Source organism: Papaver somniferum, chromosome 9 (genome assembly GCF_003573695.1).
Source record: "Papaver somniferum cultivar HN1 chromosome 9, ASM357369v1, whole genome shotgun sequence".
In the NCBI taxonomy this organism is placed as follows: Eukaryota; Viridiplantae; Streptophyta; class Magnoliopsida; order Ranunculales; family Papaveraceae; genus Papaver; species Papaver somniferum.
Window position 1 is genome coordinate 40,777,494 of NC_039366.1, and position 72,089 is coordinate 40,849,582.

The 72,089-nt window shown below is 38.9% G+C and overlaps 2 protein-coding genes, 9 non-coding genes and 3 pseudogenes across 11 annotated transcripts in view; 3 read left to right on the top strand and 11 right to left on the bottom strand.

Annotated features, from left to right (window-relative positions):
- The first annotated feature begins 2,139 nt into the window (after window positions 1-2,139).
- Window positions 2,140-5,889, top strand: LOC113311097 (glucomannan 4-beta-mannosyltransferase 9-like). Its single transcript, XM_026559948.1, has 8 exons — window positions 2,140-2,957; window positions 3,087-3,185; window positions 3,356-3,608; window positions 4,187-4,434; window positions 4,566-4,679; window positions 4,781-4,980; window positions 5,092-5,307; window positions 5,417-5,889. The coding sequence occupies exons 1-8, from the start codon at window positions 2,142-2,144 to the stop codon at window positions 5,583-5,585; spliced, it is 2,115 nt and encodes a 704-aa protein (XP_026415733.1). The 5' UTR covers window positions 2,140-2,141; the 3' UTR covers window positions 5,586-5,889.
- Window positions 5,890-6,057: 168 nt separating this feature from the next.
- Window positions 6,058-6,131, bottom strand: TRNAI-AAU. Its single transcript has one exon. It is a non-coding gene; the product is annotated as a tRNA-Ile (tRNA).
- Window positions 6,132-6,684: 553 nt separating this feature from the next.
- Window positions 6,685-6,758, bottom strand: TRNAE-UUC. Its single transcript has one exon. It is a non-coding gene; the product is annotated as a tRNA-Glu (tRNA).
- A 1,049-nt stretch (window positions 6,759-7,807) lies between these two features.
- LOC113311845 lies at window positions 7,808-23,371 on the top strand (annotated as a pseudogene).
- TRNAM-CAU lies at window positions 14,145-14,218 on the bottom strand. The gene has a single exon. It is a non-coding gene; the product is annotated as a tRNA-Met (tRNA).
- Window positions 14,523-14,596, bottom strand: TRNAD-GUC. Its single transcript has one exon. It is a non-coding gene; the product is annotated as a tRNA-Asp (tRNA).
- Window positions 14,755-14,826, bottom strand: TRNAE-UUC. The gene has a single exon. It is a non-coding gene; the product is annotated as a tRNA-Glu (tRNA).
- Window positions 14,855-14,927, bottom strand: TRNAK-UUU. Its single transcript has one exon. It is a non-coding gene; the product is annotated as a tRNA-Lys (tRNA).
- Window positions 15,231-15,314, bottom strand: TRNAY-GUA. Its single transcript has one exon. It is a non-coding gene; the product is annotated as a tRNA-Tyr (tRNA).
- TRNAN-GUU lies at window positions 15,326-15,397 on the bottom strand. The gene has a single exon. It is a non-coding gene; the product is annotated as a tRNA-Asn (tRNA).
- TRNAW-CCA lies at window positions 15,450-15,523 on the bottom strand. Its single transcript has one exon. It is a non-coding gene; the product is annotated as a tRNA-Trp (tRNA).
- Window positions 23,372-39,153: 15,782 nt separating the features above from the next.
- On the bottom strand, window positions 39,154-39,376 carry LOC113309812 (annotated as a pseudogene).
- Window positions 39,377-48,112: 8,736 nt separating this feature from the next.
- Window positions 48,113-48,212, top strand: LOC113314542 (annotated as a pseudogene).
- A 23,722-nt stretch (window positions 48,213-71,934) lies between these two features.
- Window positions 71,935-72,089, bottom strand: part of LOC113307579 (glucomannan 4-beta-mannosyltransferase 9-like) — a 2,600-nt gene continuing 2,445 nt past the window's right edge. The window contains exon 7 of the mRNA XM_026556020.1: window positions 71,935-72,089. This exon is cut by the window's right edge and continues 415 nt beyond it. The gene's annotated coding sequence lies outside the window, so the exon portion shown is untranslated.

Genomic DNA, 72,089 nt, shown 5'->3' on the forward strand with positions numbered 1-72,089 from the left:
CTACGATGTGGTCGGGCCACATACTCGAAGTATGTGACCCCTCTTTAAATGCTGATACGTCGTATAAAGTGGAAAAAACTTCCAAAATAGTTTTATTTCCTATTTGTTTATGTTTTTTTTTTTTTAACTTCCTAATTTTTCTCAAAAAGTAAAACAGTTAAGCGGATTTAGATAAGGCAGTTTTTTAGTTAAATAGGTAAAGAGGGGCCACATACAAAATGCATGTGGCCCGAGCACATCTTAAACGGAGAGTGTTGGAAGGGGGTGTATGTGGGAGTGGTTATCTTGTTGTATATTAGACAGTTATCCGATGAGGGTGGTGTATTTTCCAGATTTCGTGTGCGGACAGATGATTCTATCCGTAGGGTTGTTTAGGAAAAAGTGAATATTTATGATAAAATGGACCACACTATGCGGGAGGTTATTTAGCTGCTCATGTCTTCAGTTATGAAAAAGAAAGTCAATGATATCAGCCAGTGTTTGGATACGGAAGTACTGGATGGGATCAAGGTTTTAAAATTGAGGTACCCAGTAAGTTTGGATAGGTGTTCCTAAGCCGTTTCCTATGCGATGGAATATGATCTGTTAGAAATATGGTATAAGGAAGCTGGTTGTTTCCATTGCGGGCAGGAAGAAGAAGGTATGGATGTGGTTCCTAAGAATATCGGTTGATTTTGGAGGTATTTCTCATTGTATAGACAAGTCCAAATGGAGGGGGGTTGTTCATGAATGTTCCAAACTCTTTACATGAGTATGACTTTATTGTGATGACTATTTTTCATGAGTAAGGATATTTAGGAGGGGGAGGATCCATGAACACTTTTATATGGACAAGGTCAGATAAGATTTGCACCATTTTTTCCACAAAACCCAAACAACAATAAATTTAAGTGTAATGCTTTGATGATATGTTCATCTTATAAAATTGTATATTTCTATAAAAAAAGATTTAAATTAATAATAGTTTATCCCATTTTCTAACCCAACATTCGTAGCTTATTAAAATTACCACAACAAATACCAGCTACAAAGCAACTGATGTTTCCCACACGGATACGAGCACGAAACCTGGGCGCCATTGGGTTTAATGAAAACCCTACGTGATTGTTGTTGTTAAGCGTAATTGTGAACTGCATGTATGCAATGAACTTAAGATTGTTGGGACAGCTTCATGTGTGTGGTGACCGAAAGCCAAGTGGCCAGGTCTTATTTATGCAACAATCCTACCGGTCGAGAAACACAAACAACATAAAAACCAACTCATAGAGATTTAATTGGTGAGTCTCACCTCCACCCCCGAGGTATAAATGAAGCCATTTTTACGCGGAAAACATTCAATTTTTTCCATCGTCTCAATTTTCAATATTTAGGCGGACTAATTTTCAACAATTTACTGATTGTAGCAATGTCCCCTTTCTTTTCTTAGCCTATTTACGGCGCAATAAATCAGTTTATAGGGAAGTAACCATGCCAGACTCGTGACCTGCTAGTATTTTCTTTTTCACAAGATTTATATTTTAGACGCCGTTAATCACATAATATGCGCTCCCTTTTTACGGTTTTACCAAATTCGAAAATGAAATATGCCTGCCGCAGCGGACAAATTAATTCCCATGATAAAACGGATGGTGGAAGTATTGCAATAAGTTCAATAACACAGTTCACATTTGTTCGCATCTAGAGATGACAAGAAGAATCCTAGACATGTCGCCACGTATTAACTTGATTCAATTTATTTTGCATTTTTTTCAAATTTTCTTTTCGACAAGATCACCTAGATATCAACTAGATCCAAATTACTGATATTTAATCCCATTTTTTGGTAATTAACAAAAAGTACGACACTATTCAAATCATTAATCACATTCCTTCTTTAGCTTGAAGTCAATGTCCCTCTGTCTCTTCTGAATCGTGGAAAGGTAAAGTATTAAACAAAGACATAATCAGGTAGCGAGTCGCCTAAATTTTGGTCACGGTAGTGGTGGTGATGAGGTTAATAATCAACTTAAACAGTCATGGGTCATCAATGGCCCATGTCTCTTCTGGATCACCGGCTTCTTACTCTTAAATAAAAGAAAATGTCATAAATTTGATCAAGTTAGAGAGAGGAGAAAGCTAGAGGAAACTTAGAGAAACAGAGAATGGACTCATCAATGGAATGGGTTCAACTGGCAACAAGTTTTGTACAAGAAAATGTACATAAATTGAGTATATCAGATGTGATCGATGCATTTAGAATGGTATGGGAATTATTTAGAAGTTCATGTGTGGTTCCAGTTCTTAAGATATGTGTGTATATATGTTTAACAATGACCATACTGTTATTCATTGATAGAGTATATATGAGTGCTATCATCTTTTATGTTAAATCTCGTGGTTTGAAACCACAGAAAATTTACAAATGGGAAGAAATTGAGGACGATCATGATGTTGATGTTGAGAAAGGTCATGATCTTGATCTCGGACATCACTCTGATCATGAGCAGGGACACCACTCTGATCACGGTCACGGGCACCACTCTGATCACGACCACGGCCTCCATTCTGACCACGATCATGGGCATCATTCTGATCACGATCATGGTCACCACTCCGATCAATCTGATCACGGTCATGGCCATCACTCTGATCACGGTCATGGCCATCACTCTGATCACGATCACGGCCATGACTCGGATCACTCTCATCATTCTCATCACTCTCATCATTCTCATCATTCCCATCACTCGGATGACTCTGATCACGATCATGGCCATGAATCTGATCACTCTCATCATTCTCATCACTCTGATGACTCTCATCATTCTCATCACTCTCATCACTCGGATCACTCTCACCATTCTCATCACTCTGATCACGATCACGATCACGACCATGACTCTGATCACGATCACGATGATCAACCTTCGAATTATCCAATGGTTCTCGTTCAAATTCCAATGTACAATGAAAGAGAGGTACTAATACACTGATCCCTTTTCATTTCAATGGGTCTTTCATATCGGGTAGCTCATAATATGCATGTTGAATCACTACTTAAAATTAATTCTCAAGATCATAAGTGCAAGTTCTTGTTGTTATAACAGGTTTATAAACTATCGATTGGAGCTGCATGTGGACTTTCATGGCCATCTAGAAGAATCATAATTCAAGTACTTGATGATTCCACCGACCCCGTCATCAAGGTTGGTTCTTAAATCTCTCATGCCCATCTCTCTGATTCTCTGAAAGATAAACATTTGATGCATGTATAGAGTCAACGGTGGGTTCATATCCGGCCAATATCATGCATGCCATTCGCTGTTTGTCCTAAATATATAGAGTCAACAGCTACGTAACAAAGTTTTGGCTGCAGGATTCGGTGGAGATAGAATGCAAAAAATGGAAAAGCAAAGGAATAAACATCAAGTATGAAATCAGGGATAACAGAAACGGGTACAAAGCAGGAGCTCTTGCAGAAGGTTTGAAACATCAATACGTACGGCAATGTGATTTGGTTGCAATGTTTGATGCCGATTTCAGACCGGAATCCGATTTCCTTCATCGGACTATTCCTTATTTCAAAAATAACCCTGAAATTGGTCTCGTTCAGGCTCGATGGACATTCGGTAAGCAAGATTTAAAGAATTAATTAATTAATTTGATGATAATCATTGACTAATCTATCTAGATCGTGAAATAGTGTAAGTGTAATAGGAAAAACAACCCTCCTCTTTATTTCTCGGGAATGGTTCCACCACAGATGCATTGTGGAATAAGAAAAAGATTATCCCAACCAGTACATTTTTCGATGTGGGAATTCCTTTGATGCGGCCATGAAAATGACTGTCCTATAAGTCTGCATCAAAGGACATAATCAATATTGAGCAGGTCAACTGTGAAGTTATAACCTGGGCTGATACCGGCTTTGTTAATAGCTGATAACAGTTCATACATGACAAAAAATATCCCGACAATCTTGATCATTGGATCGATGGACTGGTATCAGCCACCTAGCAGAGCTGGTATCATTCATATAAATCATGATAACCCAGGGATATGCATACGAATTAAACAAGATAGTTGAAAATCTCAAATTGTTATGCCTTCGATTTTTCTTAACATTTTAACTTTACAATTTTACATTAATCATTGACACAAGAAAAAATTTGCTCTTTAATGGGCTAATTGGGCTTTTATGGTGCAGTGAATTCCGATGAGTGTATAATGACAAGAATCCAAGAAATGTCATTGAATTACCATTTCAAAGTTGAGCAAGAAGTTGGTTCTTTCGCCCATGCTTTCTTCGGTTTCAATGGAACTGCTGGGGTTTGGAGACTTTCTGCTCTGCAAGATGCCGGTGGGTGGAAGGATCGGACTACTGTCGAGGACATGGATCTTTCCGTTCGCGCCTGTCTCAAGGGATGGAAATTTGTGTTCGTCGGTGACGTAACGGTAATATTTTGATCAGCTGCATTGTGCCTGCCTAGTTGAATAGTAATTTTTTGTAGTTGGGACTGTTTTGTCCATTACAAGATAAACTCTTTTTGACCCTCTATCCTAACAATGCTCTTTCAATTTTGAAGGTGAAAAATGAATTGCCGAGTACTTTTAAAGCACTCCGATACCAACAGCATAGATGGTCTTGTGGACCTGCAAATTTGTTTAAAAAAATGGCGAAGGAAATCATCACCAATAAGGTAATCGTTTACCGTGCACATTTGAGGGAATTGACGGTAACTTTAAGTTTTATCTAGTTTTACTAATGCTGCTGCCTGTTACGCATTATTACTGAATGCAGGCTGTAAGCATAAGGCAGAAACTTCATTTGTTATATAGTTTCTTCTTTGTCGGAAAGGTTGTCGTCCATATCGGTACATTCTTCTTTTACTGCATCGTCATTCCTACAGCGGTTTTAGTTCCTGAAGTTGAAATTCCAAAATGGGGTTTAGTGTATATCCCTACAATCATAACTATTCTTAATGCAATTGAAACTCCAAGGTAAGATCATTTTTCTATTCATTTGTGCATGCATGTTAACTATATATCCCATGCATGTTAACTATATATCCCATGCATGAAGCTTATGGTTACGTGCATTAATCCTTGCAGATCTTTCTACCTAGTTTTCAACTGGATCCTCTTCGAAAATGTCATGTCCATGCATCGATCAAAAGGTACACTTGTCGGTCTGTTTGAGGCAGGAAGAGTAAATGAATGGGTTGTCACGGAAAAACTAGGAGATGCTCTACTCAAGTCAAAGGACAACAACAATAGATTAGCAACCAAATCATCAAAGGTGTCTCTATTGTCACCAATTCGCGAAAGGTATGCAGCACATTTCCCTGAACTGCAAATATCACAGTTATCTTCATATTTCATAGAGTTCATTTCTAACTACTCTTTCTCTTTTTGTTCATCTATAACCAAACCTTAGATTTTATGCGATGGAACTATGCGTCGGAGCGTACATCTTCCTTTGTGCTTGCTATGATGTCGCATTCGGGAGGTATTGGTACTTCATATACTTGTTTGGCCAAGCCATTGCGTTCTTCATTGCTGGTTTCGGTTATGTTGGAACTCGCGTCCCTAATTCTTGGGATTAAGAAACAGTCATCCACATGGTACATAAGTTTCGTCTGTAATCAATGTAAACAGGATACTAAATGCATCTCTACTCTCTTCCTTGTCAGTATATCTCAGGATTAGGGGATTTTTCCAATTTTCCGTTAGGTGGTTGCAATTGAAAAGTTGTTTATAGTTACTAAATTGTTCTAGGCATCCGAAATGAGAGAAAAGTGAAGAAACATTCTGCTTTTGTTTTCGGATCAAATGTAGATGGGCACCTTTATTTGCATCGTTCACAGTTATGTTTTCTTTTGTATTGTATAAAATAAAACTTCAGCAGTATTCAACCTTTTGAATGAATAAGCTGGTATATTTGTTATCAAATAAATGATGATAATACCATGGACATGAGTCCAAATTTATCCGCCTTCATTAAGCTCCTTAGAATTTGTATCTGCAACTGAGGAGTTTCGGGGGGGAAAAAAAAAGATGGTGAACAAAATCAATTATTGGCCCATGCAGGTCTCGAACCTGCGACCTTCGCGTTATTAGCACGACGCTCTAACCAACTGAGCTAATGGGCCACTTTGTCCATGTTATCTTGTTTCAACTATTAGACCATGGATGTGACTGTTCGGAGAATCCTCTAACTTACCAAGTCTTGTTGGCCTCTTGAAATTTTTGCTTCTAAAGAACCAGTCTTTGATATGGTAATATATAAAGGAGGGATGGATACATATGTGCACCACCTTCTTGTCATCAACTATTTTGCAATACCGGGAAATTAGTAGATAGAAGGTGAGCAATAGAGCACTCATGACAATGGCTGGCTCTGCCCCTGTTTTTCCGAACTTGTCCTATGACAACATTCAGATCTTTGGTGCAGCTTGACTCCAAACCCCAGAGGCTAGGGGTGCCAATGAAGGTAACTATTTCTTATCTGTATAATAATATACTTTTGTCCATCAATTCTTCATTTTTGTAGGATATAAATCTGTCCAGCAAGTCCCCCTTTCAAATTTGCATGGATTATGAAAATTAACAACCATGAATTAAAAATGCATAGTTTAAATTCTGGATTATTAACATTTAACTACCACAGTAGTGAGTAAAAATGCATAGTTAAAAAATAAAAAGTTCCATTGCCGGGATTTGAACCCGGGTCGCCTGGGTGAAAGCCAGGTATCCTAACCGGGCTGGACTACAATGGATTGGTGTCCATTTGACTAAATATTTTTTAATTATTCAAAGCTGATGAACATAGATCTAACGTTATGAGTGAAGACAAACTAATGCTGAGCAACATGTGGTAACTTCCTGCTAAGATCCCCTGTATTGTTTCTTTAAATCCGATAAAAATAAACAAAAACAATCAAGATTAAGAACTAAGGATACATTATATAATCTCACATTTCCTTTAGTTTTTGTTTTCCTGACAAGATCCACCCTGCTCGCTCTAAAATCCAAAAATGAAAATCGATCGCATGTTTGGTTCAGATAACCCAACCAGCCACATGCTACTAACCATAGGACTAGGAGCCAACTGTTTGGAAGATTACATGACTAGCTATGGGAGCTCAGTAATTTCTTCCAAATATCAAGAGCTCAGTAATTTCTCCCAAATATCTAGAAAATCTGGTGAAAAAAAAACTACATATAACTTTTTCATGGCTAACTTAAAACTACGTCATTACAAATTGGACTTTTCCTCGGTCGATGTAGAAACCTTACATTGAAAGAAAGAAGCACTTCAACAAGCACGTGAAAGCTCAACTAGTAAGAACAAACGTCAAACCAAACCAAGTACATTTTTTTATTTCGATCCATTCAGGCAATAGGCATCAACCCCATGTTCGAAAAAAAGTGAAAAAAACCAGTTTATGTTAAAGATTCTTCAACCAATAATGAAGTACTAAGATGCAAACTACATAACTACTACTGTGCATGAAACAGAATTATACTGTTAATTACAACCAGCTCAGTTTTTTGCACGCTACTGTTTGTCTCACTGTCTTTATATCTTCCCCCGTGTCACCTCTTTTTGGATCCGGGTAACTAAGAGAATTCTATGCAGTGGGTTTCTTTTCCTTTCACTTCTTTGAGTGAAATGGATTGGTTTCCATTGCCAACAAATTTTGTTACAGAAACAGTACTACTACATTTCACGAAAGATGATGCAATTCGAGTAATTGGAGTGACATGGGGTTTTGTAAGAAGTTCAGTATTAGTTCCATTTCTGAATATTTGTGTTCATGTGTGCTTAGCAATGTCTATAATGGTATTCATTGAAAGAGTGTACGTGGGTTTTGTAATCCTTATCGTAAAGTTGTTTGGCTGGAAACCGGAAAAGCGATATAGATTTGAAGTGATTCAAGTTGATGTGGAGAAGGGTAATTCGAATTATCCTATGGTTCTTGTTCAAATTCCAATGTACAATGAAAAAGAGGTTAATATTCTTCTGTCTCTGCCTATCTAGCTCCTTGAAAATGTACATGGCCTTATGGTTAGTTTAATGCTCGCAGGTGTATAAGCTCTCAATTGGAGCTGCATGTGGTCTTTCATGGCCATCTGATCGACTCATAATTCAAGTCCTTGACGATTCTACTGATCCAATCATCAAGGTCTTTCTCCATCTCACATTCTTGTCAGTGCTTTCTAAATTCATTCAAAAAGTTACTGAGAAGTAATATTTACTGATTTTTTTGTGTAGGAATTGGTGGAACTAGAGTGTCAAAAATGGGGAAGCAAAGGAATAAACATCAAATGCGAGATTTTCAACCCGATTCCGATTTCCTTGATAAAACAGTACCTTATTTCGTGCACAACCCTGAAATCGGTCTCGTTCAAGCTCGATGGGAATTTGGTAATTAGCTTAATAACCTGTAACTAGTGGACGCCATTTATTCATCCATAAATTGACTTATACTGACTTGTAAATTTGTGCAGTGAATGCGAACGAGAATATGATGACCAGATTCCAGGAGATGTCGTTCAATTACCATTTCAGAGTTGAGCAAGAGGTTGGTTCCGCTACTTACGCTTTCTTCGGGTTCAATGGTACTGCTGGTGTTTGGAGAATGTCTGCTCTTAATGAAGCTGGAGGATGGAATGACCGGACAACAGTTGAAGACATGGATCTTGCAATTCGCGCTAGTCTCAAGGGATGGAAATTCGTATACGTCGGTCATATCAAGGTACATTACTAACCACTATGCCCTGTCGCAGCATTTTGATTTAAGTAATTTTAGTCTGCTCGCAATTAAATCATCCATGTCTGTAAAAAAATTGAAGGTAAAAAATGAACTGCCAAGTACTTTCAAGGCATTCCGGTTCCAACAACATCGATGGTCGTGTGGACCCGCCAATCTATTCAAGAAAATGTTTATGGAGATCATTAGGAATAAGGTAAACAAAAGTTCAGCTCTGACTGTTGTATGTAACTCTTAGTTTTAACTGTTATGGTGAAACAAAATTGCTTCCTGAATGCAGAGGGTTAACCTATGGAAGAGGCTTTATATAATCTATAGCTTCTTCTTTGTAGGGAAGATTGTCGGACATCTTAACACCTTCTTCTTTTACTGTGTCATAATCCCTGCAACCGTCTTCGTTCCTGAAGTCGAAGTTCCAAAATGGGGCTTAGTTTATATACCTTCTATCATTTCAATTCTCAATGCAATTGAAACACCAAGGTACATATGCATACATAATCAATCAGTTGGATGAGCTCATGTTGCCATTCTCGTTCAACAACTTGCTTAAGCCTTGCAAGTTTTTTTCATTCCAATATCTGGATTCTTGCAGGTCATTCTATTTGGTTTTTAATTGGATTTTCTTCCAAAATGTCATGTCAATGCATCGAACCAAAGCTACCGTTATAGATTTACTGGATGCCGGGAGAGTAAATGAATGGGTTGTCACTGAAAAATTAGGAGATGCTTTACTCAAATCCAAAAATTCTAACAAACAAGCTGTTACTAAGGAGCCATCAAACAAATCTCGGATGACAAGATTCAGAGAAAGGTAATATACGAAACACGCGTTCTTTCTTCAAATGCAATGTAAATTGCCCATGTCTACTACTAACACCCTATATCAAGTCAGCGAGTAACTAATATACGCCCCATCAGATAAGTTGAGTAACTAATATATCTTGGGATTACATATGAATTATAAAAAGCTGCTCTCCCCAATAGAATGACCGAGTAGTCAGCTTACTTGACCCTTTACACATCTGGTAGATTTAAGCGCTCTTACAGGGCATTGGAATAACCGATCTATGGCACCTTTGAAAGTCCTATGTTCAGCAGTAATAACGGAAGCGTAGAAAGGTTTCGTCAACAAGAAACTTACGATTCTGATTCAACATTCATGGGGCATAAAGCAGATGTGGCATTTCTTTCTTCTATAAGATGAGACCTCGGAATACTTTTTTAAGCTAAGGCCTTGCTTTAGTTTTATTGGTCAGGTATATGATTAGAGTCTTTCACAGAGGTACTGAAATCACCGATTACACTGACTTGGGCACTTTCGCATATCTACGTTATTTGGGCATTCCTTTTTCTACCGGGGCTCTCAAGATTCAAACTAGGATTGTGCGATAACATCCCCTTGGCTGTAGTGCAAATACGAACATTGCCTTGACAGACTAACTATGTTCTCTAGAACAGCATCCGTTCCCTTTGAAGGCTGACTCTCGCTTCTTCTTTTAACTTGCAAGGAGATAGCTTTTTTACAATCTCGTTTGCTAACTGTGAAATTTGACCTAAGAAACCGTGGACCTATAACTTGAGCTTTTCCCTGCTAATACGGGGAATCTTCTTTAGCTTGGTTGGCTGGGCATTAATTCTAAAAAAGGGAAGCTTACGAGGTTCTGACTTCTATGACCCCAATCTCAGAAGCTTGAGAGAAAGAAGGACCTGTTATACTACCTTTAGAACCTATACCCGTTCGGGGTACATCTCCTTTCAGGCCCTGGAAATTAAGATCACATTAGACTTAGACTCTTAACCGGCGGACTAAAGCCCTTACCCCTTTGATTAGATGCCAATTTACTTCCCCTTTTGTGCACACCATTTGATGCAGAAGATTATGCGGATATACGACTTGACTATACTTCAGGCCTTCACGTATGAAATGGGACTTTAGAGACACATTAGCTAGTTCATACCTCTGTCTTCCCCTCTATCGACGGATCAGCTGTTTACACATCTATTTCTGAGACCTAGCAAGCAAATGAGACATCGGCGGCTTTCGCACTAGGAAGGGAGAGAGATCAAATAGACTAACTGATCTTGCAGATCGTCCATTTCCCTTCCAACAAATGAACTGAATGAAAGGAGGAGTTATTCAGTGATTCATTAACATTATGCCTATTCTTCCTAACGAAATGCCTGAAATCATTACATATTAAATTAATGGGAATCAATACTGGAATCATACTGCCTATTGGCACGACTACGACTTTACTCAACTTCAGGGACCTCAAATCCATAGGCTACTCTCTCCAATGAATAGGAGTCACCAATCGAACGGGGACTAGGCAGCAGCTATCAAAGGGAAACGCTAGGTAGGGTCCTAGGACAGTTCCTTCAGTTGCTAGTTCATTTACTAGGGTGCCTAGCTAAGATGTTCTCAGGTCTGGAAGCGTAGGGCCTAGTTCTGTTCCCAGGTAAGTTTCCGCAATTCGAGAAAGAAGAGAAGCTGTTCAAAATCTAAATTAAGATCCTTGAAATCCAAGCTAAGACGGTCTTTTCCTTCTTTCAGAGAGGCTTTTCAGAGAATAAAGCTAAGCTTCAAAAGGGAAACTATCACTCAAAAAAGGGCGCCTTTAACTAGGTGCCTTACTAACGCTTTGACTAACTAGTTGCTTTCTTATTTACACAATTACGAGAAGCAGGGCTTACTCTTTTGCCCCTTTCAACGTTCGGATGTGCCTCACTTGGCAAAACAATCCAAGCAAAAAATCTCAAATGATGACTGCTCTAGTCGTGAACCTATCTCTGTTTTCTCAAGTTGCTAACTGTAAAATTCACCTTTGTTCAGTCTTATTCATCTGGTTTGGTAGGTTTACCCAGAGTTGAGATATGGATATCATCAAAGTCAGGCAAATCATACCGATACAGAAATGTTAGGTTGTAGGCCCATTGACACACCAATTGAGCAAAATCAGAAGTTGGGGGGAAGATACTGATGGCATCCCGGTTGATAAAGAGAGGTATCAAAGGTTAGTCGGAAGGCTGATTTACTTGTCTCACACTCGTCCCGATATTGCATACTCTGTAAGTGTAGTAAGTCAATTTATGCATGCACCACGCGAGACACACATGGATGCCGTGTACCGGATTTGAGCTCCTTGAATCATTTATTAAGATTGAAGTTTCCATGGAGTCATGAACAAAGAAGAAAGGAAGCGTCAAAGCACTACCAGGCATACTTAAGAAAGAAAAGGGATGAAGCATGAATACAAAAGTAGATAGGACGGTAACTCCGGATAATGCCATTCTTATGGACCTTCTTCTTTAACTTTTAGGCATGACCCCTGGTGCGAAAGGTTGACCGCATCTGAGTTCTAAGAGCTGACGTTAAGGTTAGAAGAGCTAAGTGAAGTCAAGGCTCTTTAGAGACTCGAGCGTATGCGAGAGGAGTCACAAGGAAAGGGTGTATAGCCAAGCGGCAAGGCATGATCCCTTACGCTCTCTTCTTGGCTACCTTGAACCATTGGACTGGGTTGAGCTAATCTCGTATCTTAGGTATGATTCTATCTCTTACCCCTTCATGATAGCCAGGTGCTCCTCACATTAAAGAGAAGGAGAATGCGCCTAAGATGTACATTCCGGTCATGCCATTGAGTCTCGCCTCTACATGTTCAATCTCGGGTCTGATGGTTATACGTTCAAGGTAGCCGCGAAAGTCTTCATTCAAATAGCCGAGATTATAGCAGTCCCTACTGGCATCAGAGGTATGAATCTGGTAAACGAGTAGGAAAGGATTGGACTGATCTTGTGGTGCGAGGTTCTCTTCCTTCTTTATGCCTTTCATGTTCACCGAAGCTAGGACTCTCGCGTTAAGGCAAACTTCCATCCGAAGCTAGGAGTGACGTTGGAGCTTTCCTTGACCATGTTCTTCTCATTCTTGACTCTCCTTTGACTCCAGAAGCAGGAAGATGTGGGTAATCAGGAAGGCTGTCACAAGCAGTTAGGTATGCGATAAAAACCAAGGAAATCTTACCACTACTGCCGGCACATGCCTCTCGGCTTACTCATCTTGTTAGGTCTGGGTTGCTAGCTTCACTGCTGGACGAATCTGGAAGTCTATGTAGGAGCAATCGCCGTACTCTTCCTGAAGGCTATAGGTTCGAATCGTATCTAGTTAGGAAGATCTAAGGCTCCCTAGGGATGTGCGGTTAAGGCATTGGACTGTGACTCATTAGGATCATAGTGCTCGCCTAAAGAAGGACTTCCAAGCTACCTTTGATGCCCAAGACTTCCACCTGTAGTCGAGATGGACAATGCTACCTGTATGCCTTAGCTTCCCTCTCTATCCTTTTTCTCATTGAATATCTTTCTTTCTTTATTGTTTTGGATAACTAGTGCGACACGTGTCATTCCTCTTCCCTGGTCGAGTGACTGCCTACCTCTCTTGAGTTGCTTTGTCCCAGCTGAAAGTCAGATATGACCAAAGAGAAAAGAAGATAAATGGTTCCAACAGGAGACCCTTGGCAACTGATTCCCCTTCCTGCTCCTGTTCAAGTTCCCGTTCTCGTTCCAGTTCCTGCTACCGTTCCAGAGCTTCAGTTCCTGCCGAGTGAAGGTCTGAGCCAGACCATCCAAGAGGCGAATATATCGAAGTTCCAAGGATCTAATTTTAGAATGAATCTCTTCCAACTGGAGCCCTTTTCGGTCCTATTCCTTTTCCTTTTTCGGTTCCCACTCCAAAGTCTTTAATGGGCTATTTTCATAGTCAAGCTCAAATCTGGGATTTTTTCCATACCTTTTCTAGAAAAAGGAGGGTAGCAATGAATGCGAAATCGCTCAACCAATGGGAAGCGATTCTGAAGAAGGAAGAAATGGCAACTTTGTCTTTTGTAACTCCTCTATCGGAGTCTAGCCTTGAATGCTATTAATGAATTCAACCGCAATAGTTCCTCGTACTCGGAAAGTAATAACGAAAATGGCTAACCCAATAGCAGATTCCGCCGCTGCCACCGTTGGAACCAATGAAGCAAATGATTGACCCATCATATCATCTGAAGAAACGGAGAATACCAAAAAGTTCACATTCACTGCTAGTAACATTGATTCGATTGGCATTGACATTATAGGAATATTTCGTCTATTAAGGAGGATGCCCCGGATACCTGAAATAGAGATGATCATGGAAAAAGTAAAATATTTGATCGGATCCATTTCGGGTACGTTGAATCTAAGAGAAATTCAAAGGAAAAATATGGAGTCAACAAGCAACGGCTCCTACCTATAAAGCCGTTGCGCGTTAGCGCGCGCATCCGTTTTCTTGGACCCACAAGAAAGAAAGTGGGTAAATGACCTTACTCTAGCAAGTCAGTCAGTGTAGAACACTACCTTAATTGCCTTTCACTAAGGCGGGGACAGGATTCGAACCTGTAGCCTTCAGGTCATGAGCCTGATGAGTTGACCAATTCCTCTACCCCGCTAAAGCACCGGATGGAGAGGGATTCGAACCCCCGGTCTTACTATGCAAGACTTCGGTTTTCAAGACCGACTCTTTCAACCGCTCAGACATCCATCCAAGGAATTGACTCTTGCAGATAAATCTTTATAGTTGGGATCTTCCTGTCCCTTTTCTTGATGGGCGAATGACGGGGATTGAACCCGCGGATCATGGATTCACAATCCACTGCCTTGAACCACTTGGCTACATCCGCCCCGTAACTCCTAAACTTTAGCGCGTCAGTGGAGGAGGAGAAATTCATTGATCGATTAAATTGGATCTTAGGTCGGGACTGACGGGGCTCGAACCCGCAGCTTCCGCCTTGACAGGGCGGTGCTCTGACCAATTAAACTACAATCCCAGGATGGGTCTTTCTCTCTTTCAGAGCCGTTAGTCTCTCTGCTCGTGGCATTGAGTTCCCATCTCGATCTCCGAAAGCTAATGAGTACCTATCTATGAAATTACTCCAGATAGCGAGCGATCACTCAGCAATGAAACCGCCGGCCGGGGATGAGTACCTATCCCTTACGGGAATCGAACCCGTGTCTTCGACATGAAAAGACGATGTCCTAACCACTGGACGAAAGGGACAAAAAATGCTTCAGCTCGCGTCTAAGTTTGGGTATAGCGGGACTTGAACCTGCGACCATTAGGTTAAAAGCCCAATGCTCTACCAACTGAGCTATACACCCGGTAAAGGATCGGTATAGGCTTAGTAGGGCTTGAACCTACAATATTACCGTTATGAGCGGTACGTTTCAACCAATTAAACTATAAGCCTCTACAATAAACAAATCGCTCGAGAGGAATGAAAAGTCTCAATCACTGTCCTTTGATGCCGAAAGTTCTCATAGCAGGGGATCTATGAACTGGGGGAGAGGCCAAGGACGGGCTCGAACCGTCATTCCAGGATTTGCAGTCCAATACATTTCCATTATGTTACCTAGCCAACTCATTGCGTCTCATAAACTCTTTTTCTATTATATTAAGTTAACTGGGAGAGGTAGGATTCGAACCTACGTAGGAAAAACTCCAACAGATTTACAGTCTGTCGCTTTTGACCGCTCGGCCACTCTCCCTAAATTGAACTCTCCTCAAGTAGGAATTGAACCCACGACCAATCAGTTAACAGCCGACCGCTCTACCACTGAGCTACTGAGGAACAACGGACGACAGCTCTTATGATTATCTTTCTTTTAAGTCATTCTTTTCAACACGCTCTGTAGGATTTGAACCCACGACATCGGGTTTTGGAGACCCACGTTCTACCGAACTGAACTAAGAGCGTTTTCTTAGAGAAGAAAGCTGACCTCTTGCAATCCAGGGTTCTGTACCAGCATTCCGATGTCTTTCTCGTATTCATTAGACCTGTCCAATACTCAAGTCCCTATCTCTGGTCTTGTTCCTATTTATGAATGCACCAATTGAATGAACCTAAGTACTAAAGAGTTGAAAGAAGAAGTGAATTGCACGAGCTAAGAAATGAACTTATATTAAAATGAAAGAACTTTTCATTCTTATACTAAAAGAAAACAACTGTATTTGTCCGAACGAACTCAACCCAACTAACGAAAGAAAGAACTCCACTAATTAGACTTGGTAATGAATCTCTGTCCTAAAAAGACTTATAGTCATTACGAAGCGCTCTATCTGACAACCTGGTTCTGCTCACTTATTATACGAAATTCATGGTCAATCCGATCTTGAACTACGAAAAACCTTATCTGCAAAGTCTGGATATCCTCGTTTTGTAAGAGAAAGCCTGCTCTGTAAATAAATTTGACATGACATCTGCTTCCATTAGATTGTTCTGTGATAAAGATAGAACATATGAGTCAGTAAACTCCCTAAGAAAGACGATTTGAACCTACTATATCCCTTTTTGAGACCCACTTTCATCACATTAGAGATGAACCTGGCAATGGATGGATGCAACAAAGGAAACCTGGGAGAAGAAGGCAATAACCAAAGAGAGCTGCTTTTGCGCCATGACTCACCTCATATTAACATAGTAGAGATCAGACCCATATAGAGACTTCATAAGAGACCATTTCAGCTGCATGAAACGATTCGTTCTTCTCATATGATGAAACTTGATTCAAAGCTAAAAGCCTCAGAAAACTAGGCACTTTAGATATCAGTTGAACAAGTCATTCATCAATAGCCGAACTAAGGTGAGAGGCCCAAGTCCAATCTGTTGGTCAATCTTCGTCAGGTAGGAGGAAGAACATCTACAGACGAAATCAATACAAGGATAGCTCATCAGCTACTTGCTTTTGCCACCCTATGAAGTCAATTTTCAATGTTAGGACTTATTTTCGTTGACTAGACCCTGTCTTGAATTTAGTTAAAAAGACTGAAGCGCTTCATACTGAATTGACACGTAAACTATGGAAGAAGCCAGAAGAGAAGCTGATGGAACAGATGGATCCTACCGATTATTGAGATTTCTAGGCTCTGGCGTGTAATTATAAAACCTCTTTCAGTCCCTAAATGGGATAGGCCCTCTTCGAGCGGTTTTATAAGTCAGCCAGTAAAGACCCAGTGAATGCTTGCAAAAGGTTCCAAAAAAAAGGAGATCTTGTAACTTACAGACTTTAATGCCCTACACAAAATTGAGTAAAGCGAAGCTTTCGAAGTGGACCCTACAAATATTACATTGATTAGCTGGGCCAGCCCAATAGTAGTGAAGCTTGCCGGAACTTCCCATTCCCAGTAGCTTTGCTTTAGTGATCGAGTAATGTCATATAATAAGGTAACTTGTTTTGTCAGAATAGGTTATAATGACTGGGCCTCCTAAACCCGTTAGTTGTAGAAGCAAGTGAACCTCCTCTGGAAGTAGGTCTATTAGAAAGGATGTTAAACCCTCTGACTCAAGTTGAGATAAAGAATACAATTCCCTTTATTCGCGAAAGCATGAGTTCGGTAAACGAGTCCCTTTGGAAGAATAGATTCCAAGACATGTGAACCCTCTTTCGTAGCGTGAGGAGTCGTATTTGTGGAGTTATGATCCCGACTGAGTGGACCCTTATAGAGGAAGAACGACGTTTGACGGCTAACACTTCTTCCCTCGCCCTGCTTGTATGGATTTCTTTCATTACTGTATTTGCTTATCGGGCAGAGATTTCTCCATCCAATATTGCAGTTGAAGAGGATTATTCTTTTGGGTTTTATAGATCCAATTGCACTTTGAATAAAAAAAACTCAATTGTACGTGAGTGGACACGGCTTTCATCTTTAGATCTTAATCTGAGGGATAGGCCGGGGAAGAAGAGCCAGCCCCAAGCTGCTCAACAGTAGCTCAGCTCCTAACCGAGTTTCCTTCCGCTGTTGAGCTAACGTTGTTTTTATTTCGTCTGTAGCTCTCGTTCCTAAGCGAAGATTGATTGACGAAGACGGATATTCGTTATTGGGGATTGGAGTTACCTTGCTTGACACTAAGTACATTATCTGACATGCCCAGCATTGCGGTCATTCTTCCTAAATTGGTGTCCAATCCTAGCTTTGGTACAGGTCCCGTGTTCCCATTAGCAAGAACCTTCTCTTATAAATGAGTTGTTTAGGGGCTTATTAACAATAGGGCCTGTGAATGCCCTTTAAACCGGGCTGAGATGCGAGATTTCCCTTAAATCTACCAAGTCCCGCGATAGAGAAAAGAACGAAAGAACACTCACTTTTCTCGTAAGAGAAGTCAAACTAAAATTAACTACCAAATTCGTCTCTCTCCAATATGAGGGTTCTATACTAGCCATGGCAGGTCAATGGAATTCGTCAGAAAAAGCAGAGGCCAGTAAGTAGATAGAGTCAGTGAGACATGGAATGATATGCCGTGAGTGATACCGAGAAATATCATAAGAAAGAAGAAAGCCAGTTTTCCCCTTCATGGGTATCCGAGTCTCTAGAACCAAAACTCAAATCTTGAAATGACATAGATAGACACTTTATCGAATTGACATAGAAAGTTCCTGTTCGGTCGAGTCAGTTCCTCTCCTTTCAGTCGAGTCTCTAAAGAGCCTCTCGCATACGCTCGAGTCCCTCACTCTAAGCAAGTGAGTCACTTTATCCCTCACATGTAGGACATATGAGTTCTTTCAGACCTCCGGGCCTCCTGCGTGATGATTAACAAAGCAGAAGGAAATGAGCACGCAATGTCAATAAACGAATTCTCTCATTATTCGTTATTTCCGGGTCTTTTCATTGCATTCACTTACAACAAGAAACAAACACCAGCGTTTGGAGCATCACCTGCATTTTTGTGTATTCTTCTTCCTTTCCTTGGTCTTTCGTTCTGTCATATTCCTAATAACCTATCCAATTACAACGTATTAACCGCTAATGCACCTTTCATTTATCAAATCTCAGGGACATGGTCTAATCATGAAGGTAGTATTTTATCATGGTGTTGGATCTCAAGTTTGTATGGATTCCTTCTTTGTTACCGGGGTCGCCCCAAGAGCCATAATGTCTCAAAGCGAGGAGGCCCTAGGGAAACTCTTTTCTTTTCCTTTGTCTCGAACTTCGTGAGGAACTCACAACTGGCCAAGGAAAAAAGGATGAGTTCTTTCTTGCATCTGGCACGAGATGACAAAGAGAGAGTTTCGTCTATCGATGAACAGCGGAATGACGTAGCTGTTGTTGGTATTGCTTTGTTTTTCTCTCCTTTCCTATTAGCGAGTTCCGATCCTTTTGTTCTCAATTTCTTCGTTCGTACCGAACCGCTTGCAGAATCAAACCCTGTATTACAAGATCCTATATTAGCTATACATCCTCCTTGCATATATGCCGGAGACATCGCCAGTGCTATGGGCTTTGGACTATGTAGATCCAAAATGTTGAATGGGATTGTGGCACGTCACTCGCCGCCAATGCGGAATGATGCCGCCGAAAAGAATGGAACCTTGCTTCGCTCTGCTGGATGCGTCGGATCCCGACTCCTGAAATTCAAAGATGTAGGCACCACTACTTCGTCTCTTTGTTGGACCGCCGGCGCGAGCACAGTGGTTTCTGACCAGGAACAGGAACCTATTCGAATTTGGATCTTGACATGTCGGTGCTTTTTAACCGTAGGCATCTTGCCAGGAAGTTGGTGGGCTCATCATGAATTAGGTTGGGGTGGCTGGTGGTTTCGGGATCCCGTAGAAAATGCTTCTTTTATGCCTCGGGTATTAGCCACAGCTTGTATTCATTCAGTCATTCTACCACTTCTGAATTCTTGGACCTTGCTTCTGAATATTGTCACTCTTCTATCCTGTGTCTTAGGAACCTCTTCAATACGGTCCGGGTTGCTAGCTTCCGTTCATAGTTTTGCGACAGATGATACACGAGGACTCTTTCTCTGGCGCTTCTTCCTTCTAATGACCGGCATATCTATTATTCTTTTCTCCCATATGAAGCAGCAGGCATCGTTCCATAGAACCTATCAAAAAGAGATGGTTGTGGCGCGAGCACGAGGCGGTAGATAATCATCCTGAGATCTTCAGGTCTAGTGGCATCAATATGTTATCCTTCGCTTTCTTGATCCCTTTTCTGTTATTTGGCTCGAGACTACATGCATTCCCTATCACTGCAAGATGGGTAAAAAAGTTCAGTGAACTATTCGCGTTTACTTTGAGCGTCTTCTCTAGAGAAGCTTTGTTCTCAGATAGAGCAGATGGTCCAACTGCAGAACTTTTTCTTTTTCATTACTTCCATGGTCGTCCTTTGTGGCACGGCAGCACCCGTCTTATTGAAATGGTTTGTCAGTAGAGATGTTTCCACAGGTGCCCCTTCTTTCAATGGTACTATAATTCCTATTTCTATCTCTGTATTCCCTCTTTTGGTCTATCTACATTCCAGGAAATTCATACGCTCCATCGACGGAGCCAAAAGTGGAGTCTTGGTCAGATCAAGCCGTCCTATTCTATTACCATACATAATTGGGAGAAGCTCATCCAAAAATAGAGCTAGAAACGCTTCATTTCCTTTCGTTCCTCTTCTTCATTTCCTTCTTCTCGAATCCAAGGGTGACTTGTCATATTTAGAATCTTTCTGCGGTGTGCTCTGTTTACTATTCTTTCGTACTCTCTTCTCTTTACCACGCGATAGGTCAGCGAAGCGTGAGCGGGCGTGGAGAATGAAGATTCATCTTTCACATGGAGGAGTGTGCATCTTTATGTTGGGTGTTCTTCTGTCTAACACAAAGAAGATACAGTTCACTCAACGATTGCCTTTGGGTTCCGAACTCAATATGGGCAAGGAGCGTTGTTCTTTGCGAGGTCTCGATCATTTACATGGACCCACTTTTCGTGGAATTTGTGGGAATTTGATGATCTATAAACCGTCCCTAACGAAGGATCGGCTCATCTTTGAGCATGATTCATCACTTCGTGCCGCCCTGACAAGCTTGCCAATAGCCTCATATGAGAATGGCAAACTGGAGCAATTTCTGCATCGGTGGATGAAAAATAGCGAACAGAAGAATTTCTGGTTGACCATGTTCCCAGAAAAAAGATACTTCTTTTCTATTCGAGAAACGACGAGCACGACTGAAGTGGCTATACATACAAATCTATTTACGGATCTATATGCTTCGATTGGAACAGGAAGTTCCAGAACAGGCGGCTGGTATACGACCCTAATGAAACTGCCTTTTATCTTTTGTATTCGGATAGGATTTCTGTTGGCTTCGTCGGGAGGCTCGCGTAGTTTGAGAATTCTCCTCAAAAAGGAGAAGTTGCATTGGAATCGAGAAAGGTTAGTTCATAATTGCGTAAAAGGAGTCGATGTTACGCGGCGTTCAGTCGAGAAGTGAATGATTTAGAAGGAATAAGTAAGAAATTGAGACGACTCTTTCTTGAACTATTCCATAAACAGATCTTCCCCTCTACGCCAATCACGAGTTTTTCTCTATTCCTCTCGTATATCGTCATCACGCCCTTAATGATAGGTTTTGAAAAAGACTTTTCATGTCATTCCCATTTAGGTTCGATTCGGATCCCTCTGTTGTTTCCTTCTCCTACCGAACCTTTTCCTCGAAATGAGAAAGAGGATGGTACACTGGAATTGTATTACTTAAGTGCTTATTGTTTGCCAAAAATCCTACTTCTACAATTGGTAGGTCGCCGGGTTATTCAAATAAGTCGTGTTTTCTGTGGTTTTCCTATGTTGCAACTTCTGTACCAATTCGATCGATCCGGAATGGATCGGCTAAACATTCTATTAGGGAGCCCGGTCTTGACTCTTCTGTGTGGTATTCATTCTCGTTCGGCTCTTGGAATTACATCTAGCAGTGGTTGGAACAGCTCGCAAAATTTAACGACTTCACCTACTTCATTACCCCTAACCGTTTCCCGTACCTCTATTGAAACAGAATGGTTTCATGTTCCTTCATCGATTGGTTATTCCTTTCTCTTCGTCTCTCTTTTTCCCATTTTGGTCTCGATTTGTTTAAAAGATTGAAGAGCCTTTCTTGATATCGGCCACGGACCAACAACTGTAATCTATTCCTCCTCTATCATGTGTATGGAGCAATTTACTTAAGAAACCTAGTAATCTTCACTAGTCACTTATTGCTTATTGACCTTCCCCAAACTCCCTGTCAGGCTGAGCACCCTCGCCCGCTTCAGTCATTAAAATCTTCACAGTTAGGTCACATGATCCCAGGTTTCAGAAAGGGGCAGTAGGATTTCACAGATGGTTTCCCGTTTCAATCAAGAACGTCCCGGTTTCTGACGAGAAAAAGACTAATCAATCAGTCACATTCAGCTAATAAAGGGGTCAAGGTACTTTCCAGACTCTAGAATAGGTTCCCACAATTCATGCATCAGTCAAACAAACTAGCCTAGCTGAGTCCTCCAGTAAGTCTCGAACCTAATGCATCGGAATAAAGTCGGCGGATGACTCTTAAGCATCAAGATTTTCTATACGCTTCTGAAGGCGGAAACCCAAGTTTATTACCCTTCGGGAGTGATTCCCTATTAGTGTCTATTTTATGTGTAGAGAGAGGGGATGAGTACAGAGTTTCTTAATAATGCTAGGGCTAGAGGTCAGATGAAGAGTAATCTTTGGATTCTTTGGTCTTCTGATTATGCTAGACCTGCGGTGATAAGTAAAAGTAAGCAAGCAATTTCTGTGGTCCAAGAAAACGGATGCGCGTGCTAACGCGCAACGGCTTTATAGGTAGGAGCCGTTGCTTGTTGGGGGAGCGGCCTACTGTATACAACGCGCTTAGCGCTCTAGTCTTCTTGGTGCTCATCAAATAGTAAAGTTGCATCTTACCGGGTCTTCCCATACCCAACCCAAGGCTTCCGGAGCGATCAATCTAACATAGCTTCCCTGGCTAGTCCTTATCGGCATATTCTTCAACGGCGAAAGATTAACGGAATCCAGGCATGCATTCTAGGTCAAGCCTATCGTGGGCAAGCAATTGATCTCCCGGGCGTGGCGTAGATTCTTTCTATCTCTCACCGAAGCCAATAAGTTCGACTCTTATTGTTCGAGGGGAGTGGGCCATCACCATCCTAAATCTCTAAGCGAAGCCGAAGCCAGTGATGGCATCCGACGCAGGGTCAAGACATGGTTCGGAGAGCAAGATGATTGGTTGGTCGAGAGCGGGACCTAATGACTCCAAGTATAATAATATCACACACAACTAATATCGTAGAATAAGTCTCGTGGAATTCATTAATAGCATTCAACGAGAGAGGAGTTACAAAATCAAAGACTCAGTTCAGTTGCCATTTCTTCCTTCTTCTGAAGACTTTTCCCATGTCTTTCTTGGTTGGACAAACCCAACCGGCGATTTCCGACAAGTCTTTCTTTTTTAGGGGGCAGCAGAGCGGTAAAAAAGTGGTATTCAATGAACAATCAGCTCATAATCTTTGGGAAAGGTTCCGTTCAAGCTATTTATAATTTTTTTGTAATAGATTCCTATATTTATAATGCAAAGATTATGACCGAGTAAGAAATCACTCTTTCTTCTTGAATGAATATAAATAGAATCTATCCATTGGAACTTTGGGTCGGATTGTATATCTTGGTATGTGCATCTTATGATCTTGCATTTGGGAAGTACTGGTACTTCTATTACTTATTCGCTCAAGCTATCGCGTTCTTCGTTGCGGGTTTCGGTTATATTGGCACCCAAATACCAAATTGAGCTGAGTACAACATGACGAGTTATCAATTTTTTTGTAATGTATCAAGTACCACATATTTGTATATACTAGCTACTAGGATCAATTGTATTTAGCTAGGATCCATTAGTCCATGTTGCATAAGATTGTTGATTCAAGATATGATTTTTTGATGTATCCACAAACTTGTGCATTGTATAAAGCTTAAATAGGCCGGTTCAAAGAAATTGCGAGATTGCAAAAGGCTGGCTGAGTAAAATCACAACTGAAATTCGCATATTTAAAATCGCTGCATATTTCTGCAGAAAATTGCAGGCTGACTTATCCTCCACGGACATAGCGGCATATTTTCCCAATATACCGATGGCATTGAAGAGCGGGAACTCGATCCTTTGACCTTAAATTTGACCCTGACCAACTACCAGTGGCGGAGCTAGCCCACGGCAAGGGTGGGCAGTTGCCTACCCTGCTGGGCTGGCTCCCAAGCCTAATTTCCTCCAACTTTCATGGAAAATAAGAATCCAATCTTTTTTATGCCTTAATGCAAAATTTCTGCCTCTCGCCCTGCCAACTGGGTTTTCTAGCCTCCCACTCTTGGATTTTTCCATCTATTTCATGCAAAAATTTGTAACCTTCTTCGGCATTCTTATCAAGGAAATTCCCACAACAAAGTGATTCTACCATAGTCACTGTTTTGTAATCTGATCCCTCATAAAAGATCAATATAACCTAGGAGTACCAAATCCATTTTGTGGACATTGTAACAAGAGATCATGGAACCTCTCTAAATAATCATAAAGAGATTCTCCTTCTTGTTGCGGAAAACTATATAGTTTTTAAAGAATGTCAGTAGTTTTATGCCTAGTAAAGATTTTATGCAAGAATATATTAATCATGTCATTCCAAGTACTAATTGATGAAGGAGATAATGTATTCAGCCAAGATTTTGCCTTATCCTTCAAAGACAAAGGAAACAACCTAAGTTTAAGAAACTCATCAGATAATTCCTTGAACTTCACTGTACCACACGATTCTTCAAAATCTCTAATGTGGTAGTAAGGATTTTCATTCACCTTATCGTAGAAATTAGGAAGTGATTGAATGGTGCTTGCTCTAATCTCATAGGTTGTTGTGGTGGTAGGAAAAATACTACATGGAAGTTGAGAGACTCTAGTAGGGTACATATAGTCTCTCAAACTTTTAACCGGAGGGTTCGTACCCTCATCATCTGTTCTCGTCATGTATAAAGGGTTACTTTAACAAGACGAACAATTGTTTTCTATCCCAACTACTTGGTAGATCTTGCATAAGCTAACAAAATGCAGAAGTCAGTTCAAACTCACCTTGCAAAGCTTCGCGAGGATTTCAGATACTTACTTTTCTGCCTGTTTGGGGAAGATTCCAACAGCGTTCTCAACCACTCCCCAGCAGCGGCGCCATAAAATTTTCGCATTTTATGTAGTGGTAAGAAAGGTTGTCGTTCACCCAGACTCGACGAGATTGCTCTTAGGCTTAAATAATGGAAAATACGAGAAATAAATAAAATACATACAAAATATGTCACAGGATGAAGAATTTACTGGGACTCAGGATTTCACTGTTTTTCATATTCAAGTAGTTCAGAAATTAATCCTAGACAATTATAACTCAAAATAAAAAAAATATCAACTCTATTATTTTCCAAAGTAGATTTCATACAACATTAGTTGTATATTGAAAGCATGAAGCATCAGAATTACCTAGAACTAAGCATGCATCATCAAACAAAGTCAGAAATAATTAATTGAAATCATAAAGCGTTAAAAATCGGTGCAAAAAGTAAATAAAGAATTAACTGAATTACCACAGGGATGAAAAACAGCTCCCCCGTCGTCCCAGTGTTGGGGTTTAGCTCCTCATATTGTAGACACTCTCAAAGTATTTTTTTTCATTTCTCAAAGGGTGTTTACAAGAAGAAAATGGAAAATAATAAAAGCAGTGAATCTGTAACGGGTTTTAGGTGTACAAACTCTCTATTACAAGCATGTGAAGTTATGTGTTGCTAACGGACTGTTACAGAACCTGAAATATACTATCCTAAAATGCGACTGTTCTAAACAGCTTAATGTTCTTCATGTTTATCTTCTTTGTTGTTTCTGCAACTCTATTTTCTCACTCTCTGTTCTCCTCGCTACTCTCTTCCGATTTTCTCTTCACCCCAGCAACCTGTTTATATCGAACAACACCAAGAAATCTCGCTCATTCACTCTCAATAATCCTCCGTTACTCGGTCATAAAAATATTTTCTTTCCTTTTTTCATTCATATGCAGCTGCGAATTACGTGCAGAATATTCTTGTTTAACTGATTCACGCTTCTTCAGCAAGCCAACTCTAGCCAAACACGTGAGTACACTTCTAAATTCGTTGTAATGCCGTGATTATCTCCCTCCGAGAATAAACTTCCCTGTTTTGACCAAACACTTCCTTTTCTTAATTCCTCGCGCGTAAACTGAGTTGCCAATACTCCAAACAAGGTAAAATAGTATCCCAGATATAGTAACTTCTACAGAATCACCCGAACTCTCAATTATGGACTTAACAGAACCCGACAATATTCTTCCTTCTCTGTTTTGCTCAAACCAAAGAATTCTCCCTTGGTTTGCGAATCAGAATGAATTACCATCCCTGTTTAATCATAACAGGCTAGTCCAAGTCCAAATCTACGAACAAATCTCCCCAAAACCTCGCCAAAATCTTCCACAAAACTTTCGCACTTTGAAGCCATTTTTCCCCGCCAAAAACCAGGTGAAGAAGAAGGTCGCCCCTATCGAGAGTAGGGTGCCTTTAGCATCTGGCGCCTTGGGGTGCAAATAGTAAAGAAGGTGCCCCTTATCCAAATATGGGGTTCATTTAGCAGTTGTCCTCCGAGGTGTCCTAGGTGATTTTTCGAGCTGATTTTTCCAAAAATGTTTATTTCCTAAAAATACCTACAAACACATAAAACACTTTAATAAGTACAAAATCGAGTACCAATAATACATAAAGTTGAGAACAATTTAGACACAAAAATGAGTCAATCACCAACTAGATAAAAGAAGTTTCATTAAAGAAGGATTTACATAGGTGTTTGCGGGTGAAAACGGTTTCTGCTGTTTTCGATAATTCCGTGTGAGTGGATGAGAAATGAGTCTAAACCCTAAACAATGTACTGCACGGGAGGACTTTTGATTCGAGAGATCAATCTGTACAATCCTGGCCTAAAAGAAGAAATGGTCGTTCCAGGCTTGCTTCGGTCACAAAGTGAAGGAGAATGGATGGTCTTAGGGAGGAAAGCGAAGAAAGTGTTGAGACCAGAATAGTTAATTTTGGAAGTGTGGGTGTTTCGTGGCTTGTATCATAAAGTTGAACTAGCTAGCTGAATGAATAGCTATCGGATTATTTCTGGATGCCGTATTTTTCTCCTGACCAAAACTTGTTGTTTGGCGGAAATAGGTGAGACCTATTTATACAAGTCGCAACAAAACGTACCCTGGTCTCGTAAGAAGTGGAAGAGATTGAGTGGTGGAAGAAGGGAGTAACGGGTAACGCCTGGAATTTATGTTTCCATAATGGAGGATACGTTTACACCATTACTTATCGCCATTACTAACCGGCCCGCTTTATGACACTTTCCTGTGACGGGCGTATTGCACGTCGCATGCTGTAAACCGCCAGACCAATACCCTGAAGAGTATCCCCCAGTTTGGGAAATGTTTTGATGTCTCGAGCGTTTTCGTGGAAAACATGTAACACTTTGCTATGTGTGGCAAGCTAAAATTGAGAGGCTTGTCGTAGGTAAATAGCATGTGATGCTAGGATCGTTTTTTCTAGTCGCCTAAAACTTGTCACGAGCATACCGGCTCGGTGGCGAACTTCGATGGCCGAGATAGCATCTTATGAATAAGGGTAGCCGTTGATTGTGGCTACCTTGTGTTGGAGACGCGGCGCCTGATAATCTCGCAACAATAATATCTTAGCGAAATTGTCAACAACACAACACAACACAATAGCGTCGCAGAACAATTTCAGAAATGAAATAATAAACGACGTCAGCTAAAGTCACGAGAACGATGTGATAGTCCTGCGAAAATTAGAGAGTTTGCGAGATTAACATTTGTAAGGTTGCGAGAATGTCGCAAGCCATGTCCGAAAATAAAGGACAGATTAGCTGTCATCCACTATGTATTTTCCTATAAATAGTCGTTCGACTGAGAAGAAAGGGAGAGATCTTTTTTGAGTAAGAAACAAGTAAATAGGAGAGAGAAAGTCTAGAGGAGAGGTCATTCTTGATTCCTTTATCTTTTCTTATAAGAACATTCAAAGATTGATCAATAAAATTAAGAGTGTAAATCTAAAAATGAGTTGAGCAATAATGAAATCATATGAGGGGTGTAGTATAGGATTTCCTGCAACTACATAATGGCGCTAGAAACAGGGAATCTTGAAGATCGAAAGTTGAAGATTGTTGTTGAGATTAATATTGAGATTTGTGAATATTTAGAGTGATTGATTAAGAATTTTACATAATTTCTTGCAATTTGTTAACATTAAAGAAATGGCTAGAAAAAGAAATACATCCGAACAGCTGACTATTGTTAGAAGAAGCAAGAGAATTGTTGGAAGAGTAAGAAGTGAAACGGGAGAATCTACTAGAATGAGAAGTAATAGAGAAAATCAAATTAAACCACCAATTCAACAAACACTAGTACAAGGGAGGAATACAGATTATGATAGGGTAAGTATACACACTTGGCAATCAAATTCAGCAGAAGAAGTAGAAGAAGAGCAACAAACTAGAAACCATGGACAGGTGGAGAGAAATCAAGAAGCAGATGAAGGAATAATTCATGGAGATGAGGAAATTGGAGCGTTAGAAACGTTAAGACGAAGAATACATGAAGAAAGAAGAGTTGAGGCAGAAGAAAGTGCAAATCTAACAAGGCAAAATCATGAATTGAGGATGGAAAATATAAGACTACAGAGTAGAAGATCGAGAAGTATTACAAAATCATATTCAAGATCGACTAGAAGACAAATGAGGCGAAACTCACCCACAACTAATGCTGGAAACAATATTCAAGAAGAAATATCAAATCCTAATGAAGAATATCGCGAAAATAGAGAAAGAGCTGATGATCATTACATTCCACAAAATGAAACTTTTGATGGTGGGCAAAATGGTAGAAATCAAGAGAATGGACAACGTCAGGGACGAAATGACAAAGATGGCGAAGGAAATCGAGAGGAAGGAAGAAGAATTTGACATGAAAGAGAAACTCAAAGAAATCAACATATGATTGAAGAAGAAATTGAAAGACATTATGCTGAACAAGCACATTTAATTTGCGAACGTGAAAGATTGAGAGCGAAAATGGAAGAACAAGAGCTTCAGGAGACAATTCGCCAGAACAATCACAACAATCGAGAAAGAAGGCGTACACAAAATCGGAATAACGGTAATCTCAATAAAGAGTATGATAGAGTACAGAGGATGGCTGAAAGACAGCTAATGGAATTGATAAGAAATGAACAAAATCATGGAGGGGAAAATGAAAGGCATAATCATATGCGAATTCAAGATAGATATGAGGAAGAGAATCGCATAAGAAGACGAGATAAGGATAATGAAGAAGAAATGCAAAATTTCACGAGAGAAGAAATACATGAACGCAGAAGAAGAGAGGCGAAATTAAAAAGACCAATGGATCAAAATTCAGGTATAAATAAACAAATCTTGAAAGAATTAGAAGAAATGAGAGGAATGCTAAATAATAGAGGAGAAGTAGGCAGAAGACAATTGGATGAAGCAATAGAAGAAGCTGCGAAAACTCCATTTACAAGGGAAGTACAATTAGGAGGAATACCACCGAAATGCAATTTACCCGCATTAACCAGCATTTTTGATGGAACAACTTGTGCAATTCAACACATTAAAGCCTATGTGAGGTGTATGTTGCGATGGGAAAATCATGATGCCAATATTGTGCAAGTATTTCGCATCCAGCTTAACAGGAGAGGCGTTAAAATGGTTTGAAGGTCTACCAAAGAATATAATAACATCCTTCAATCCTTTGCAGACTACATTCCTAGGGGCATATATAAGCAATAATTCTTCGCGACCTGGTATAGAAGATGTGTTTAGGTTAAAACAGAAGATTGGCGAAAGTTTGAAGCACCTGACTAAAAGATGGAGAACCATGTGTAGCGAAATGGCTGGCCGTATAGATGAGAGATATCTTATATTATTATTTATCAATGTTATTTTTGCAACAAACCTATTGTATGTCCAAATTTTCAGAGTCAAGAATACGATCACAATGACTGAATTGCGAGAACTTCATGAAGAATACATTTCTCTAGAGGAAAGGCAAAATGAAATGGAGTCGTACCCAGTTGCGAACACCAGCTCACAAACAGCGAATGCAAGCTTATTACCTAATCTAATAAACACAGTAGTGAATACTTCTCAAGTACAACAAGAGAAGGTGACGGGTAAAAATCAACAGAAACTGGTGGCTATGGGAAGCCGAGATCATGAAGAATATGAAAGAGAAAGAAATTTCTACAATCGTGGTGGAAATAACAAGATTCAAAGACTCGATCAACCGCAAGAAACTTATGGAGGTCAAAGACAAAACTATAATAGAGGACAAGGAGGTCACAAGGTAGTATGGGAAGAAATCAAGATGCCACCTCTAAATTAAAGTGTGGAGAAAATATGGGAAGCTATAATTTTGATGGAGAATGTACCAACACCATGGAATATGGGAACGGAACCACCTCCAAACCACAGAAGCCATGAGTTTTGTTCTTATCATCATTTTCATGGACATACAACAAATGATTGCATAAATGTAAAATGAATTATTTTGAGAATGATAGATCAAGGAAAATTGAACCACTTTTTGGTAGGGCACCCACAATCTCAACCATTGCCACCACCACCAGAGCATCACAAAGTAAACACGGTGAAAAAGAAGGGAACATTCTTCATAGAAGTTGGTGCAAAAGCAAAGAATCTATTCTGTCACTCTATCTTACATTCATATAAGACACTTGAAGATTTTCATGACAATGTTTTGAGTAGAGTGTTCGCAAGAGATAACGATGGAAGAGAAATTATGAATATTGCGAAAATCTCGCCACTAGAGGAATGGCAGAAAAAAATCATTTCTTTTATCGCGGAAGAAATTCCCGAAAGAGAAGAGGTGCATGATAATCTATTGGTAGTAAAATTAGAAATTAATCCAAAACCGAAAGAAGATGAGGATGATGAAGCTGAAGATTCATGGGAAATTAATAGAATTCTAATCGATACTGGAAGCTCTGTGAACATCTTATTTTATCATACTTATAAAACTATGGGGGGAAGAGATGATGATCTTATACCATCAACATATAAGATATATGGTTTTAATGGTACTTCTAACAAGCCTAAAGGGGAGGTTACTATGAGAATTCCATTGAAGGGAATATCTTCCGAAATTTTATTCTGTGTCGTTGATGTAGAATCACCCTACAATGCGTTAATTGGTCGACCTTGGCTACATGGGATTCTAGGTGTAGCTTCAAATTTCCACCAGTGCATCAATTTCCCTCACCCCAGTGGTGTAGGAATCATAAAGGGATATTGGGTTGAAGGAAAGAGGTGTTACGAAACTGAGATAGAATCTTGCGAAGGAAGAGCAAACAAGAAGGAAAACTGGCGACACAAAATCAAAGATACACAAAGTAGTGAGAGGTTGATGGTGGATGCAATCGAAAGGAAAGGAGAAGAGATGTTGCGAAACCAATGCTAGCCCAGAATAAAAATGATGAACATACCACTACCAAGGAAGCAGTAGCAGAAAATAATAAAGAAGCAGAGGATGGCAAAGGTAATACAAACAAGAAATGTATGAATGATTAAGTTGTTGCGACACTCTCGCAATAAGTAAAATTCTCAAAAATACATTTGATTGAATGACAAAATTGAGATTGTGAAATCCAAATAAAATATGATGATGTGCGAGACTCTCGCAGAGATAATGAATTTTACAGAAAGTAATCAGAGAAAAATGACAAAAGAGAAAGAGGCGAACCTTTATGGCGTACACCCTAGTTCGCGAATACAATTTCGCAAGAGGCAAATGTAAGACCTAAAGTACGTCATATAAGGGGGTACCTGTTGCATGGCTCAGGGAAAGCCTACACCGCCACCGGAACCTGAGTCATGGAGATTTGGGGTCAATAAAGCCCATCCGAGAGAGGCATCTTGGATTCTCAGCTTAAGCATATGACTTAGGTTGGGCGACTAAGGTAATAAGGACTCTCCTGCAGATCTGATCAAGGCGCCGAGGTACACGGTTGAGTCAAGAGTGCCAAGGACGTTTGAAGCGTACTTTGCCATTCTTGACTGCACTCGGCCTGAAGAAAACCCCACTTAGGGTGCAGTCTCGTAACCATAAGCCCTATAGGTAAAAGGGATAAGAGTCTGCAAAAACAACTGGTTGTTGTTAAGACTGGATGGGAGGATCTAACCTTGTATGGTAGAAGTACGCCTCCTTGAAGGGGAAACCAGGGGGGAGATAAGGGCGGCACCCTCCATTAGGGAGCTGATAAGTGTCTTAAGACGCAAATGTCATGAGGCTTCTTTTTTATTCGAAAGGGTATTAAGGCTTGTCATATTTGTGCAACAATCCTGAAGAGGAAATAATACAAAAGAAAAATATAAGAGGAGATCAATGGGTTTTCGCATGAAAGTGCGAAGACGTCCTGCAATTTCGTCGCAAGACGGCACTGTCATGGGGCTTTATTTTCGCAAGAATATTTAGTCCTGTCATATTGTCGCAACATTCCTGAAGAGGCCACAATACAAACGAAAAAGTTAAGGCAAGATCAATGGGTTTTTGCATGAAAGTGCAAGGACGTCCTGCGATTTTGTCGCAATGACAAGAGGTGGCATAATAAGACCTTTAATTAGGAAGGAAAAATAAGACCACACAGGAATGAGATTTTGAAAATAATCAAAATTCAATTCACATAAGATAGCGAAATTATACATAATTACCTGCGAAATTGAGGCATAAAATAAGAAAAATTTATAAAATCTCTCATTTGGATACAAATAACAGAGGCAAGTATGGGAATGAATGAAATTAGAAAATTTTATTTGTCTCCATACGACAGATTTACTCAAAGATTCAAAAATTAATGATTATATTGATTAACTGTATTGCAAGGAAGAATTGTTTTAATGAATGCAGGTCCAAATGAAAGAAACACAAATATACAGAAAGAAGGAATAAATGTACAAGTATTACAGAGAATCAAAGAAAGAAACAAAGACTACTTCTTAGTTGATCCTTTATTATCTTCATCAGACTTGTTCCCTTCTTCTTGTGCGTCAGAATCTTCATCACCATCAGAACTTTCATCGCCATCAAATTCTTCATCATCAGCTTCGCTATCAGAAATAATCAGACTGGGAGTATTCTGTGGGATCTCTTCCAAGAGACAAGGATAATGAGAATGAGGGATATTATAATCGTCACAAACCATTTGGATAGTTTGATTGCGAAAATGCATGGAATCATTCTTAAAATTCGCAACAGTGATCTTGATTTAATTCTTTAATCTAGAATACTTGTCGTTGCGAGAAGAAAGATTCTTTGCGAGTTCCTCTTTTTCATCTTCGAGTTCATCAATCTTTTCACGATATCTACTTTCAGAATCTGCGAGAAAAAGACAATCAATTATTAACTTGATGAAAATTCATAAGAAGCAAAAGACTAGTAAAGAAGAGCAGTTAGTAACCTTCTATGTCAGAAATCATATCTCTAATCAAGGCTGTATGCTCAACTTGGAGACTAACATGTACATCTAAATCTTTTCTGGCATCATCTAAGATTTTCGCAGCCCAAACAAATTCATCCTCATTACTTATAAGAAGACGATAACGAATTTGGTTTTCCCTTTCGCAGAGCTCGATGTTCTTGCGATTAGCTTCATCTCGTTCAAGTTGAACTTCAAGAAGAGTCTCTTGGAATTTCACCAAAGCCTTAGCACCTTGATCATAGATACAATCCTTATCATCTATGAGACCGCTAATTTTGGTTCTTAACTCATTGGTTTTCTCTTTAGAATCAAGAAAGAGACGCTTAAATCGGTTGGCTAAACCTAAACTAGACCTATGATCAATTTCTAAGAGGCGAAATTTAGATCTAAGCTCATTCAGATAAAGAGATGAAATTTTATCATTTGAGAAACTATTTATGGAATTATTAAGATGCTCAAGAAGGGTATCATTATCCAAGGCATTAGGAAATGAACGAAGAAGGGAAGCTTCATCAGAAAGACCATAAATTTCTGCAAAAAGGATAATTTAAATAAGATAAAACAACAGGATGAATAAATGAAGGGAAAAGAGAAAAGTAACATACCGTAAAGCTGATTATTAGCTTGCTGAAGACTAGAGATTTTGTTCTTATACGAAGAAGAATCAATTTCTAATTGTCTATTTTTCTCGCGAAGACCTTTAACTTCAGCTTCCAATTCTTCATTCTTTGTGCGAAATTGAAGATTCTTTTTTTTAAGATTTTCGCGTCTCCTCTCTAGGTCTGAGGCAACAGAAAAAGAAGTTTTTCCAGCCTGCGAGAAAATATAAAAAATATTAATATAGAAAGAAATTTTTAGTTATGACAATGAATAAGTAAAAGGATAAAAGTATACCAGACTATTGAGAGAATGCAAGAAGTCGGGAGTCACGGATCTAGAAACTCCACGAAGAGAGCTATCACCATCCAGTAAAGGGACATCACAAAGGGTGGCGAGAGATTTGCAGGTATTTGCGAATTGGCTATCTCCCATTCCTTGTAGAGAATCAGAAAAGAGGCCAGAGAGCTTAGCCATAGAAGATTCAGGTGGAGAATCTTCACTTGCAGCAAGATCGTCATTATCCTCGTCATCCTTGTCACTTTCGGAATTTTCTTGAGGAGGAATATTTGAAGGATAATAAGAACGGACTTTCCCTTTCTTTGAAAGAGGACCAGTTGATTTTTCCCCGCGAAGAGCACCTTTGCCTTTATCACCAATCTTCGCAACATCGGCAGGTTCTTCTACTTCATCAATAATCTTCACACACAGATAGAAATAAGAAATGGAAGCAACAATATACTGTTTAAAATCATAAGAGAATATTTCTTACCTCATCTGTGTATGAGCGAAGAGCTAACAGAGTACTAGCTTTCCCAGTCCTGTTATAACTATCTTTCAGTTTTTGGATCTGCAGAATGTCGCAAGAGTTAGCGAACAAAATAATAAAGACAAATAAAGAAATATAAAGTGAGCTAAATGGGAAGAAACATACCTCTTTCTCCTTTTCAGGCCAAGAGAAAACCCAAGGTTGATAAGCAGCGAGATTCGCAGGAAGAACATTTGACCCAGCAATGTAAGGTCCTTTTAGCATTAATGGAAAAACACACCATTTATCATCTTTGGATTGGCGAGGAGTTGTGTTTTTACCAGAATGACAGTCAATATCTTGCATGAGAATTTTAGCTTCATCAATGTTATCTTTCCTTTTCAAGCGAATACCCCAGTGAGTATTCTCTTTCTTCATGGAGATCAGTTCATAGTTCTCAAACAAACTCGCTACTGTGTATTTCTCAACAATTATCTCTAGATCTGCGAATTTAGGATCCCTAACTTATTTGGAGTACAGGGATCCTCTACCAGCACCACGGTTAGCGAACTCTAGCATCAGACGGATGCAGTCCCCACTCAGTTGGAAGATAGCTCGCGAAAATACCGAGTGAGCGAGAATTTCATAGAATAGAGGAAGATATGGGTCATAAATAGGAATGGGGAGACCTGCGAGAATCTGACCTAACGAAATTATGATTGATTGATCATCACAATACTGATCAGAAAAAAGTTTGACAGAAAGAATTAACTTGGCGCTTTCAACAGGAATGGTAGAGAGTGTGAAACCTTTCCCAGCAAAATCTTTTTGGACATCTTTTAAATATTTCTCATGTCTATGACCACTTCGAGCCATATTTGAATAAATAGTATGGAATGAATAAAAAGCAAGAAAAAAGATCCCTCCCTTTTCTTTATAACTTGAACGACTATTTATAGGGAAATACATAGTGGATGATAGCTAATATGTCCTTTATTTTCGGGTATGGTTTGCGACATTCTCGCAACCTTACAAATGTTAATTTCGCAAGCTTTCTAATTTTCGCAGAACTATCTCGTGATTCTAGCTGACGTCGTTTATCGTATCATTTCTGAAATTGTTCTGCGACGCTGTTGTGTTGTGTAGTTGATAATTTCGCTGAGACATTATCGTTACGAGATTCTGATCCTACATTTTCAATCAGGATTCAGAGACATTTTATAATGCCGGAGTTGAAAACACCATGATCCCATGAAGTGTGACAGTTGCTGGAATCAGAGAATGGGAAATGGTGAAATCATGTTAAAACCAATTACTCATCGTGCGAAGACTTGGTTAACTTTCCACCCACTACTTTGCTGACTATTCCAACTGATTGCACGACTTGCTCACATTCTCATCGTTGGTGAACACACGTGTCGTAGACCGCCAGACCAAAACCCTAGTTAATATCCCCCCATGTGACACGATTGAAATCTCGTGATTGTAGAGTCAGTTTCTCACTTTATGGGACGATGAGTCCATGTAGTGCTGAGTTGAACATGATTAGCAAATGTTCTGAAACTCATGAATTTAACGTGTCTGCTGATATGAGGTATCATTATAACCTAAGAAGAGCAAAACTGTGTTGCTAAATTGTTGAATATTGATAGTTGAACCAATATTCTTTGGTTTGAGAAAATATTGCTAGTCTGAGTGAATATTGTTAATTGATTAAACATTGCCGGTTCGAGCGAATATTGCTAGTTCGAGCAAATATTGCTAGTTCGAAAAAATATTGTTCTTTTTGATGAATTGTTGGTAGCTGGACCAAATAAAATATTAAAAGTTACTGACTGCTGGGTCGAGCAAAATAAATATGAATGTTAATTATGGAATCAACATAAAATTATCAGAGTGTTCAAATCTGCTCAGAATCACGTTTCTGCAAAACTCTGGATTCAAAACCCTAATTTTACCGGAATGATGATTTATTGCAAATCAACGCAGTACCGGCTACATGGAATGACGGGTTCACCATATAATGTCGATGATCAAGAAATACCAAAGTCTCTCGAGGACCAGTCGGTGAAAGAATGGCTAAATGCTGGTTTAATCATTTACTGAAATAATGCTCGTGTGAGCGACAAATAATAAAACTTGACTTATGGAAAAACTGAAGGCCGACCAAGAGGTCATGGGACCGGATCTTGGTGGCCGTGAGACCAATGGATGGTTGTTTGAGCAAATTTCCAATTGTTTGGAAATAATTTGAACCCAATATGAGCAGCTGAGAAAATTAGGTTAAAACTATTAAAGCACGCGGGACCAGCTGTTTGCAAGCCTCAGGGTCACCCTTGGTCGCTCAAAGGCATGTGCCCAAGTCACCATAGTGTTCGCGCTTCAGTCCTGAGAATTTTGATATTTTCTGGTGCACGTTTGAGCAACATTTGAAGAAAATATACAAAATCCATGGTTTTGCTGAAACTGGGAAAAATACATGAGATGATTAAAAAATAAATAAAACAATGAATTACAAGTTGTGGGACCGGCCACGGCTAGGGCATGGCCGGCCGGATGACACGCGGTCCCACATGCTTTTCCCAGTTTTAAGTGATTTTATGTATTTTTCTCTGATTTAAGGGAAATTCCACGAAACTCGAGAGTTTGGCGAAATTAGGGAACTTCATGAGATGAGAGACATAAATTAAAATATAAAATATCGAATGGGAGTGTGGGACCGGCAGTGGCCATGGCATGGACAGACGGCCAATGGGCGCGGGTACCAAGGCACTCTTCCCAATTTTATGTAATTTTGATGATTTTTGATAATTTTCATAAAATCAAAGGGATTCGTTGAAAACCAAAATATTTTGTTGAAATCAGGGAGTTTTCATGAAATCAGGAAACAAAATACAAAATAATAATAAAATAATGGGCGTGTGGGACCGGCTAGGGCATGGCCGACCGGCTAGAGCCCGGTCCCACAAGTTTTCCTAAATTTTTTTAATATTTTCCATGATTTTAGAGAAAATTATTAAATTAGGTAATTTTAGGGAAAAATCATAAAATCAAGGAATTTTTATAATTTGAGAAGAAATAATAAAATAATGGGACTTGAGGTGTGGGACCGGCCACGGTCAAGGCATGACCGGCCGGCCGGCGGTCCCATGACACCTTTCCCTAATTTTATTATTTTTGATAAAGTCATGTGATTTAGATAAAAAATACATGAAATTAGGTAATTTTCATGATTTTAGGGAAAATTCATAAAATCAAGGAATTTTCATAATTTGAGAAAAATAATAAAATAATGGAGACTTGAGGTGTGGGACCGGCCACGGCCAATACATGGCCGGCTGGTGCTCGGTCCCGAGACACCTTTCCATAATTTTATTATTTTTGATAAAATCATGTGATTTAGACAATTTCTTTGAAATAAATGAAATTTGCTCGAACGAGAGGATTTTCATGAGATCGGGAAATAGTAAAAATATGATAAAATATAAAATTGGGCGCAGGACTAGTCACGGCATGACCGGACGGATGATGAGCCCAGTCCCCTGGCGCCTTTGCTAATATATTATTATTATTTTTCTTCCTATTTTGCATAGGTTCCTCGTTCATTCATATTTTTTGAAATGCTCGTTCGTGCATTCAAAATGCTGGTCTATGCATTATTTGTTAAGTACACTTGCACCGTTTTTGTCAGGGCTTATTCGATGCTCAGATCCATGTTTCATTGAATATTTATCACTAAATTCTGTTGGTAAGAACCATGAATTAAAGTGACGAAATATGACGAAGAATCGTAGAATATTGTTGGATACTCAGACGATGGTTCGTAGTATATTGCTGGATATTCAGACGATGGTTCGTAGAATATTACTGGATATTCAGACGATTGAAGACAATTAATTGATGGCTCTATACTAGAAGGGATGCCTGTCTAGGAGCATTAATTATCCGAGGGTTGAGCAATATGAACTTGCTGGAGTGTCATATTCCTCTTGCATAGTCGGGGAAAACCTGGTTACACCCCGAAGACGTTGTCGCTCTATACTAGCAGGCATGCTGTCTAGGAGCCGCCCAATCTTTTGATTCTATACAGTATGAGATGTGTCGTGGTATCAGCTGGGAGACTACACATCTTCATCTTCTCTGAGAGACTTTCTCCATCAGAGGTGGCACGAGCTTTCGTGCATGGAGACATGTGTCTCGCTACTCATCCGATTGCCGGATCCGGAGTAATTACTGAAATTGCTCAGTATTCATGAGATGTGTCGTGGCCTCAGCTAAGAGACAAGACATCTACATGTACTCTGAGAGACATCCTTCTCAGTCAGAGATTTTATGGCATGAGCTTTCATGCTTTGATGAGAGGAATGAGCCTCAATACTCATCTGGTTGCCGAATTTGAAGTATAGTTTTATAATTCTACCCTTTGTCGAAAATCCACCATCTACAGAGAGAAAGTAGCGTGAGTTCTAAGATTAGGGTTTACACATAACTTCCATTGTAATACAATCATTTTTATAATAATATTTGAGATCCTTTTATGTCTTAAGTTGTTCATAGATTACCATAAGGGTGTGGTTGTAGGATTCCCTGTAACTACAGTTTTAAAGATAAACAATGCGTCGTTTTTAGTCTTCTTTCCTCCTGAAAGTGTATCCTTCAATATGTTTAGCACGTCCACCGTTGGCTGGCACACAACAATCGGACATTTTCCACATACCAACACGGTTCAAGCACTCTTTGCATTTCTCATACATGAAAAAAGAGGTCGGTAATTCAACCAGACGTTCAAGTTTGTCTCCTCTCTTCAACTGGTGAGTTCAGCAAATTGATATCGTTTGACAAAGCCATCTTGACTAATTATCAGATTAAAACTCAATAATAAAAATATAGAAATTCTTGATTACTGAATCATATTGGTTTATATTAATATTACCTTAAAAGGTATTTATAATGATGTCTTAGATTTCGTATTCAAGAAACAATTACTAGCAAATTAAATCATGTAAAAGGCTCCTAATACTAAAATGATGAACTATTTTATGGATATATGAACCACTTGAGGTATCTACCTAACCCAACTCAATCCCACCAAAACCCATTAAATCATATTTGTAAGACCAACGTCTATGGATTGAGAACAGAAAACTCATTCAAATTGAAAGAGTTTGATAAAAAAAGACCAAATTAGGTGTTATTTTGGAATGAAAACACTTATTCATTCACTCACACTCTTCCGTATACTCTTTCAAACGAAGGAGTGCATCACAGTGGAGACTAAGAGGGACGTGATTAGCCGATCAGAAAAAAATCAGTGTTGGGAAGCACATAATCAACTTCCTCAGGATAAAAATAAAAATATGGAAAAAATAATTAAAGAGTTTTTGGAGAGGCACTTGATGCGGCTTGAGTGATTTTTCTCTCCAAACGATTTATCATAATCCTCCTAGTGATAACTCTTTCACCTAGTATTGAAGTGTGATAAACATGAGCATTGAGATTCTAATGTTGTTGTGAGAATAATTCTCTGTAGCTTCATTGATAGGCAAAATCCTGATTTATACATGTTTACACAACTATATAAGGCAAATAAAAGATACACCTAACAACTAGATAAGGCAAATAAAAGATACACCTAACAATATCTAGGATATATACAGAAAGAATATATATGCAGTTACAACCAAATAACAAACACAATAATGTCAAGATATATCATATCTTGACCATATCTTAACACCCCCCCCCCCCCCTCAGACTCAAGGTGGTGGAGTACACATCTTGAGTCTGGAAATTAAGAATCGAAGATAAGCTGCAGAGTGAGTCTTGGTGAAAAGATCAGCCACTTGAAATTCTGATTTAACATGCGGAAGAGTGATTGTACCTTTCTTGAAATGATGACGAGTAAAATGAAAATATATCTCTATATGTTTTGTACGCTCATGAAAGACATCATTGTGTGTAATTTGAATAACAGCCTTGTTATCACAATACAATGGTGTATGAGCAGAAATTAGAACTCCCATATCACGAAGTAGCCACTGATGTGATTGTAGATAGTGATAGAAGTGGTTCGATTCTCAGACTTGCGAAGGATAAAATATAGACTTAAATTCTAAAACAAAAATAGAAAACTCAAAAAAAGATGATGTTGTTATCAATATTAAAAGAACATTGAGGCTAAGATTCCACTATTTTCCAAGTTCAAAGTGATTTAAATCCAATATTTATATTTATTCAATTTTTTCGTTTAATTTGATTCTAAGATGTTGCAACAAGTAGATTTTTAAAATAACAAGTGTAAATCAGAAGCATGGGATATCAAAAACCTAAGTCCAAGCATATACCATCAATGGAAATCACAATTGTTGAATAAAAATCATTAAAACAATTCTCAAACAAGGCAAATAATCATATAAATAACTGTAATAAATAAGATAAATAGAAAATACCACTCTTTATTGGAAAAATAGCTTCCTCTATCGCCTCAGCAATGGGGTTTATCTCCTCATATCAAAAACAGGTTCAAAATATTTTTCCATTGCTCAACAAGTGTTTTCAAAGGTGAAGAGACTCAAAGGGAGTAAAACAGTTCAATCGCAACGTTTATATGTGTTGCAGATCGACTGTTACAAGAGAAACAGAAGGAATAAGACTGCTACAACAACGATAGAAGCGAAGTGTTGTAGAACAACGACAGTGTTCTGCGACAGTTGGGCGTGGGTTGATGTTCTTCGTGTTCTTCAGCAGCACCAGCAGAACAGCTTTCCTGCAACTCGTGATTTTTGCTCTCTGTTCTCTTGTAAACCTCTCCTCAAGTTTTCTGCCCCTCTCTGTGACTTGAAGAAACCTTTTTATAGCCAACAGGAACCCTAATACTCGATTTAATTCTCTCTTTACTTCGACAGAAAGTCTCGGACTTCTCCACTTTCCAAACTCTTCTCTACGCGTTTCTGAGCTTTCCCGATTGTCTCAAACTCTTCCTTAGATAGATATGTATCTTTGGAAAGATTTTTAGGTCTTTAGTCTCTCTAGAACTTCTAAAAATAATCTCAATAGGGTCCCGTGTATAACTCCACCTCTGTTTTGCTCCAAATCGATTTCTAGCCCAATTCAATCCATTCCAGTGCCCATACCAAGCCTGTTATGCTTAATCACGTCCAGCCCAACAAATTCCAGCGATTGAATCTCTCTAAAACAGCCGAGAAATTCGAACCAAGTTTCGCTCGTTGCTGCCATTTTTTTCACGCCAATTACAGTTTTTGAACGTGAAGGGGAAAGGTTACCCCTTATCCAGTGGTCGCCCCTTATCCGCTTCTGGAGTCCGTATAACACTTGTCCCTTGGGTGTGTTTAGTAATTTTTCTGGGATGTTTTCAACACTTTTCACGGGGTTCCTCCAGGGTATTTCTGGGATGTCACTGGTACGTCTGCTACGGAGGTTCAAATGCCACGTTTTGAGCCAATTTCGCCGCAAAAGCTTATTTCTCCAAAAACACCTACAAAGAGATAAAATACCAAAATAAATACAAGAATGAGAACTATCAATATATAGAATCGAGACAAATTAGACACAAAAATGTGTCTATCAAATACCCCCAAACTTATTATTTTCTAGTCCTCGAGCAAAACTGAAATAGAAAATAAAATCCTAACTCACTGTCGCAGGCATCGTCGATTGCATTTAGCGTATGCAATAAGCCTTTAAACCCCTAGGTGTCCCTAGTGGCCGAGTTATAGTCTCGGGAGGGCTTACTAGAGATATACACACAAAACCTTAATACTCCAGACCCTAGCTATCTACAACGAACCTTGGAAGGCACTAAAGAATCTCCTTGGTTGGCATACTTATTAACTACAGGAGGAAGTAGCCTGAAGCGAAATTCCAATTGATGTACACGAGTTTTCACTCAAGCATACCAAAATTCATATATAAGTCACAGAGCTCTACTCAGATAGTTGCACTATGGACATCATATTCGGAGTCAAAATAATCACATGGATAGATCAAAAAGATGGATATAGAGAAAAACATAGATGGTTTTGATGTTTATTAGGTGAACGGTGTTTCTCATATCTGTCTGAAGGCCTCCGCCAAAATGAACCTATCCTAATGGACTGAGATACTAGTCTGACTAATATCAACACACTGGCATATACAAGGGAACCAGTGGTCGATAATCCTAACTCTATGTCAACTCAGCTGGCATATACAAGGTTACTACTGGTCGACTTTATTGAATTTATTCCGGTTGGTCTGGTGGTCTGGTCTCAATTTTTTTCTTTCAACTTTTTTTTTTCTTAATCACTCTAATTCACCCTAGCATTGGTAACAACTTGAATCGTGAGCCCCACCTAATCACTTAGAGAAACATAGTTTAAAAAAAAACAAAATAAAAATAGAAGTGAAAAGGAGTCAACGAGATATAGTGAAACTATCATGTTATTTCTAACACCTGAGCTCTGTGCTTTTATGAATAGACTCTTTAGATGTTGCCATCTAATCAGATTGGTTCCTCAACTCCTACAACCAAAATGCTTCCATCCACTTATATTGGTTAGTGCAATCCTTAATAGGCATAAATTTCTAGGCTCTAGAGTTTATTTAAAACAAAAAGTTTCTACCCCACCCCCAAACTTAAATCTAACATTGTCCTCAATGTTTCGCATGAAAGAACAGTACCAAAAATATAAGTAACATGAGGAAATAGTAAAGAGAAAGTTTGGAAAGATAGTACCTGGGTAAAGTGAAACCAAAAACTGACAAAAATATTATACAACATACAAATCGCCTCGATGGTCAATCGAGGGTAAACAGGGTCCTCCAGAGGGACCTCCTCAACATCACATGTAGGAAAAGGCTCTAAAAGGGGCTTCAATCTCTGACTGTTAACCTTTGAAGAACTAGTACCATCTGATGTCTCAATCTCAATAGCGCCATGAGAAAAAACAGTACGGACCACAAAAGGACTGGTCCACCGAGAGCGCAGTTTCCCGGGGAATAGATGCAAACGAGTGTCATACAGTAGAACTTTTTGACCTGGAGAAAATGACTTCCGTAAAATATTCTTATCATGCACAAGTTTCATTTTGTTATTATACTCCTTAGCACAATCGTATGCATCTCTACGAATCTCGTCCAACTCATTGAGCTGGAGCTTTCTGTGAGCTCCTGCCTTGTCAAGTAAAAAGTTCAACTGCTTAATAGCCCAATAGGCTCTATGCTCTAACTCAACAGGCAAGTGACATGCCTTGCCAAATATTAAACGGTAGGGTGACATTCCAATGGGTGTCTTAAACGCGGTACGGTAAGCCCATAAGACATCAGTAAGCCTCGACGACCAGTCTTTCCTATTGGGATTAACTGTATTCTCTAAAATACGCTTAATTTCCCTATTGGAAACCTCTACCTGACCACTAGTCTGTGGGTGATATGGGCTAGCTACTTTGTGGGTAATACCATATTGTTTCATTAACAGAGCAAACATTCTATTACAAAAGTGTGAACCCCCATCACTAATTATAGCTCGCGGTGTACCAAAACGTGTAAGTATATTCTCTTTCAAAAACTTAATTACGACCCTATGGTCATTTGTTTTACACGGAACCGCCTCAACCCACTTAGACACATAGTCTACAGCGACAAGTATGTAAAGATAACCTAAAGAATTAGGAAATGGACCCATAAAATCAATGCCCCACACATAAAAGACCTTAATAACCAAAATAGGGTTAAAAGGCATCATATTTCTACAGGAAATGGTTCCTAACCTCTGGAAACGATCACAAGAAACACAGTGACTATGGGAGTCTTTAAACAGTGAAGGCCAGTAAAATCCACACTGCAATATCTTAGCAGCAGTCTTCTTAGCACTAAAATGACTTCCACAAGCATGTTCATGACAAAAGGACATAATACTGGACTGGTCACTCTCAGGTACACATCTCCTAATAATCTGGTCGGGACAATACTTAAACAAATAAGGATCGTCCCAAAAGAAATGCTTAACCTCGGCTAAAAACCTAGAACGATCTTGTTTACCCCAATGTTGAGGGATACGACCAGTAACAAGATAATTCACTATATTTTCATACCAAGGTGATTGGGAAACAAAGAACAATTGTTCGTCAGGAAAGCTATCCCTTATAGGAAGGGCATCACTAGGGGAACTAACAACTAACCTGGATAAGTGGTCTGCTACTACATTTTCAGCACCCTTTTTGTCTCTAATGCCTGGAGAAAATTCTTGTAACAATAGGATCCACCTAATAAATCTAGGATTGGTGTCCTTCTTAGACAAAAGGTATTTCAAATCAACATGATCGGTATAGATTATGATCTTAGAACCTAATAGGTAGGATCTAAACTTATCCAAGGCAAACATGATGGATAGCAGCTCCTTGTCGGTAGTTGTACAGTTCAATTGGGCATCATTCAGAGTTTTGATAGCATAGTAAATCATATGAAGTAATTTGTCTACTCGTTGACCTAACACAACGCCTATAGCATAATATGAAGCATCACACATAATCTCAATGGGTAGGTTCCAGTTGGGTGCCTGGACTATGGGAGCGGTAGTGAGTAAATTTTTATGCTTCTCAAAAGCCTCTAAACAAGCATCATCAAAGACAAACTTAACATCTTTTGCAAGAAAATTCCAAAGAGGTCTAGAAATCAAGCTAAAATCCTTAATGAATCGATGGTAAAAACTTGCATGCCCTAGGAATGACCTAATGTCTTTTACGGTTTTTGGGACCTGTAAAGTCTTAATAAGGTCAACTTTGGCTTTGTCTACCTCTATACCCTTTGAAGAAATGATGTGCCCTAAAACAATTCCTGATTTAACCATGAAATGGCATTTTTCCCAATTAAGCACTAAATTTTTTCCTTACACCTAGTCAACACTAATGTCAAATGATGCAAGCACTCATCAAAAGATGAACCAAACACTGAAAAATCATCCATAAAGACCTCTAAAAACCGTTCTACCATATCAGAAAATATGCTCATCATACAACGCTGAAAAGTCGCAGGGGCATTACACAGCCCGAAAGGCATGCGTCTATACGCGAATGTACCAAAGGGACAGGTAAAAGTGGTTTTCTCTTGGTCTTCTGGGGCAATAACGATCTGATTATATCCGGAAAAGCCATCTAAAAAGCAATAGAAACTATATCCAGCTAATCTCTCTAGCATTTGGTCGATAAAAGGAAGGGGAAAGTGATCCTTCCTTGTGACCTTGTTCAATTTCCTATAGTCGATACAGACACGCCATCCCGTGGTCACTCGGGTTGGGATTAACTCATTATCCTCATTCTGGACTACAGTGATACCTGATTTCTTGGGAACAACCTGAACGGGGCTGACCCACTTACTGTCTGAAATTGGGTAGATAATACCCGCATCTAACAACTTAAGCACCTCTTTTCGAACTACTTCTTTCATGTTAGGGTTCAGTCGACGTTGCATCTCCCTAGACGGTTTGGAGTCTTCCTCTAAATGAATCTGATGCATACAAACGGTAGGACTAATACCCTTAATGTCTGCTATAGACCACCCTAAAGCTTCCTTATTATCTTGAAGTACTTTTACTAGCCTACTTTCCTGATCACTATCCAAGTCGGCAGCAATAATCACAGGTAAAGTCTCAGATGGGCCTAAAACACATACTTCAGGTTATCTGGTAGTGGTTTGAGGTCCAACTTAGGGGGCTCTTCTAAGGAAGGAACTGAGGTAGTCTCAGAAGCTGGTAATGGTTCGAACCTAGCTTTCCATCTATCAGTGTCTAACACAGGGGTAGAATCTAATAGAGCATTCACTTGTTCAATGGTACTATCATCGTCAAAATCTAAACCAAAATGGGATAGACAACTCTCTAATGGGTCTTCAGACAAGATGTTTGGTAATGACTCCTGAACTAAGGATTCTATCATATTCACCTCTTTAACACATGTGTCATCTAGCTCATAAGGTAGCTTACTGACATTAAAAATGTTCATTTCGATAGTCATATTACCAAAGGATAAATTCATCACACCATTTCGACAGTTTATGATCGCATTAGACGTAGCTAAGAATGGGCGACCTAAAATCACAGGTATCTGGTTCTCTGGGTCAGGGACAGGTTGGGTATCTAGGACCACGAAATCCACTGGATAAATAAACTTGTCGACCTCAATAAGAACATCCTCGATAACACCTCGAGGAATTTTGACAGACCTATCAGCTAACTGCAGTGTTATCTGAGTAGGTTTCATTTCACCAAGTCCTAGCTGTAAGTACACATGGTACGGCAGTAAGTTCACACTGGCTCCTAAGTCAAGTAAAGCTTTTTCTACCCGGTGTTTACCTATTGTACAAGCAATGGTTGGGGAACCTGGGTCTTTGTACTTTGGAGTGGTAGTGTTCTGAATGATTGAACTTACATGACTAGCTAAAAAGGCTTTCTTATGGACGCTAAGTTTTCGCTTTCGCGTACACATATCCTTAAGGAACTTGGCATAAGCAGGAATTTGCCTAATTGCATCTAATAAAGGAAGGTTTATGGTAACTTGCTTAAAAACCTCCAATATGTCATTAAAGTTCGATTCCTTCTTTGTTGATGCTAATAGCTGGGGAAATGGGGCTCTAGGCACAGAATCAGACCTCTCAGGAACCGAATTGGCATCATCGGAAATTTTATCAGTCCCCTCAGTTAGTGGTCCTGGGATGAGATCCTGAGGGGTGAACTACAGTATGTTCACTATCGGGTATGGTTACCTGATTGTCTACTACTCTACCACTCCTAAGGGTTCTAATAGCATTCAATTGATTCGATGGTTTTGCACCTACTTCATGAACTCCTATAGGGTTGGGGGTAGTCTGACTAGGGAGCCTTCCGTTATCTCTCTCACTTAAGGTCTTAGATATTTGGCCGACTTGAAGTTCTAGCTTAGCAAGGCTCTGAGCACTAGTTTGAAAGTTATGCTTGGTTTCCTGTTGAAAACTGATTTGGCTCTGTGCTAACATATCCTGAGTTTTTGCTAACATCTTAATAGATTCCTCTAAGCTAGTCGTTTTGTTTTCTGGGCCTGATGAATTCTTAGTGTAACCAAAACCTGGGGGAGCATTAGAATTACTAAACTGACCTTGACTCTGGCCCTTAGACCATGAAAGGTTCGAATGGTTTCTCCAACCAGGATTATAGGTTTCTGAATATCGGTCAAACTTCTGACGGTTATCATACCTAGTGTTATTATAGAGAGCATTGGCTTGCTCTTCATTATTCTGGCCTTCCCAAAAAGGCTCCAATCTACCACTAGTGTGATTCACTTCTAAAGCTTCTAACCTTTTCGCTATAGCAACAATTTTGGCATCTGTTCAAAGCTTCCTTCAACCCTATTAACATTTCCTCTGCCTAGAAGAATTGTTTTCTGGGGTACCCTATTGCTTTCCCATTGTTGGGTCTTTTCGGCAATTTCATGCAAATATGTCATCGCATCATCAACTGTTTGGTTTTCAAACCCACCTGTACACATCGACTCTACTGTAGTTGTGGTGGGATAATCTAAACCCTCATAAAGGATCTGAACTAACCTAACCTTTTCTAAACCATGATGAGGACATTGGGATAATAAATCATTGAACCTTTCCAAATACCTATACAAAGATTCTCCCTCCTGTTGTGTAAACGTGCAGATTTGCGTCCTAATAGACGAGGTTTTGTGCCTAGGGAAAAACTTGTTCAAAAAGGCAGATGTAAGTTGTTCATATGTTTCAATTGATTCGGAAGCCAAACTATACAGCCACGACTTGGCTTTATCTTTTAAGGAAAAGGGGAATAACCTGAGTTTTAAAGCATCATCATCAAGGTTTCTAATTTTCAGGGTACTACAAATTTCCTCAAAATCCCTAACATGGAAATATGGGTTTTCATTTTCTTTCACTAAAAAGATTGGGAGAAACTGTAAGGTTCCAGGCTTAAGTTCATAATTTGCTTCAGTTTCAGGTAAGCTGATACACGAGGGACGAGTAGTACTAGTAGGATTCAACAAGGATTTCAAAGTTGCCATTTCTGGCGCTATTGGACTACCAGGGATTCTTTCCTCAAACGGACGTTCACAAACGAAATCTTCACGAGTCGGACTTTCTAAATTGAGGTAATCAAGACGATTAGAACTACTAGGTTTCTCTTTAACAAATCTACCTAGGGCGTCTCTTTTACGTTCAGGCATGCAACAGAATAAGGTAGGGAATTCTATGCAAACACAAAACAAGGCTGACTCAACCAAATCAAACCTAAATTTCTAGCAAACAAAAAACATGACGGCTCCACTTAGATTGTTTCTAGATCAGCTTATATTCTTTCGAAAAGGAACTCGTTACAATCTGAGTAAACCCCTATGGAATCAATCCGAGTCAAAGTAAGTTGAATCGAGGCGAGGGAAGCTTAGTGGAGATTTTATACCCAAGGCCTCACCGGTGACAAGGCGGCGCAGTCACGCATTCAACTCACAGAAACCTTCAAGAACTTCGAAGTATGCTCAAAAGAGTAACCAATATTCTTCTAATGACTTTCCTATTAAGCTCGTTACCCTATATGTCTCGTTCTAGTCAAAATTTTATGCTTAGGTTCGCGTTTGGTTTCGTTTTCCTACGGCGGGCAAGAAGAGAATGGTGATGAAATCCGAACCCTTATCTTGTATGTCCAGTCCTTGCCCTTTACTAGGAAATTAAAGCAGTCGTTTTCAAGTCCTCAACATCTATGCAAACGAAGGAATACAGTAAACCCGCTGACAGGGGATTCGCGGGTGTTTCGAAAAACTTACCTCCCATACCAGACGGGCGAAGAACCGTTGAAGTCGACTCGGGCCACGACTCCTATGTCATGTACGAACCCGAGAGGCCGAGGCGATATCGTAATCATCGTCCTTCTATGCACACAGTTTATATTTAAACCAACCCTTCCTTAGGGTTTTAAAAAAAATAATAATGTCCAAAGTCCAATGTCCAAGTGTCCAAAAAAGAAAAGAAAAATTACAAAAATAACAAACCCTAATAAAAAAAATTAAAAATAAAATAAAATATCTAAAAAGAAATTGTCTTCTTCTCCGTTCTTTTCGCTTTAAGCTTTCGCTCCAAGTCTTTATGCTTTAAGTTCCAGTCTTTACGAAATCACCAAACTCCTTGGCTCAATTCGCTTTATGATCTAAAACCTGTAGACGAAAGATAAATACCCAAAAACGTAAAAAAGAACAAAAATAATAAAAACCCTAAAAAATGAAATAAAATAAAATAAAATAAAATAAAATAAAACGAAGTCTAAAAACCCTAAAAGAAAATCCGCGTCAGCGGCGCCAAAAATTGATGTGATTGTAGATAGTGATAGAAGTGGTTCGATTCTCAGACTTGCGAAGGATAAAATATAGACTTAAATTCTAAAACAAAAATAGAAAACAAAAACAAAGATGATGTTGTTATGAATATTAAAAGAACATTGAGGCTAAGATTCCACTATTTTCCAAGTTCAAAGTGATTTAAATCCAATATTTATATTTATTCAATTTTTTCGTTTTATTTGATTCTAAGATGTTCCAACAAGTAGATTTTTAAAATAACAAGTGTAAATCAGAAGCATGGGATATCAAAAACCTAAGTCCAAGCATATACCATCAATGGAAATCACAATTGTTGAATAAAAATCATTAAAACAATTCTCAAACAAGGAAAATAATCATATAAATAACTGTAATAAATAAGATAAATAGAAAATACCACTCTTTATTGGAAAAATAGCTTCCTCTATCGCCTCATCAATGGCGTTTATCTCCTCATATCAAAATAAGGTTCAACATATTTTTCTATTGCTCAAAAGGTGTTTTCAAAGGTGAAGAGACTCAAAGGGAGTAAAACAGTTCAATCGCAACGTTTATATGTGTTGCAGATCGACTGTTACAAGAGAAACAGAAGGAATAAGACTGATACAACAACGATAGAAGCGAAGTGCTGTAGAACAACGACAGTGTTCTGCGACAGTTGGGCGTGGGTTGATGTTCTTCGTGTTCTTCAGCAGCGCCAGCAGAACAGCTTTCCTGCAACTCGTGATTTTTGCTCTCTGTTCTCTTCTAAACCTCTCCTCAAGTTTTCTGCCCCTCTCTGTGACTTGAACCAACCTTTTTATATCCAACATGAACCCTAATACTCGATTTAATTCTCTCTTTACTTCGACAGAAAGTCTCGGACTTCTCCACTTTCCAAACTCTTCTCTACGCGTTTCTGAGCTTTCCCGATTGTATCAAACTCTTCCTTAGATAGATATGTATCTTTGGAAAGATTTTTAGGTCTTTAGTCTCTCTAGAACTTCTAAAAATAATCTCAATAGGGTCTCGTGTATAACTCCATCTTTGTTTTGCTCCAAATCGATTTCTAGCCCAATTCAATCCATTCCAGCGCCCATACCAAGCATGTTATGCTTAATCACGTCCAGCCCAACAAATTCCAGCGATTGAATCTCTCTAAAACAGCCGAGAAATTCGAACCAAGTTTCGCTCGTTGCTGCCATTTTTCCCCGCCAATTTCAGTTTTTGAACGTGAAGGGGAAAGGTTACCCCTTATCCAGTTGTCGCCCCTTATCCACTTCTGGAGTCCGTATAACACTTGTCCCTTGGGTGCGTTTAGTAATTTTTCTGGGATGTTTTCAACACTTTTCTCGGGGTTCCTCCGGGGTATTTCTGGGATGTCACTGGTACGTCTGCTATGGAGGTTCAAATGCCACGTTTTGAGCCAATTTCGCCGCAAAAGCTTATTTCTCCAAAAACACCTACAAAGAGATAAAATACCAAAATAAATACAAGAATGAGAACTATCAAGATATAGAATCGAGACAAATTAGACACAAAAATGTGTCTATCAGCCACCATAACCAAATGAGTTCAGATGTGGTGTGATCAAGTTCTCTATACTCTGCTTCAGCACTTGAACCAGAAACCACACTTTGTTTCTTACTTCTCCATGAAATCAACGAGTCTCCCAAGAACACACAATAGCCTGTAATAGATTTTCTATCCTTAATATCCCCAGCCCAATCGGAATCTGAGTAAGCTTGAAGAGTGAGATCATACTTTGATGAGAAACACATACCTTGATGAAGAGATCCATTGATATATCTTAGAATTCTGAGAACAGCTGCATAATGAGTAGACCTTGGAGCAGACATAAACTGACTGACTATGTGAACTACATGACTTATGTCTGGTCTCGTAATGGTCAAGTAATTTAGACTCCTTACTAGTTGACGATACAATGTTGGATTAGACAATAGAGTCCCATCTGTAGGACTGTATTTTACATTCAATTCAAGAAGTGTGTCAGTTACCTTATTGTCAGATAGCCCTGCACGCTGTAGAATCTCAGATGCATATTTGACTTGTGATATGAAATAACCATTGGGTGACATGCCAACTTCAATGCCAAGAAAGTAACTTAAAGATCCAAAATCTTTCATCTTAAAACAATCACTGAGATATGATTTGAGTTCAGTAATACCTTGTAGATCACTGCTAGTAATAACCATGTCGTCAACATACAAGAGAAGAATGACAATTCCTTTTTCTGACGATCTGACAAACATAGCTGAATCACAGAAGCTTTGTATAAAGCCATACTGGAGAATTACATTGCTAAACTTCTCAAACCAAGCACGAGGTTCTTGTTTGAGTCCATATAATGCCCGTCGAAGCTTACATACTTGATTAGGTTCATCAGGCAAACCAGGAAGAGGTTGCATGTAAACCTCTTCTTGTAACTCACCATGAAGAAACACGTTTTTCACGTCCATTTGATGAAGCCCCCATTTTCGTGCTGCAGCAACAACAAGTAATGTACGAACTGTAATGATTATAAGATTTTCGTGGTTGTAGTAATGAGGTTCAAACTCTCGGACATGTGAAGGATAATTTTTTAGAAAATAAATATATATACAAATATTGACAAATTGGTAGAGAGGTACTGGGACTAATGATTCGGCCAATCTTCATAACATAAGGCTTAATGATTTATTCTCAACAATAATAGCTCAAAACATAGGACTCTTATTTTTCCAAAGTCGATTCTCAAAACATTGGTTGTAAATGTTAAGCATGGAACATCAAATCACCTAAGCTAAGCATGACCCATCTAATCAAATAACACCCAATTTAATCAAATCATATTTCAATTAATTTTTAATGCAAAAGTCTTAAAAAGAATTAATAAAATTACCCATTTATGAAGCTCGGCCTCCTCCGTCGCCCCAGTGTTGGGGTTTAACTCATCATAGTAAAAATGCTCTCAAAATATTTCATTGATGCTCAAAAGTGTTTTACAATGAAGAGAAATACAAGAAATTGATGTAAAACAGAACTCTGCGACCAACAGAAGGCGTCCAGAATCAACGACAGAACTGAGGTGCTGTTGTCGTTGAAGAACTACGACCATCAACCGACAGTCGATTTCACTGTTGAAGAACGACTGCTTCTGCGAGTCCGTTCTTCGTGTTCTTCAGGCGTGTTAATGGCAGCAGCAGCAGCAGGTAACTTCTCTGCAACTCCTCCTGCGCCTCTCTGCTCGCCTCCAAACCTCCCCAAACTCTCGACCGCCTTCTACTCGACCCAAGGGGTCCTGTTATACCCTCCAGAAGCCTTTAATCCCTCTCATTAACTCGTATAAAATCTTCATAACTCGGAATATTTTATTTTATTTTCTTGAGCAAAAGTTTCCTGAATTAGATTCTTCACGCGTTAGATATCCCCCAGTACGTTCCAAATCATCTAGTCATCACCCAATATGTTTCTCTAACCCTCAAACATCATCAGAACACACATTGATCCTCCCAGAACTCACGATTATCCCTTTCCTGCACGTGCAGCTCTGTTTTCTGCCCGTGACTTCCCTAGCTAATCCTAGCCAAATTCGATCGACCAGAGCGCAACCAATAGATTTATACATGTCCCAGGAACAATCCCACCAAGTTTCAGCCATTGAATCTCTTTGTAGATCGTTCAAAAATTGAAACAAAAATCTGCCAGAACCTGTTCTTGGTTTCCCGCCATTTCTCAAAATTTGAATTTTTTGAGAACAAAATGTCCTCTCCCTAATCCTGTACGGGTGTCCCTTTAGCAATTTGGGCTGAAATAGTAATTCTTGGGTTGAAATAGTAATTTTTCTGGTTTCCTCCGGGACATTTCTGGGACGTTTCCGGTACATTTCTGGGGCGCCTCCAGGACATTTCTCCGGGGTGTAAATCATCACTTTTTGAGCAACTCTTTCCATACAATGGTATTTTCTCCAAAAACACCTAAACAAATATAAAAATACAATATTAGTACAAAAATAGAGTTCCAACAATACAGGCATTGAGGACAAATTAGACACAAAAATGTGTCTATTAAATACCCCCAAACTTATTATTTGCTAGTCCTCGAGCAAATTTATTCTTGAAAAGTGACCGAGTTAATCTCGGGTGGGTTTATCAGAGGTGTACCCACAAAAACCAATACTCCAGACCCTAGCAATCTACGAAAAATCTTGGAAAGCACTAAAGAACCTCCTTGGTTGGCATACAATTATTGAATCTAATAGGAAGAACCCTGATGCGAAATTCCAATTGTTGTACACGAGTTTGCACTCAAGCATACTAAAATTCATATAAGTGACAGAGCTCTACTAAGATAGTTTCACGATGGACATCATACTCGGAGTCAGACTAATCACATGAAAAGATTTAGAAGATGGAAAAAGAAAAATGTAGATGGTTGAAAAGCGAACGGTGTTTCCCATATCTGTCTGAAAGCCTCTGCCAAGATGAACCTAACCTAAATGACTGAGATACCGGTCTGACTAATATTAACACACTGGCATATACAAGGGAACCAGTGGTCAATAACTTAACTCTAGGTCAACACAACTTGCATATACAAGGGAACCAGCAGTTGACTACACATAACAATAACCATTTTTTTTTAACTTAACGGCATGAATAGATCTTTTTGATCCAAGCGCATGCTTCTTGTCAGCAGATTACACGATAGTTCCCACGGGTCCTGCATTCCACGCTTGCTTAGGCGACGGAAACAGGGAGAACACACGCATATTGCTATCCAAGTGTTAATACTTATTCCGATTGGTCTAACTGGTCCGGTCTTTTTTTTTTTTTTTTTTGGGTAACTCAGTCACTCTATTTCACCCTAGCAAAGGTAACAACTTGAATCGTGTGCCCCACCAAATCACTTGAAACAAAAGAAAACTCAAAATAGAAAGTGAAAAGGACTCGACAAGATATGGCGAAACTATCATGTTATTTCTAACACCTGAGCTTTGTGCTTTTATGAATAGACTCTATAGATGTTTCCATCTAGTCAGATTGGTTCCTCAACTCCTAAAACAAAAATGTTTCCATCCACTTAGATTGGTTAGTGTTATCCTTAATAGGCGTAAATTTCTAGGCTCTGGAGTTTATTTATTATGCAACTAAAAAGTTTCTCCCATACCCCCAAACTTAAATCTAACATTGTCCTCAATGTTCTAAAGATGAAACTAAAAGCATGAACAAGGAGAAACTGTTACCACTTGAAGCAAAAGAGATAAGGAAGGATATTACCGTGTCGCAAGAATATTGGGTTACCTCCCAAGAAGTGCTAAGTTTAAAGTCTTCAGCCAGACGTAGGAAAGGTTTAGTCAACTCGAACCATATAACAATAGCCGGAATAACTGTGGGTCTTTAAAACCAAAAAGAGCTGACAAAAGGAAACTGCAATGAACCAAGAAAATGAACAAGACTAACGTGCCCTTACCTAGTTTCTGGATAACTATCGCTAATTGCGGTTCAGGTTCAGGTTCTATGAAGGGGTCTAAATAGATAATTTTCCTCGGATGCATTTCCTCATAGGTAGGATCCAAATTATTAGGTCCTAGAGTCTGGAAAAACTCAGATAAGAACCTGGAGTCACAAAATAACCTAAATAATTTAGGATCCTCTAAGTCAATTAGGTATGACTTACAAAGTTGACCACAGTCAGAGCAGTGGTCATTCTGAAGCAAATGTGTCGATTCTAATTTCCTAAAGTACTTAAGGCTTAGTCTCAGAACTTAATAAGTGACACATTTGAAATCTATACGTTCCCACAATTGGAAGAAAACTATTTGGTGGGAAAACAAAGTCAATCTGGGTATCATAGCCTGGGCAAACCACATCAACCAGAGGATGGGTTTCTAACGACTGAACCTTTTTCAAGACATCATTAGGTTCGGGAAAACGAGTATGAAGGTAATCTTGTAAAATTGTCGAGGCAGAGATATCAAGTCCTAAGTGAAGGGACTTTCTGAGAGTTAAAGGTAAGGCACTATGAAGGTGATAATCACCCCCAAACTTAGAGTTTTTAGTGTCTCTAGATAGACTAGTTACAATCTCCCTAATTTCTGGATCATTAGATTCTTGAAAATGGTCAATTGATTCTTCTAATTTATTATCAGGTAGTGCATCTTTACTCATCTCTACGAGTCTATGTTCTTCATTCAAGATTATTGTTTCTAAGTCGGTAGACTCTAAAACAGCATTTTCAGAATAAACCCGCTCCTCTAAACCACTATCGGCTTCGTAATCAAAAGGAAATACTACATCGTCTAAAACGGTGGTATTCCTAATCAAATCCTCGTCCTCTTGAATAGGTGAATAATCATAAAAATTATTTGGATTTGAAGTAGAAATAATATAATCACTATAAAGCTCAATTGGATTATTAGATTCCTGATCACTATGCCTACATATTTCAGATTCTTCATCACTACTATCCTCATCATCATAATAGTACGAAGATGATTGAAACTTATCTAAAGTAGTGTCTTTTATTCTAACCTCGTCCTCTAGATTGGGCAAATATTCACTATTGATATCAAGGGTAGAATTGGAAACACTATATTGGAAATTAAGACTATCTTGAGCAGTTCTGTTCTGGGCCTCGAATAAAAGCTTTTGAATCGACTCACATGACTTCCTTATGGTATCGTGTATAGAAGGTTCACTCATGGGTGCATTTTGTTTATTCATTTCTAACACAAACCTATTTGTATTCTCAGTTAATTGTTTGAGAGACTCTTCTAGAGGAAGAGCAGGTTCAGAAGGATCATAATACAGACTAGTTTTCAATAGTTTGATTGTATCCTCTAGAGACGAAGAACTAGTACTATAATCTTCTTGCTCGTAAGACTGATGCATGTGTGGATAGTAATTGGGCTCACCATGGTATGACCCATATCCTTCCAAAGGATGGCGTTCCCAACCACTATTCCCAACATGGTCATAAAAAGGATGATGTCCATATTCAAATTCAGGTCGATACTCATTGTATTGGCTTCTATCATACCAGTTCGACATTCTTAATTGCAAGGGAATTCTACACAACCACAAACAAGGCCGACTCGACTCCACCAAAACAAACCTAAAGATTTCTAGCAAACAAAAAGCATGATGGCTCCACTTAGATTGTTTCTAGACCAGCTTCTATCTTTCGAAAGGGAATTCGTTGCAATTTGAGCACACCCCTCTGGAATCAATCCGAGCTAATGTAAGTTGAATCGAGGCGAGGGAAGCTCAGTGGAGCTTTGATACCCAAGGCCTCACCGCTATCACAAGGCGGCGCAGTCACGCATTCAACTCACAGAAACCATCATGAACTTTGAAGTGTGCTTAAAGAGCAACCAATATTTTTCGAACGAGTTTCCTATTAAGATCGTTACCCTATCTGTCTCGTTATATTCCAAATTTTAAGCTTGGGTTCGCGTTAGGTTTCGTTTTCCTAAGGCGGGCAAGAAGGGAGCGGTGATGAAATCCGAACCCTTATCTTGTTTAGGCCAGGCCTTGCCCTTTACTAGGAAAATAAAGACAGTCTGGTTCGTCCTCAAACAATTATCACCTTAAGGCAGACAGTAACCCGCTTGCAGGAGATTCGCGGGTGTTTCGATTGGACTTACCTCCCGTACCAGACGGGGGATGAACCGTTGTCGTCGATTCGGGCCACGACTCCTATGCCGTGTGCGAACCCGAGGGGCCGAGACGATATAGTAATCGTCGTCCTTCCCTGCACACAGTTTATATAATAAATTTTTTTTTTAATAATAATACCCTTCCGTAGGGTTAAAAAAAAAAATTAAAGTCCAATTGTTTAAAGTCCAAAGTCCAAAATAAAAAAAAAAAAAAAAAATTATAGTTTTCCTCACAAACTCTAAAAAAAAAATTAAAAATTAAAAATTAAATCCTAAAATTGTCCTTTTTTCTTCTCTTTTCGCTTTTCGCTTTAAGCTTTTTCCTATCCAAGTCCTTAGTGCTCCACTTGGAACCTGTAATCCAAAGACAAAAAGACAAAGTAAAAAGGAACAAATAATATAAAAAATAAACCTAAAAATTCTACCTAAGCACAAATACGCGTCGGCGGCGCCAAAATGATTATAAGATTTTCGTGGTTGTAGTAATGAGGTTCAAACTCTCGGACTTGTGAAGGATAATTTTTTAGAAAATAAATATATATACAAATATTGACAAATTGGTAGAGAGGTACTGGGACTAATGATTCGGCCAATCTTCATAACATAAGGCTTAATGATTTATTCTCAACAATAATAGCTCAAAACATATATGGACTCTTATTTTGCCAAAGTCGATTCTCAAAACATTGGTTGTAAATGTTAAGCATGGAACATCAAATCACCTAAGCTAAGCATGACCCATCTAATCAAATAACACCTAATTTAATCAAATCATATTTCAATTAATTTTTAATGCAAAAGTCTTAAAAAGAATTAATAAAATTACCCATTTATGAAGCTCGGCCTCCTCCGTCGCCCCAGTGTTGGGGTTTAACTCATCATAGTAAAAATGCTCTCAAAATATTTCATTGATGCTCAAAAGTGTTTTACAATGAAGAGAAATACAAGAAATTGATGTAAAACAGAACTCTGCGACCCACAGAAGGCGTCCAGAATCAACGACAGAACTGAGGTGCTGTTGTCGTTGAAGAACTACTACCCACAACCGACAGTCGATTTCACTGTTGAAGAACGACTGCTTCTGCGAGTCCGTTCTTCGTGTTCTTCAGGCGTGTTAATGGCAGCAGCAGCAGCAGGTAACTTCTCTGCAACTCCTCCTGCGCCTCTCTGCTCGCCTCCAAACCTCCCCAAACTCTCGACCGCCTTCTACTCGACCCAAGGGGTCCTTTTATACCCTCCAGAAGCCTTTAATCCCTCTCATTAACTCGTATAAAATCTTCATAACTCGGAATATTTTATTTTATTTTCTTGAGCAAAAGTTTCCTGAATTAGATTCTTCACGCGTTAGATATCCCCCAGTACGTTCCAAATCATCTAGTCATCACCCAAGATGTTTCTCGAACCCTCAAACATCATCAGAACACACATTGATCCTCCCAGAACTCACGATTATCCCTTTCCTGCACGTGCAGCTCTGTTTTCTACCCGTGACTTCCCTAGCTAATCGTAGCCAAATTCGATCGACCAGAGCGCAACCAATAGATTTATACATGTCCCAGGAACAATCCCACCAAGTTTCAGCCATTGAATCTCTTTGTAGATCGTTCAAAAATTGAAACAAAAATCTGCCAGAACCTGTTCTTGGTTTCCCGCCATTTCTCAAAATTTGAATTTTTTGAGAACAAAATGTCCTCCCCCTAATCCTGTACGGGTGTCCCTTTAGCAATTTGGGCTGAAATAGTAATTCTTGGGTTGAAATAGTAATTTTTCTGGTTTCCTCCGGGACATTTCTGGGACGTTTCCGGTACATTTCTGGGGCGCCTCCAGGACATTTCTCCGGGGTGTAAATCATCACTTTTTGAGCAACTCTTTCCATACAAGGGTATTTTCTCCAAAAACACCTAAACAAATATAAAAACACAATATTAGTACAAAAATAGAGTTCCAACAATACAGGCATTGAGGACAAATTAGACACAAAAATGTGTCTATCATGTAACCATTCTGGCCACTGGTGCAAATGTTTCTTCATAGTCAACACCATACTCTTGTGTATAACCTTTTGCAACAACTCGTGATTTACATCGTTCAAACTCACCATCTGACTTGGTCTTAACTTTATAGACCCATCTGCTTCCAACAAATGATTTTCCAGGAGGAAGGTCCACCATTTTCCACGTGCCTGCCTCTGCATGTTAATTCATCATCCATTGAATCTTGCCATTCTGGAATGGCTGCAGCTTCTCTGTATGTTTTTGGTTCATAAAATGACAAAATAGAAGACAAGGAACAATGATAGTCTGCATACTTAGATGGTGGTCTTCGATTGCGAGGTGGCAAAGAATTTTCTTTAGAATCAGGATCTCGTTCCTGAGTTGCCCTGTTAGGTTAAGTCGTAGAGTGGTCTTGGTCATCCGTATTTGGTGGATCAAAAACTAGAGGACATGGACTTTCAGGAGTAGATATAGGAAAAGTGCTAGGATTGGATTCACTAGGAAATGGATCAGAATAAGTGAAAGACTCAAAAGATGATGATTTGTTGCTTGGAAGTGACCAGAATGGAACTTTCTCCCAGAATGTGACATGACGAGAGACACGAAGCTTTCTATTAACTGGATCATAACAACGATACCCTTTTTGTTCAATACCATAACCAAGGAAGACACAAAAGACATTCTTTTGACCAAGTTTATGACGTTCACGTTCTGGAAGGAGTACAAAACAAGTTGAGCCAAAGACTCGAAGCTCAGAATAGTTTGGTTTCTTACCATAGAGACGCTCATAAGGTGACATTCCTCCTATGACAGTTGTTGGGACTCTATTGATGATGTAGACTGCAGAAAGGACTGATTCTCCCCAGAAATTTGAAGGAACTGACCCAGAAATTAACTAAGTTCTAGTTGTCTCTATAATATGACGGTGTTTACGTTCTGCAACTCCATTTTGTTCTGGAGTTTCAGTACATGACAGTTGAAGAATGATGCCTTGGGTTTTAAGAAATTCTTTGAATGGATTGGAAATATATTCCCCTCCTTGATCAGCACGAAAAACTTTGATCACTTTACCAAACTGAGTTTTTATCATGGTTAAGAAATCAACATATAACTTAAGAAAATCTGCTCTAGAGCTGATAGATATACCCATGTATAACGCGAATAATCATCAATAAAAATGACATAATACAAAGCACCTCCCTTTGACATAATTGGAGATTTACCCCAGACATTAGAATGTATAAGAGCAAAAGGTTCAGTTGAGACAGAAGTGCTAAGATTAAAAGAAAGAGCTGGTTGTTTTTCCAGCTTACAAGAGATGCAATTTGGTTCTTTATATAACCGAGTATCTCCTAGTAAACCCTTATTGATCATATATGAAAGACGAGAAAAGGAAACATGACCTAACCTAGAATGTCAAGACATGAAGGGAGATATTGACACATGTGCAGTGGGAGTAGCAGCTACGACATGAATTTTAGATTCCGCTGAGAGAGCAAGAGATTGAAGGAGATACAACCGACCAACTCTACGGACTATCCAAACTAGCTTCCCAGTTTTGAGATCCTGTATAGCACAACAAAAAGGAAAACAATATGTGTTATAACCTTGATCACACAGTTGACCAACTGAAATAAGATTCATTGTAATATTTGGAACAAGAAGCACATCTGGTACATAAAAGTTATTTGAATTGTTGACCAAGCCTATATTACTTGCAGTTACTGTTGATCCATCAACAATATGAATCTTAGGGGTGATGACAGGATGAAGACTTTCAAAAAGATTTTGATTAAAAGTCATATGGTTTGATGCTCCTGAGTCGAGAAACCATTATGTTGAATAAATACCCGAGGAGATAGAAGGAAGATGCAGCTGTAGGGTTGTTACCAATTGAGAGTGCTTGTTTAATCATCTCTTGACTATCATCAAGGTTTGGTGCTGAACCACCACCAGGTAAAACTAATGCAGATGAGGTTGTCGATGTTTCATATGAAACTGGAGCTGCCATAAATCTGGTAGGTGTATGAATTTGTATCCTCCATTAGCATTGATCCTTCTCATGTTTCTTGAGGTTGGTGAGGTGCAGAATCTAGATGAGTGACATAATTCCTTACAATACCCACACTGTGTTGTTGGTGTGTCAGGTATTGTGGCAGCAGGTGATGTATTGGCCGATGGGAGATTGCAATTCCTTTCCAAGTGTCCAAAGGTCTTGCAGTTATGACACTGTACTTGAGACATATCACGTTGCACTTGAGCATTTGAGTTTCTTGGAAAATTGTTAGGGATGGATCGTGAGGGCACAACAAATACTCCTGATATCCCCGGTGTGATTCTTTTCCTTGTTTCTTCTGTAATAAGTTCAGACAAAGCAACTTACACCTTGGGAAGAGGTGAACGATGAAGGACTGATGCCCTAACAGACTCAAACTCATCACGCAAAGCCATTAGAAACTGAAATAAACGTGTTTCCTCTCTATACTTCTGCCACAATTCCAAATCTACGGTCCATATTGGTTCCATGAGTGCTAATTGATTCCATATTAAAGACATCTCAGAATGAAAAACAGAAATAGACTGATCATGCGATTGTTTCATAGATCTAATATCTTTTTTGAGTTTATACCTCTGAGCAAAGTTGATTTGGGTGTACCTTTTCGAAAGAAAATCCCATACATCTTTGGATACCTCAAAACTTGTGAGTTGCATGCTTATGGAAGGAATGATTGTGTTTCCAATCCAAGTGAGAATCCTGTGATTGTTAATCTCCCATTCTTCTTTTGGATCCTTTTTCTGTGTTTCATTTTCTTTCCCTTTTTCAACAGAACTGCTTGTTGTAGGTTTCCTTTCTATACCATCGACATACTTCCACATACTCTTTCCTTTAAGAAAACTCCTCATGAGGAATGACCAGTGATTGTAATTGGTTCCATCAAAACGGACAGTGATAGGTTGAGAATCTTCTCTTGACATGATTACTATGTTTTCTCTGGGTTGTATTTTCTCTGGATTGTATTGCAGCGGAAACTGGTTCTCATATCTTTCCTAGCTCTGATTCCATGATAAACATAAGCATTGAGATTCTAATGTAGTTGTGAGAATAATTCTATGTATCTTCATTGATAGGCAAAGTCCTGATTTATACATGTTTACACAACTAGATAAGGAAAATAAAAGATACACCTAACAACTAGATAAGGCAAATAAAAGATACACCTAACAATATCTAGGATATATACAGAAAGAATATATATGCAGTTACAACCAAATAACAAACACAATAATGTCAAGATATATCATATCTTGACCATATCTTAACAAAGTGAACGAGTTTTTTTATCATTCCATTTTCCTTTTGCATAGTATTTTGAATGTTTAACTATTCATATTTAATAGGTATACTGAAAGGGTGTTTTAATACCACATAAGAAATCACTTTTCTATATATATATATAAAAGAGGGATCCTAAAACCTCCTCCCTTTTCTTGCGTTCCAAAATCCTAAAGACGTTTGAATCTAATCAGCCCAGATCGATTCCATAGGACCAAACTGGTAGATCAACAACATCTTGATCTTTATTTCTATCTACTCTCTCTGCAATCGTTTTTAGATGTTTGATCCAGATTCTTCAAAACATTTTATTTTCTCTTGTTTAGGTTTTAAATCTCAGTTTAAGCCTGGGTATTATCCATGGATTTGTCTCCTCTGGGTTATACAGTGATGGCGATCAAGAGGGGGAACTTGGATTTCCTCAAAATAACTTCATCTTCAATATCTGTTGCGACATCAACAACAAAAACTCGGGCAAGAATGGTTACTACTTTAACAACAATTGTTAAAGATACTACATCAACAATTGAAACAACAGACAAAAAGATATCGTTCCAGATTTCGACGATTCCAGTGGCCGATTCCGACGATTCATACCATTCCAGAAATCATGTGGTGCTTTAGTTCAATGAGTTACTCAAAATTAGAAGTTTAATTGTTATTCAAAACCTTAATAAATGGTGGGACTAACACATCTACTTTGTGAAGGGATGTTACTGTATTTGGTTTTGTACATGACAAAACTAACGTTGCCATTTGAACCAACCCGATTACCTTGTACTTTGGTTTATTGGAAATAATTTGGGTGTTGTTGAAATCAAAAAAAATTTCTAATATGATGGTATGAAAATATCATAGTGCTGTCGTAATAGTGATAATCAATGTTGTTTACCTAACCAGAAGCCATGTAACAATCAAAAAATTTATGTAACAATCCCGATCTTGAAATGTAGGCGGATGAAATTCATCATGTTTTATCCAAAAAGAAAAGAAAAATATATACACATTTAAGTGGAAAAGTTAATTTTTTTTTTAATTTAGAATCAGTTTTAAAATGACTTCTAAGAGCATCTCCAATAGAAGGTGATAATTTTATTTTCTTATGACACATAGGATTTTAGACCCTCATTTAAGCCAAATCATCTCCAACAGTGGGTCCTACAAAATATGAGGAGTGTGAAAATAAATATGAAGGTATTAGAGAAAGTCTTATCTCGACATCCTGGATGACCTCCGTGTCATCTTTTTAACATTTTATTTATTTATTATCTCTAAATAACTTTTTCTAAACCAATACCAATAGGAAAATAAAAATCACTTCTTTCTTCGTCCATATAAAAACAAAACATTATTATTTTTACATCGTATATAAAACCTTGTAAATAAGGATCTAAATAAAAGTGCCACATAGGATTTTTAGCACCCACTGTTGGAGATGCTCTAAAAACAAAATGTCGGAGTTTGCAGTATTTTTTACTTCTAACTTCTGAAAGAATTTCTATTTCTAGTTGTTAGACATCCTCTTGTTCATAATTTATCTGGCTTGATTGGGGTATACCTACATTAATTGGGGTATACCTAATGAGACAAAACTCAAGACATTTTGAAGTAAAAGAAGCCACCCCTTAACCTTGTATTTTCTAAATGGCTAATATGTCCTTGTTTTGTTAACACTAAAAATTATGATTAGATTAATTAATTGAGTTTACATTGATTGAATAGATTAAAACTTATGAATTTAAGTTATGAAATTTTATTTTTGATTGAACTTTTGTGGGATGATTTTTGATGATTTTTTGAGAATATCTCTTGCAACGAAAATGAAACACACAACCGAAACACTTCTAAAAAGGGGATTGCAAATTGTTGTATGAAATCATACTCAAAATCAAAGAATAAAACCACACTTTCCGTTCTGAAAGTATGAAAGGTCGTCAAGGTTGACGAATGAAGATCATGCCGACCATTTTAGGCTCGCAAGGTCGAAAAATGAAGAAAGTGCCGACTTAGTATGGCCGACAAGGTATACGAATGAAGAAGATGTCGGCTGTAATATTTTTTGACACACAGGAGACTGTTATTAATGCGTAGGTAGTTGGCATGGTAGTGATTTATTACATTGCTGGCTTTTTGTAGTCGACATTTATTAACTTTCTTACCTTGCCGGCTAGAATTTAGCCTGCACTGTAATAATCTTATAACCTTGCCGACTTTGGTTATCCCAACAAAAAAAAAAAATTGAATTCTAATAGATACAATTCATTTTATTCATGCAATTTTGGTTACTACATTGATTGAAACATAAAATACAACTCCTTGTCGACGGAAAAACGAATGCACTTAGCATGTGCATCAAGCCTTTGAGCCCCTATGCGACCCTAGAGGACGAGTTATATTCTCGTGAGGGTTTACGTAGAGGTCTACCCATAAAGCCTATAATAAATTTCTAAAGCCATCAATCTTCCTTCTCCAGAGACGATACATCATCCAAGTATTCCGGGTTATCCTCTGGGATTCTTTCTGCCAAGAAGTGATAGCTTGCATCGAACGCGAATGCTTCCCCCTTTTCCTCCAAGTAGCGCGCTTTCACGACTTCATGCTACAAAAGCACAAAAATAAACTTACATTTGTTAGTGGTGTTTCATTGGAAGATAAAACAATATGGGTTACGTAAAAAAACACACAAAATTACCTACAAATGGGCGAGTGTTAAAAATCCGAGGTTGGAGAGCTAAAAAAGCAAGTATCGCGTTTTTGATGACTAGGTGCCTCTCATGGACTTGTTGAACACTCCTTGCATTAGGATTCCCAAACTCTTGGCTAAATTTGTTGTGTACCCTAGGCCAAAAGGTTGTGGAACCCACCCTTTCGGAGGATTGACGTCTAAGTCGTTTTTCCGCATACCAAGCTTTGGTGATTGCCAAATATTCATTAGAATCAAATGGATCCATTGTTATATGTAGAGAGCCATTGGGTGAGTTAGATGGAGCGTATGATGATATGAGATTTGGAAAGTACATGCAAATAGTTATGTGTTGTTTTGTGGAGATAAGTAGTGTATTTATAGGATGGTGCCCAAATTTGGCCGTTATAGTGCATAAGTACAAGTCAATCAATGCAATTGTACTTGCGAAAAATTTTAATTTTAAAATTGCCGGCACGGTTTTTTTTCCCCAGTTTTCCGACTAAGTTCGGCCGGCAGGGTCGAAATTTTGTTACCATGCTGACCTTATGATGATTTTAGGTATCAGGAGAACATTTTCTTCTGTGTATCCGTCGGAACTGTATTTGGTCATTAACATGCTGTCTACGATATGGACGGCAGGGTAGGAAATTTATTACCATGCCAACCTTATGACTTTTAGGCATCAGGATTTCATACAATTTTCTGTTTAACCGTCGGAACGGTATTTGGTCACTAGCGTGCCGGCTATGATGTGGTCGGCAAGGAACATAATATATAACCATGTCGACCTTTGATGATTTTAGGCATCAGGAGAAGGTATTTGCTGCAACACATGGCCGGAAGGTTCAATAATATAATACCCTTCCTGCGTCATAACAACCAGCTAGGTTTTGATTTGATTACCCTGCCGACCCTGGTATGCAAATAATTTCTGGTGTCAGGGCCGACAATATGACAGTTCAAAACCTTGTAGGCCCTGGTTTGGTCGCTCTGTAACTTAAAAAAAGCATGCCGGCATAAATACTGAAACTTTACATAGCTAAAAAAATCATTCATTCAACGACTAGAAATCCAACACTTTTTGTCCAAAATACGAAAACATGTCCCATAAACCTTAAGAAAACATTTTCCAACCATTAACTTTAACATGTGTCCACCACAACATAAAGAAATAAACTAGGAAAGCATTCATTCACCACCAAGACCACGGCCCCGTTTAGAAACACCACCACTACTACTATCTTCACCACCACGACCACTACAAGCCCTCTTTTTGTCAGCATTCATCTTGGATTTTTCTCCCCCCTGGATTTTTCTTACCTCTTTACTTCAGCATCAGCTTACTTGAACATTTCATAGGCATCCTCATTGTCAATATTGCAAGCATAGTCAATGTGTTTGCTTTGCTCTTCAATCGACAAAGGCTCTCCTCTGTCTTTCGCGCAACACAACACCTTCACAAAGGTCTTCAAATGCTCCTTATATTTTCAATTAAAAACCAAACAATTAATATAATGATTCGATAATGTAATCTTAAAACAGTAATTTGATAATGCAACTCTAAAATACTTACAAAGAACTTAAGACTTGTTGCCGGGTCTTTCGATGCCATCTTCCTCTTACGATCCAATTCTTCAGCAGTCATTTCCCTAATCACAGTAGGACGAGCCCAACCCAAGTACCACATCATCTATTTCTCACTAGCTTCATGACCGGTGGTCACCTCGTCCAAGAGACTCACATCGATTTTACGACCACGTCTATCGTCCCAATGTTCTATAACTGGCGATGGAGCGTAAGAGACGTTAATAGTTTTTTTGGGACGTGGTGCACTCAGCCCTTGACACAGTAAAGAACGACTTTTCTTCATCGAAATGAGGTTCTTCTTAGACGTAACCCAATTGTCGCATTACCCGATGTGGATCGTACATTGAATATCCACCGGAGCACAACAACAAGGGTCCATAGCTATGTTGTAAAAGGCGCTAGGCAAGTCGAGGCGCCAAGCGCCTTTGGCGCCCCAGGCGAGCGCCTGAAATTTAGAAAAACCCAGAATCAAGTATAATCCTGCGCCTTTGGCACCATTTTTGGCTAGGCGCTAGACCTGCGCTTAGTGCGCCTTTAGCGCCAAAGGCGCTCGCCTTTTACAATATAGGTCCATAGTATAATGTAACTTCATCACTCCTTTGGATTAAACCTTGAGTTCTAGCATCTCGATATGGATCAAATATCACATCAACCGCAGTCAATTTGTCGATGGTGATTCGGAGTTTGATAAGATTTTTTGGCATTTCCTTATCCTGAGTACCCTTAAAACTGCACCTTCGCGCTCTTGGCTTATCAACCGCAAAATTCGCATCCACTTTTATGTAGGAGTTGGCTTTCACCAAAGAAGGGAAGTGCTCATATATCCAAACCTATGCAAAAAAAAAGTTTAATAAGAATCTTATCTTACGAGAATTTTGCAAATATAAATGATTTAGACAATAAAATTACCTGGAAGAGATATATATTTCCGTTAATTTGCGCAGTGAGTTCCCTAGAACCCTTTGTCAACTCATTGTTCAAGAAGGCGACCACCGCAGTACCACGATAATACTCATGCATCTTATCTAAGGGATCCAATAGTTGCATATAACTGGCGTCGACCAAGCTTTCGGAACTGTCGGGGAAGATACATTTGCCCAGGATGTATAGCAAATAAGATGACGCGGTAGCATTGTTTCGCACCAGGTTCACCCTTCCTTTCTTATCAAAGATTTTCTTGCTCCCAGATAATGTGTCCCTCAACTGTTTCAGATCAAACTTCTTGCTTAGACGACCTTATTTCTTCTCAAGAATAGACTCTGTCTCAATCTGATTCCAACCGAACAATTTCTGGCTCAATTTGTAAATATCCTTGAAATCAAAATTATCATCGAAGTCCTCATTGACTGCTTTTCCCTTAACCTCGAGGCCTAGAATTTGATGAGCATCATCGGGAGTTATCACCATCTCACTGAATGGGAATATCATTGTATGAGTATCTCCGTAGAACCTCTCACAGAATGCAGATACGATAACTCTATCATGCTCAATATTCGAACTCTCCACTGCAGGCCACAACCCGGAGTTCTTTACAATCACTTTCACCTCCTCACATTCATCCTCAAGTTTCCAAGTCTTAATCACTGAACATGAAACTTGGCTCCTCATGAGACGGACGACATGCTTGTGATCCTAAATACCAAAAAAACAAAATGAAAAGAAATACACACACTTGACGAAAATTTAAAATAGATACACACTTGAATAAAAAACAAAGACAGATTAAGATTACTTACGAGAGTATTATGGATTGTACATGCCCCTGGGTATTTGTATCCAAAAAGAACATTTCCACCATATTTTGGGGTCCCCTTTGGTGACTCACTTTTTTAAAGTGTAACCATCAAGTGAGGGGGAGGCATGTGGGAATTAGCTGGTTTAGTGATCACCCTCTTCTTCTTTCCGGTTTCAGTTGAAGTTGAAGCTTCGGTTTGTTGAACATTAGCTTGACTTTGTTCTCCATCGCCTTTTTCTTCTTCTTTTTCCACAACCTCTTCAATAATTTCTTCTTCGATTTCCTTATCTTTATCTCCATTACCATCATCGTCATCATCATCACCTCCTCCAACATTAGGCATGTCTTGATCATCATCATCATCATTGTTACCTCCTCCAGCAGACGAAGTGCTTTCATCAACATCATCATCCCCTCTTATACCAGATGGAATTGATTGGTCTTCATCAGGAGTCTCGTCTGAATCATTGGGTTCCGACGGTGGTTCAGAATCATTCGGTACACGGATCTTGAGCGTTCCCGACACAACCTATGCCCCTCGATGTGTTGAAGTTAAGAGTTTTTTACCAACACGAGGAGGTCTTGAAAGAGGACTAAGAGCTTTCAGAGCTTTCTTCTTTGCCTTTTGCAACCTGAACAAGGACGATTAAGGAACAAAATTATAAGTCAGCAGGGACGACGAATATAACCAACCGGAGAACAATGGACGGAAGGGTCGACTAAAACATATATGTCGGCTAAACTATAGCGGCAGGGTATCATTCAAATAACCTGCCGGCTTATAACAAATATTAACACAGGAGATACAAGAATTTTCCACATTACAGGTTGGCAAGGTCCATCACCCATACATTGCCGGCTAACAAACATCCGGCATGGTTTTATACAAATACCATTCCGGTTTTAAAATTCAAGGCATCAGGAACCAATATTTTCAAAACAAGTAGCTGGCAGGGTAAAAAGTTATAACATGCCGGCTTCATTAAACAAAAACTGCCGCCAGCAAGGTTGTAGGTTGAATAACTTGCCGAACTTGTAGAAGCAGTTACAGATATTCAACAGCCGGCGAGATATTCAACCTAAGAGCTTGCCGACCAGACCCTAACTATGAAAAGCCAGCAAAGTCGTGGAACAAACACCTTGTCGTCCAAATAACTGCAAATTCAAGCATTCGATTTTTCTGATTTAATTTGACATGCAAACATGAAGTTGAAGTACTGGAGTGAATTTAAGTAGGCCCTTACTTTCTTAATCGCACCATTTCTTCGTTTTGAGCGGGTTCAATTTCTTCTTATGCAACTGTTTTTTTCTTCACTTTTTGTTGAACTAGTTTTGCAATTCCGGGGTTGTATTGATTGGGTTTTCTATTAGCGTCTTTCATACGACTTTCCCTAGGTCTTGGCGGATCCATTGATGAAGATTAATCGGAGTTTTCGTATCGACGATTACGATGAATTAATCGACGATTTTTGATGGTGATGTGATGGAGCCGGTATGGTTGTGGAGGAGAAGAAGAAGTAAAGAAGAAGATGTAAGGAAAAGAGTAAACTAACTTAGGGTATTAGGATTATAAAGGATAAGGGTAGTTTTGTAACTTACCCATTAGGACTCCCTCTAAAACCCTTAAAAAGAGTCCCTTTAAAATTGGGTACCCCAGTTAATCTGGGTATAGCCCAATCAAGCCACGATAATTTAAGCATAATTTATCATTTGTCAAGTGTGAAAAGTGGCAATTCAGTGGCAAACCCATCTATCTTTTGGTCTTTTGTTTTAGCAAGTGTGAAAAGTGGCAAACCCATCTATTTTGCACTGCTAAGTGGCAAGCCCATCTTTTTTTTCTTTTTTTTTGCACTGCTAATTTGCTCATCTTTTCTTAGTCATTTTATCATTTGGTAAGTTTACATTTTGCTACAAATTTTCGTTGTCAATTACTAACGCTTGTAAAAATCGGCCAAGTTCATTTCTTAAAAATGCAAATCTAAAATGACTACGACGATTTTTGTGCATTTGCTATGATGCAAATTGTCACGGACGCGAAAACATAAAGCATGCCAACCAGGCCCATTGGACAAATATCCCAAGCCGGTGACTAGTATGTATGGCTGGCTATAAACCAATTTTTTTTCGGAAAATGGGTCATTTATCCAAATATTTTTAAATCACGGTTGAAATGGACGAGAAAAAAATAGCTTGGGTGAAATGGCCAAAAAAAAAAAAAGTAAGGATGAAACCACATTATTTATATGCCCATATTTTTGAACCCCAATGAGTATATCCTTATACAATAATAAATATGTCCCTACTTTTTAATAACCTCAAATTGGACTACCTTATCCATTTTTTGAACCCAATAATATTTTCCTTTCTTTCAAAATGGAACAACTTTCTTCCTCTACCACTTCACCACCACCACTAGCACCACCACCAACATTCAACTACCATTCCACCAACACCATTCAACAAGCACCACCTACCAACCGCCACCACCACTCCTTCACACCATTACACTATCACCATTCCTCCACCACCACTAGTCCGTCGCCGCCGCCACCACCAATGGTTCAGATATTTTGTGTCAACAACAGTAGTTGATCCAAATAAAAAATAGAACCAACAATAAAAGTTGATCCAATTTAGGGGATCAACAATGGTAGTTGATCCAAGAGAAAAAGATCAACAGTAGAAGTTGATCCATGTAAATAGTGGTGGTGGTGCAGCGATGAAGATGGTGTTGGTGAGTTCCGTTGATTTTTCTACGAGTGAGAAATAAAAAAAAAGCCGAGTATAAGATACAAATAAGTTAAAAATGGGAGTATGAGAAAAAAAATATTGTTGATAATTTCTATTATGCCACTAGGGACATTTATAAAGAGGCTTAGGGATATTTGTGAAGACCCATCAAGACGAGGGACGATAATTCAATTTCCACTTGTTTGATTTTTATCTTTTTAACCAATTTTGTGTTTTTTTTAAAGGCTGATTGTTATTATTATCTTGTTGCATAAAAACAGTTTACAACAATTTTGAGAAACTTTATACTCTATTATGGCAACTTGGAATGTAACATCCCATTGAATTTATCATCATTGTGCACAATGTTTATTGGTACATCAAAGAATCATATCTAGAAACAACAATCTTATACAACATGTACTTATAATGAATCCTAGCTAAATACAAATATCCTAGTCGAGATACAAACATATGGTATTAATACTAATTACTGAATACAT

Excerpts from the sequence above, each read along its gene's own strand:
- LOC113311097 (XM_026559948.1), top strand. The coding sequence starts at position 2,142 with ATGGACTCATCAATGGAATGGGTTCAACTGGCAACAAGTTTTGTACAA. Across the intron at positions 3,609-4,186 it reads TCAGGCTCGATGGACATTCG|TGAATTCCGATGAGTGTATA; the intron begins GTAAGCAAGATT and ends TTTATGGTGCAG. Across the intron at positions 5,308-5,416 it reads TTGTCACCAATTCGCGAAAG|ATTTTATGCGATGGAACTAT; the intron begins GTATGCAGCACA and ends ACCAAACCTTAG.